At 42.6% G+C, this 72,089-nt stretch overlaps 2 protein-coding genes across 2 annotated transcripts; one reads left to right on the top strand and one right to left on the bottom strand.

Annotated features, from left to right (window-relative positions):
• Positions 1–39,285: 39,285 nt before the first annotated feature.
• SEC61B (SEC61 translocon subunit beta) lies at positions 39,286–46,269 on the bottom strand. The gene is made up of 4 exons (XM_069474476.1): positions 46,155–46,269; positions 45,890–45,987; positions 41,255–41,356; positions 39,286–39,565 (listed from the first exon to the last, which is right to left on the bottom strand). Exons 1-4 carry the CDS (start codon positions 46,155–46,157, stop codon positions 39,478–39,480), a joined length of 291 nt encoding a protein of 96 aa, XP_069330577.1. The 5' UTR covers positions 46,158–46,269; the 3' UTR covers positions 39,286–39,477.
• Positions 46,270–46,642: 373 nt separating this feature from the next.
• ALG2 (ALG2 alpha-1,3/1,6-mannosyltransferase) lies at positions 46,643–50,931 on the top strand. Its single transcript, XM_069474475.1, has 2 exons — positions 46,643–47,003; positions 49,002–50,931. Exons 1-2 carry the CDS (start codon positions 46,650–46,652, stop codon positions 49,902–49,904), a joined length of 1,257 nt encoding a protein of 418 aa, XP_069330576.1. The 5' UTR covers positions 46,643–46,649; the 3' UTR covers positions 49,905–50,931.
• The last annotated feature ends 21,158 nt before the right edge of the window (positions 50,932–72,089 follow it).

The following is a 72,089-nucleotide window of genomic DNA, read 5'->3' as shown; positions in this document are numbered from 1 at the left end:
CATGAGCAGGCTCAGGAAAAGAGCATCTATTTCAATCAAACAAAGGAGACAAGGCAAAGTACAACAAGCAGGGCCCTCACTGGAGCAGGACATCCACAGACTCAGACGGGAACGTTACACAGCAGTAAGAAAAGCTCTCAAAGAGATCCAATTAGAGAATAAACAAACACTTTCTAGGTCTAAACAACATAACATTCTCATTGAATCTTTTAATACATAAACTGAAAGAAGATAGTTGTTTCTGAAAACGGATTTAGTAGTACAAGAGTATCTCACAACGGAGCAACAAATGTAAAAAGATGAAAATCACGCAGGGGAAAGATCTAAAACACTTGGAGACACTAAGTAGCATGTAATAAGCATTCCAGAAGAACAGAAAGGAATAGATGAAATCATCATAAAACCATTAATAAATAAATGAATAAATAAATATTTTTTTATCTAAAGGAAGATAAGTCTCAATATGAAAAGAACTTTTCCAGCCACAGATGGGACTGATTAAAGACAGAACTAGGACACTTGACATAGCCTTTGTCAAAAAGTCAAAAATTCCAATTTCTCCACGAACAATCACCATTCGTTTCCTTACAAGTGACAAAAAGAAGAAATTAGTTTTAAAAAAAAAGAAAAGAAAAGAGAAACACAAACAGATGGGCATCCAACTTTTCAATCTCATACAGCAAGCTAGACTAACACCTGCATGGGAAAATAAAGATCTTTGCAGGTATGCAAGGATTCAGAGGGTATGTCACCCACATCCCCTCGCTGAGGAGCACAGTTGGGAAAGTACAGCAACGAAATAACAGTCCAAGCAGAACGGTTAAGCAGAGTGGAAACACTGGTGAGCAACACTGGCAACTGTGCTTAGTGACAACTGGCGTTTATTCCAATAGGTTGGTGCCTGTCCATATTGGTTGCTAAATGTTCTTAGTATCACCTGTGTATATGTATGCATGTATGTACACACACATGAATAATGTGAATGGAATTTTTATTTAAAGTTTTAAAGACATTTAATAAAATGTGGTATATGTATACCATGGTGTTCTACTCAGCCATAAAAAACAATGGTAATCTAGCACCTCTTGTATTATCCTGGATAGAGCTGGAGCCCATTCTACTAAGTGAAGTATCACAAGAATGGAAAAACAAGCACCACATGTCCTCATCCAATTGGTATTAACTGACCAACACTTATGTGCACATATGGTAGTAACATTCATCAGGTGTCGGGCAGCTAGGAGGAGTATATACACACCTAATGGGTGCAGTGCGCACCATCTGGGGCATGGACACACTTGAAGCTCTGACTCGAGTGGGGCAAAGCAATATATGTAACCTAAACATGTGTCATCTGTACCCCCATAATATCCTGAAATAAAAATAAATAAATAAAAATAAAGTTTTAAGTAAGTTTTAGAATAGAGAAAACAGAAAAGCTAAACCTAATAATATCTGTGATGGTTAATTTTAGGTGTCAACTTGACTGGACTGAGGGCTGCCTAGATGGCTGGTGGAGCATTGTTTCTGAGGGCCTCTGTGAGGGTGTTTCCAGAGGAGATTGGTGTGTGGGTGAGTGGACTGAGAGGAAGACCTGTCCTCAATGTGAGTGGGTACCATTCAATGAGCTGTGGGCCCAGTGGGACAAACAGGCAGAAGAGGGGAAATTCTTATCTCCCTCCCTCCCTCCTTTCCTCCCTTTCTCTCTCTCTCTCTTTCCCCTCCCCACCCGGCTCTAGAGTGGGACACCTTTCTTCTTCTGCCCTTGGGCAGCAGACTCCAGGTTCTTTGGCTTTTGAACTCTGGGACTTGAACCAGTGCATTCCTGGGGCCTGCTGGGCCTTTGCCCTTGGACTGGGGGCTGCACCAGCAGCTTCCCTGGTTCTGAGGCTCCCAGACTTGGGCTGAGCCGTGCTGCCAAGCTTCTCTGGTTTGCCAGCTTGCAGACAGCCTATCCTGGGATTTCTCCGTCTCGGTGATCATGTGAGCCAACCCCCTAATAAATCCCCTCTCATACATTCTATTGGTTCTGTCTCTCTGGAGAACCCTGACTAATACAACAGCCCAAGCTAAATGTTTTAAACTGTTTGAGCAAGACCCGGAAATGAAAAACAAGGGGAAGTTTGAGAGTGAAGAAACAAAACATCTGTAACTATTTCCTTTCATTTTGCTGTAAGTAGAGAAGGATAGATAATTTGGTGGAAGCAAATTGGTAATTGCTGTCATAATCAGACATAAGAGATAATATATGTTCAGTGATGGTTCTTGGTACTAAAACAGTAACCATTTTCAGAACTGAAAAGCAGAAATACTTCAAACTTAGCAAGAGAATAAAAGAGAATGAATAACAATTTATTCAAGTTGGCAAATTTATTTAATTAACTGATTAATTAATTAAAGGAAAAGAGGAAGGAATAACAAAGTAAAACACATGGAAAACATAAAATTAAAAGGAAAGCTGTTTATTGCCCTAAATGCAGATGGGCTGAATTCCTTTATTGAAGTACTATATATTGGATTAAAAAACAAGAAACACACTTAAAAAGATAGTGAAAGAGTTAAAACAAAAGGATACAAGGCAAATTCAAAGAAAATGCATCTTAAAGCCAAAACACTAAACAGGATAAAGAAGATGGTAAGTAATGAAACTTTCTTTCCCCTAAAAATGTCACACCTAAATATAAGGCAAAAACTCATAGAAATACGAAAAGAATTTGATATAAAAAGTACAACTTCTGTGGGAGATTTTAATATGCCATTTTCAGAAGCTGATAGACGTAGGAGTAAACAAATAAACTTAACAAGAGAAGCAAGGACCTCAAAAGAGATAGCCACAGTCAATAACATACATTAACAGTTCAAATTAATACATAGATTTAAAACTGACATTTCTACAAATGTAAACAATACATTAGCTTCCTGAACACTGAAGTATTTATAAGAATTAATCAAAAGTTGGAGTCTGTCTAATGATTCCTCAAGATTAGCATTAGGTTTCACGTTCTCGAGGAGAGTACTACATTAAAAGATGCTGTATCCTTCTCAGTGCATTGTATCTGGAGGCACATGATGGTTTTTCTGTCCTTCACTGGTGACATTAATTTTGATCACTGATCAAGGTGTTGTCCAATTTCTCTACTGTATAGTTTTATTTTCCCTTGTAGATACAAAGCACCCTATGGAGACACACTTTAAGAACATACAAATATCCCGCTCCCTTCAAAATTTCCTGCTAGATTTAGGATCCATTGATAATTCTTGCCTGAATCAGTCTTTATAATGATGTTTGCAAAAGGGTGACTTAACAACTCCAGCACTCTCTCCGCATTATTGGTTAGCATTAGAAAATGCCTTCATTTTTTTTAAATGAAGACTTAAAATACACAAATAGGTATTTATCTTAAGAAACTAGAAAAAGGGAAAATAAAATAACAAAAAAAATTGAAGAGTGAATCAATAAAGATGAAAATGGAAATATAATAAATAGGAAAGAGTAGAAAAGATAAATAAATTAAAAATCTGTTTCTTTTAAAGACACCAACAGATAAACTGCTCACAAGCCTGGTTAAGGAAAAGAAAAAAAGAAAAAATGCAGGATTAAGAATGAGAAAGAAGATAAAGTCAGAGATATTAAAATATAAGACAGTAGTATGTGTGAGTCTATGGAAATGAATTTGAAAATCCAAAGGGATGGATAAATTTCGGCCAAATAAAGATGACAAAAGTAGACTGAAGAAAAAGCTTTTTAAAAAGCCAGAAAACAGACACAAAAAATACTTGTAAGGACCAATACTTTAGATATATTAGAAATGTTATTACAATCACCACTTTTAAAAGGCACCAAACGCAGGTGGTATACCTGAGCTCTATTCAACCTTTAAATAATAGATAACAATTCCATTCAATAGAAAAAGAAAAGCTCCACAATTCATTTTACAGTGGTAACACAACTTAGATTTTTTAAAATACGATATTTAAAATCAAATTATTAATCACATTTATAAATATATCTTTAAATATTTGCATAAAATTTTAGCAACTTTAACAACCACATATCTACAAATTTAAAAATAAAATATGTGATTATAGCTAGATGCTGAAAAGATATTGAACAAAATACAATATTATTTTACACTTTCCCAGTGGAATATAAAGTTCTAAGTAGAAAACAAATAATACGAGTTTATTTACCAAAAATATACACAGTAAACATTACATTCCATCCAAATCAGGAATAATACATGGGTGCCTTCTGTCAACTTTATTATCCTTCTTCTTTGAAGAATCTAGCTAATATTAATATAAGACAAGGAAATTAAGTTATCAAGGTGAATATTTAAAAAGAAAAGAAAACATTGAATCTATTTGCAAATCATACAATTGTAACCATTTTAACTCAAGAGTTTCTTGTAAATAACTTCTATAATTAATTAGAGAGTTTGGTAAAGTGGCTTGATTGAAGATAAAATATATGAAAATTAACATATTTCCCTCTGCTAGTAATAATCACTTAGAAATGAAATTGTGAGAAACATCCAATTCTTAGTAACAGTAACTACAAATGTAAAATATTTTGTAAGAACAGAACAAGGTCTATAGGAAGAAAACCATAGAATCCTATTTAAGAACATATCACAAGAACTGAGCAAATATAAGGATACAATATTCATGGACAGAAAACTTAGGATCACAAAGTGAAATTGCTCCCTAAATGAATATGTAAATGTGATGTCATTCCCATTTTAAAACTGGATAAAAACTATTTTAAAATTTATAGAGAAAGTAAAATATTAGAAAATTATAAAAATCAAAATATGTGAGAGGAACGTGGTTTACCAGATATTTGTCACAGGAATAGACAAAGAGATCAGTGGAATATAATATAGCAATCCAGAAATACAGACAAGCATCTATGGGAATTTGGTGTACAATTAAGATGATATTTCAATTCTCTTGGGGGAAAGGATCAATTATTTAATAAAATTATGGCAGAATTGATTAATAAAATAAAATATAGTTTAACTGTATTTCACATCATATAAAAATAAGTTCCATATAGATTAAAGATTTAGGGGTAAAAAAATTAAAAATGATAAATATTTTAGAAGAAAATCTAGTAGAATACTGTGTAATCTGTAGGGGAGGGGACATCCTATTAGTCAAGACAGGATATTCAGATTATATGAAGGGAAATATGGGCATATTTTACCACATAAAAACTAAAAATTTTCTATGAACATAAAGAAAATGAGAGTCTGGAGAAACAACTTCAAAAAATACATGACAGGTAGAATGAGTGTTTATAATAGTCAAAGAGCTGCTCCTTGATAATAAAACCATAAAAAAAGAGAAAAGGGGTATATGAGTAAGGATTTAATGTACAATCCATGGAAGAGAGAATCCAAATGACCAATAAATAAAAGAAATGATGCTCAATCTCAAAAATAGTCAAGAAAGAACAAAATAAAGCAATAATAAGACATGAGTCTTTCACTGATAAAACTGGAAAAACTTTCAATAAAAATGCTATGCTGCTGGTCATGTTTATACACTGCTGGTGGGAATGTGAATTACCACATTGCTTTTGGAAAATAATCTGCCAGTATCTATTCAAATTTAAAATATAGATGTACTTGAATCCAGCAATGCTAATTCTAGAAACATTTTCTATAGAGACATATAATCTAATACATACAAAGATGTTTTGTGTAGCATGATTTATAGTGAGGGGAAACTGAAAATGGATAGCCAATAAAAAGAATGAATGATTTCTCTGTGCATTGACCTGAAGGGTTGACCAAGATGTATTGTAAAGTGAAAGAGAAAAAATTTGAATTTGTAGAAAAATATCTTTAATAAGAATCCAGTTTTATAAAAAGGAAACAAAAATCCTATTTATCAGTCTATGTCTTTGTACAGTATTGTGTAGAAAGACACAGACTGTGTGCAGGATTGTGCACATAGAGAAATGCATGAAAGGAGACACAGCAGGTTATTTCTACTGATTCGATTGATGAAGAGGAGAAGTCAGAAGATGGAATGAGAGAGGAGAGATGATGGGGGAAGAAAGAAAAAAGACTAGCAAAATGAAAACTGCCCATGTAATGATGTTACATATACTTGTATGGTGGTATTTGTGTGTATTTGTGCTTATATTTTTGCTCTTTTAATGCATTAAACTTAACCACAGCTTTGTCTATTTTAAAGAAATTGGCTCTTAGATTTTGTTTCCTAATTTTCAAATTCCTACTTTTAACTTCATTATTTACTCTCTGCCATTGGATTTAATTTAATATTTTCTGTATCATTTTAAGAAGGTATGATATTGCATTTTTCTGTGCCTAAATTATTTGCTTTCATATCTACAGTTATTTAGAATTATAAATTTATTACTGTTGCAAATATAAATAGCACTGAAATGAATATCTTTGAGCAATTATTTCAGAGTACATATGTGATTGGTTTAGTCCATTTGGGCTGCTACAACAAAATTTCTTAGATTGTGTAATTTATAAATAACAGAAATGTATTTTTCACTGTTCTAGAGGCTGGAAGTCCAAGATCAAGACACCAGCAGATTTGCTGTCTGGTGAAGGCCTATTCCCTATAGGTGACACCTTTTTGCTACATCCTCACATGATGAAAGGGGCAAATGAGGTCCCCCAAGCCCTCTTATAAGGGCACTAATCCCATTCATGAGGGTGTCACCCTCATGATCTAATCACCTCCCAAAATCCCCACCTGTTAAAACCCTCACCTTGGGGATTAGGTTTCCACATAAGAATTTTGGAGGTACACCAACAATCAGACCATAGCAATGGTATACTTTCTGAGACCTTTATATGACATAATCTTTCCAATTTCTTTCCATGTGGACGTCTCAACTAAGTTTAATTCTTGGATTGCAATATTTTTCTTTCAAGCTCTATATGTACTAGTTCATTGTCATCTAGAAAATCATTATCCAAAGTTTGCTTGATGGAACACTGGTTTACATAATGTTTCTGAGAAAGAATCCAACAGTCAAAAATGTTTGGAGAGTGCTTCACGTGCCGTGCCCAAAATTCTAGTATTCAAACATTTAGCATGAACACAAAAAGTCTGAGAACCACTGATCTAGGACTTTATATTTGTTAAATCCTCACGTTTTGAGGTGCATAATACCTTTAGCACTAGTCTCTTCCCACCTGTAACTTCATCATTTCCACACCGTGATTAGATTAAGGAGAAGGAGATTCCAGAGAATGTCTGAGGTTTATGCTAGATGCCCTGTTTTGGAAGTTCCATTTCTCAGACCAGAGATATTCTACCCTGGGAAGTAGTGGTTACCTCAGAAACCATTGCAGTATCTTTAGAGGAAATGATGCTATAAATGCCTAGAGTATAACATAATGAGAAATAATTTTGCTTATATACTCCAAATTTCAGTTTCAAATATATCTCATAAATAAACATGTCAAACTCTACTAGAAGTTTGATCACTTTTTAAATTGAATGGTTGGTCTTTTCTCTGCTATTTCAAAAATAGGGCAACAAGATCCTCCAAGAAAATTTCCCTTTGACAGCCAATGAACCTCACACAGAAGACTTTTGTTATCCAAATTTAATTTTTCACAGAGAAAAGCAAATAATCTGATGCTTTTGCGTAGTTTTTTAAAAATAAAATGTACTCTCTTAATAGCAAAGTTGGTATCTTCTCAGTAAAATCATCATATATTCTAAAAATTAGATGAAATTTTAAAACTTTTTCCATTAAAAAGTCCTAATTTCAGACCCAGCATTGTTGGATCACCACCAGGACACACTATAAATATTCTTTCCAATTCAGTTCATTGACTTTAGATAATTTTGGCACAGCATCAAAGACATAATCAACTTCAGTGATGGTAGCCAAGGCTTTGAAAGTAGCATTATTCTAATATATCTCTAGCCATACATCATACATAAATAAATGGCCATGCTCAATTGTGTCCTCTGTGGATTTGTTACAACCAAGCAAAATGAGCAATGATTGGCTCTTTTGCAAAACTTGAAGCTCGGTATCTTCAACTAACACATCAATTTGACACTTGACTATAGAACTAAACAGAATAAAAAAAACATTTTGTGGTATTTTATCTTAATTTTATCTCCAAGTAATTTTTTGGCAGTATTGTAAATGCAATATTTGAGGAGAGTGTCTCCATTGGTGCAACATTTTTAAAAATTATTCTTTGTGGTTAAAGGGGCTATTTCATAGAACATTTTCACTTTTGTGAAAATGATCCAACATTATGTGTTGAGGGAAACATAATTTGCACAAAAATCCACTATCTCTTTAATGAGGTCAGTATGATGTCACTTTAATGATATTCAATTTGAGAGATTCTCAATGCATACTTGCTCTTCATTTTTAAACCACTGATTTGAAGGAAGTTTGACTTCTTACTTTGCGATGTGTATGTACTCATATGTATTAATTATCTATTGATGCATAACAGGCTGAATTATAATGATCTTGCCCTTGTGAGTCCTTTGATATCTTGTTTGGTGGCCTGAGGGACTTTTCTTTATCTTTAAAGCCTAATAGTTAATAGAATATGTCATGGAGTTGACCTTATGAGTCAATTTTCCCAGGTACCTAAAAAACTCTTTCCATATGTAGATGCTGGTCTTCTTTTATTTCCAGACAATTTTCTTGAATTATAATTTTAAATATTCAATCTGTTCCATTGTTTCACTGGCTTTAGGGACTCCAATTATATGTATGTTGATTCTCCTTTGCCTGTCTTCCATTACAAACACTTTCTCTCTGACCCTTTTGGCTCCTTACTTTAATCTTGTTTTCATTCTCTTGGTTATGTTCCTGCCTTTCTTCAGTTCCCCCTATTAAATTTCTTATTTTAGTCTGCTCTTTCTTGGAGACCTTGAAATTTAGTCTTGATTTCTGATGCGATTTTGTCTTTTACTTATATTTCTTTCCTGAATTCAATCAATTCTCTATGATTCCTAATTCAAAGGTATCCTTTTATGTCCATGTATCAATGTAGAGTTTCTTTAAAGGATGGCTTTCTGTTGTTGTTTTTCTGTTTTGTTTTGCCTTGTTTTAGTTGGGGAAGGAATTTTCTGTCCTCCAATTTTTTTGGTTATGTCTTATCTCATAAGATTCTAAAATTTCCCCTTTACTTCTTTTCCCCTTTGCCACCAAATCCCCAAAAAGCACCCCTCCCTTCCTTTTTACATTCTCTTCCCTCAGAAGCAATGACTTTTGGAGACTGGCATCTCAACAAATAGCATGCATTTTTAAATTTCTCCTTATAGCAGTGCTCCAATCTACCAGAACTCTTCAGTAGTTTCCAACTCAGGGTAGATTTTTCCTTTTTGGCATATTTTTCCTTTTTAGATCAGTAATAAGCCTGCCACCATCTCCCTTCTTCTCTCTTCTCCATTGCATTTCTCCTACTGTCTTTGTTCTTCATGAGGCTAACAGACAAAGCACAAAAGACAACTTGGTTGGAATTTGATGTTTTTTATCTACTTGTAGGTAAATTTAAAATTTGAGTATTCCCTTTATTCTGGTTATGCTAAAGTCATGGATTTTGTGTGGTTATATTTATTTATTTTTCTTGCTGTCCTGTATTATTTTGAGAGATTCAGATTTTTGTGGCCATCATCTCAGCTATGCCTAGTGCTAATTTAGAATGCTTTTTTACTATATCTTTTGTGTTACCCCCATCAACCATAAACATTTGACTGTCATACTTCCTGTAGTTTTTACTAAGAATATATTGGCAATTTTGTGCTTTCTGGATATACAATTATAATATTGAATATGCTTTTCAAGCTACATACCTTTCAGCCTATGGAATCTATTTATCCACCCTCACCCTGCCACCCTAAGTAACAATCTCCACTTTGCCCACTCCTTGTTTTCTGAGAATCACTATTCTAGCTATGACACAAATCTATATAATGTGCATAATGCAGAATCTGTAGGTGATAGGACACTGAAGTCATGATGTGGTCAGCAGGGAAACTCCTCGGAGTGATTAGTCCTAGAGCCAAAGGAGTTCATAAACCTCCATGATTTTAGGCAGGAAAACAGGAAACCCTATGGATGCTGGAAAAAAATTATGCATCAGGTCAAAGTAACACCCACTGTGCCCACCATCGTAGGTATTAGCAACAGACATGACAATTTACATATTATTACGAGGGAAATAAAAGCACAGACCATTTTTAAGATGACAAGTGGTGAGAAAATGATGATATATGTATGGGATAAGTCAAAACAAATGCCACATATAACTTTAGTTCTCATATAACTTTACAGCAGTGTATCCACGTCAATAACTTATAGAGGGTCATTTTAGACTTAACAACAAATAAATCTCTGAACAACTTTTCAAAATCCAATCTCTTGGTTGATGGAGGAGCCTCTAGATTCATCTCAGTCTGAAAATTTTTTCTCCATTTCTAAACCACCTTATTTTCCATCTTTATACTTTTTCTTATGATCTTTTATCATGAAAGATTTTTGCAAACCCTACAAAGAAGATCAAAGGGATATTGGAACAGTGGGGCCACAGAGCTACAGGTTAGGCCTATAAACTATCAGGCATAGTCTTATCACGTAATTATTTTGTACCCACCTCATTTCTTTATCTACCATGGAACTGAATACTATGAATCATACCTTTGGCCCCTTTTCAACCTGCTCTAACCATTGGCGGTTATGCAAGTCAGTATCCCAACTGACAGACACTGAGGTTTTTGTTGTTGTTGTTGTTTTGGGTTTGGTTTTGGTTTGGTTTTGCCTCTAAAATAGGTCTGAAAGTGCAGTCATAGACCTGGACTTTAGGTCCTCAGATATGAAGCTGGACAAACAAAGTACCCCACCAAGACCTTGTCCCAGATTGTTACTATCTCTGGTCTCCTTGTTTGTGTCTCTAATAAATAATTCTGTCTTACAACACCCTAGCCAGGGCAACACTGAAACATCCTTCCTATTTAAGAGATGTAATTCATCATCTGTTGGGGCCTGATGCAAATTATTACTCATCAGGTACTAAACGACGTAGGTGAGTTGATGCGGGACAGCAGGGAATAATGGGAAGATAAAAGGATTGGAGGGCAGGAGTCCTAGCCACTGCTCTGCCACTGGCTCACTGTTTAACCCGGGCAAGTCCCTGCCCTGTTCTCTGGGCCTCAGCTTCCCCATCTGACCTGGATGATCTCTGGGGATCCTAGCAGCTCAGAGGAACTCAGGCCTCTCCTAAAACAGACTTGCATTTTATAATGAAAGCTTTGTAGGCCTCATGGAGTAGTGCCTGCACAGGCAGGAGAAAAGAGTGGTCTCAGAGGAAGGAGAGCTGAACGCTCACCCCATCGCTCAGGCAGATGAGAGAGCGTGAGTGAGCACTTGCACTCACTTGGCCTCTAGTCCATGCCAAGCAGTCAACCAAACTCTGCTTGGACACTACCACCGATGGTGACTTCACTCCCTCTTAAAGCAGCCCCTTTTGTTTTGCATGTTTAAATGCAGTAGAGATGGAGACAATTAGATACTTTCAACAGATATTTACAGGCTAAAGTGACAGGAGGGAGATGTCAGGGATGAAGCCTAGCTTTCCAACTCATCAAAGTGTATGGATGGTGTTCCACTTAGGAACAGGCTGGGGTCGGCGTGGGAAGATCATGAGGCCAGTTGGATATTCAAATCCAGAGCTCAGATGTAATCATCAAGGTAGACGGTATGATATAAAAAGGAACAAAAAGGGCCTCAGATGAAAATCTGAAGAACACCAACACTGAAAGGGTAAGTAGATGAGGAATTGCTTGGCAGCCAGAGAGGTAGGGGAGGGTGGCATATCAGAAGCCACCCGAGGAGGGTCCCGGAAAGACCAAGTTTTCTGTGTTGTCAGTGCTGTCAAAGCATCAGAGAAGACAAGGAGTGGAATGTCCACAGGATGCAATGAGGTAGAGTTGATTGGTGACTTATTAAGAACAATTTTGGTAGAGTGGTGGGGCTAGAAGTTACAGTGGAGGAGTTGAGGCCTGAGTGGGAGGTGAGGAAATGGGACAGTAAGTGTAGACACCCTGTGAATGCATCTGGCTGTGGGAGGAGGGAGCTAGGATGGGATTGGTAGGTGCTTTCTTGAAGGGGAAAGGGTTTGCCATTGTCATGTGTCAATGGGATGATCCAGTTGAGAGAGAAACAATGAATAGACAGGAGACAAAAGGCTACTGAGAGTTCCTTAGAAGGCAGGAGGGATGCAATCCAAAAAACAGAGGGAAAGACTGCCCAGTATGTGCTTCCACATTCTCAGAGCTAAGTTTCAGCCAGGTTATCTTGTATAAGTGCATAGCTGGTTTTTTATTTTGTTCTGTTCGTAGCACTATAGAATTATAAAATTCCAATTTTGCAATTTCCTTTACATGTATATTGTCCTGTCTTCACATCTCAAAATTATTCAATTCCCGTGAAACATGTTTAAAAGTATAACCAACATCTACAAAAGTTATGATACCTGAAGAAACAGTGTATGTATTCAAAATTTAGATATTTCAGGGAAAGAAAACCCAGAAAACTGTTTTGGTATACTTTGCCAGAATATTCTCCAACCTCATCTTCTGAGTGACTGAAGGAAATCCAAATGGAAAATAAGACATCAACACTTTGTGTTGATCATCAATTGGCCTTCATTTCCTTCAAAGAGGAACTGTTGGGCCAGCAGGGCACCAGGCTGCTCTGGTCCTCAGGTTGTTACCTTGTGGCCACCCCAGCCATTCGACTCCTAACAAAGCCTCCGACTGTTGGTCAGTTACTCCCTCCTTCACTGGCAGTTAATAGAACCTCACGTAGAATTAAAAACCATTCTCACAGCACCAAAGAGGGAACAGTGTCTTCATGGGGATCTTCACTTAGAAGAGTGACTTCCCTTCCAGTGGAGCACCAAGAAGCCCCTGAAGCACTCTCTCTTTCCTACCAGGCTACTATGACTCATTTTCCCCCAGCCCATTCATCTAGAGATACCCTCTCTGTTCACATTTGCCAAGACTCTTCATGCAATACACAGAGAAAAAGACCACAGGGACGTGTGGTTAATGAAGACAAACCTAGCCCTGCACCTGTAAACCTTAGATTCATAGAATCTGAGGGGATTCAAGGGACCATGGGTTAGTGGGGTCATCCAGTCCAGTCTCATCCATGGGAGAAAGGGAGGTCTCCTCAGCAGCTTCTCTAACAGTGGCACTGTGGCCCCTATCTGAACCCCTCAAGTGACAAGGGGATTCTACCTTACGAAGCTGATACAAGAGAGGACAGGACACTATCTTTGAATTTCTAAAGAGTTCTCCTTAGGAAGAGAGAGGACTGACCCCAAGGGCAGAAATAGGAACCCAGGATAGAACCTCAAAGGAGCAGACTTGGACTTCACATGAAGGAGAAGAGCTTAAGAGACAAGGCTGTCCAGACAGATCTCACTGTCTCCTCTGCGGTCATTCTTCCTGCTTCCTTCGGATATGGAGGGGCCGCCTGCCTACCCTGTGTGTGATCCACTGCGATCGCTGGAAAAGACTCCTGGTACTGAGCCAAAACAAATCCAGGAGTTTCCAGTGGGTCATCCTTCTTCATGCTCAAGAATAGTGGCCATCCTATACTGTTCGTAAAAAGAAACCTTCTGAATTCTATAACTGGGTCATGTCCTACCTTAAATGAGCTTAACAAGGCCAAGGAGTCCCATATCCACCCAGTAGACCAAAGAGAGAAAGAATACTGAGGCCAGAACCCTTCCCTGACTGTGACTGTGGGATGCTGGGAACTGGGGCTGCGTCTCAGTTCTGGCAGCTGTCAAGGCTCAGCCCCCAACAGCAGGGCCCCTGCCAACCCAGCAGAGGCACAGAGCTTGATTGCAAGGGTCATATTTTTGTTTACACAAATAGGATCAGACTTCACCTAAAGTCCTGCAAGCTGCTTTTTAAAGTTATGATTATGGATATTATTAATTTTTTATTATTGTGAACATCTTTCCCCATCCGTACATAGAAGTCTACCTCATTCATTTTACAAGCTGTGTATTATTCCAATAAGTGGGTGCACATAATTTATTTAAGTAATCTATTCTTACTGGACATCTGACATATTTCCAAGTCTTTCCAAAACCATGGTGAAAATTCTTATGCACATATTTGTGCTCACTTCTGTTAGTGTTCCCTAGAATATGGGAATACCTTTTCCTTCAGTTTTTCACTGTAATAAGTAATTAGCACTTTTATGCATACATCTCTGTGCATATATCTGAGCATTTCCAAGACTGTCTTCTTTGAAGCAGAATTGCTGGACCAAAGGGGATGAATATTTTTAAAATTTACTGCCAAACTGCCCTTCAGAAGACCTTATCAATTTATGTATTCTCACCAATGAGAACATAAGAGAACTCCCACTTTCCTCATATCCACTGCTACTCTGGTTATTTTTAACTTCTTTATTTTTGCCAATTTGTTATGTGGAAGGGGACTTTTAAAAAAAAGAATAGCATTTCCCTGGTCATCGGTCAATTCGAGCATCTTTTTATATCTTTGTTGGCCATTTTTATTTCTTCTTCAATGATTTATCTGTTTACAACCTCTGCTGGTTTTTCTTTTGGGTTATTTGTCTTTTTGCATATTGATTTGGAGGAGCTCTTTATATAATTAGTGTCATATCTGTTTTATATAGTATAAAATATTTCCCCTGGTCTGTCTCTTATATTTTTATCTTTGCTTATTTTTGTTCATTTTTCTTACAACTTATTCAAATTTTCCCATTGATTTGTAATGACTTTTTCTATCTTAAAGATATCTATCATTGTCATAAATCTTGCAAATATTTTTGTTGCCCTTTTTTTTCCTTGGACTTTGTTGATTTAAAGGAAATTTTATGTTTATTTAAACACATATACCTTTGTACTTCATAAATCTTTAGAAAGGTTTTCCCCACCCTGAGATGAGCTATTCACCAACATTTTCTTCAAGTTTTTCTTAGCTATGATTTTTTAATCCATCTGGAATTTATTCTCTTGTGTGGTATGCCATAGGAATCTTTTTTTTTCCAAAATACTGTTGGCCAAATTTCTCAATATCTTTCATCAGATTAGTCATCCTTTCCTCTCTGATTTGGAATCCCAACTTACTCATACACTTAATTTTTATTTGGACATAAAAGAGGTAAAAATAATTATTATCAACAATCTTGGCTTCATTTGCGGGGGAGAGATGAATCGTTATTTGTTTTGGATGGGAAAGGGGGGTGTGGTGTGGGATAAAAACAGGGGCAGGCAGTTAAAACAGTCATGGAATTTGTTGTGAAAAAGGAAAGTCTGAGGAAGAAATGACAAAAGAGAAAACTACTGAGTCATAGAAGGAACGTGTTATCAAAAAATGAAAGAAAGACAGACTTAGAAATTGCCAAAGGGAAGGAATACTTGGGAGAGTCTTTAAAAAAAGATGATGCAAACAGAATTAAGTTGGTTCTACTGGGCTCCCAGCTGAAGAGGAAAGGGCCACGGTCAGTTCACCTTGCCAGAGAGCCCGAGCGCTGCCACAAAGCCTGGCGTAGAGTGAGTGTTACGTTAGGGCTGGTCAATTAATTAACAAATAAAATGAGCTAACATTATTGCTGCATTACATAGCTTAAAAGAAAATACATTACAATCCATGTTCATTATTAAAAATTGGAGGAAGTAAAAATAAAGAGAAGTAGAATAATGCTAGCTAACTTTTATTGAGTACCCATTATGGTCCACCACTATATTAGCTGCTTTAACATACTTTACTGTATAAAAAAGGAAGTTAAAACTCCTATAATCTTGCCATCTGAGATTAACTACCATTTAACACTCTGCTGTATTTCCTTCCAGTCTTGTTCTCCCGATCTGTATTTTATGATAATAGCTGATATTTATTGAGCCCTTATTCCCATGCCTAGAACTAATAAAATACTTTATTTAAATCTTTAAAACATACTTTTTTAAAACCTTGTAACAAGCCCATGACATAGGTGCTGTTATTCTCTTAATTTTACAGATAATGAAATTGGGACTAGAAAGGTTAAGCTATGTGCCCATTCTGTATACCCAGTTTTGTAGATTACTTTTTAAGCTTTTATTGGGAATGTTTTCCCACAGCATTAACTATTCCACAGAAAAGATCATTTAATGGCTATATAATATTTCATCACACGGGCATGTCATCATTTCTGTTCAATTGTTAGTGATTTCTTATAGAATAAATACTGCAGTTATGAACACCCTTGTACTTAAAACTTTGTGCATGTCTCAGCACTCAGATAAAAAGATTAACAGTAGATTTACTGAATCACTTTTTTTCAGGCTTTTAAATCCTACCCAATTTAAGTGGGTAAACAATTATCTATCATAATTTTAGTTTACTTTTATTATAAAGGAGAAACAAAACAGACTTTGGTTCTTTCAAAAATGGTAAGGAAGCCTCTATCATATTCAGGGCATGCTTCTGGGGGCTAAAGATACAACAATGAATGAGACAGACCCAGCCTGTACCTTCCTGGAGCTCACAACCAAACATAAGTGGAGCATGAAACACACAATTAACGAAATCCAATTGGAAATTCTACAATAAGCATTTGTAGCACTTAGCATGTATCTGCTCTTTTTAAGGTAAAGTACTAAGAACTTATTTAATCCTCACAACAACCCTTTTAGGTAGGTACTTTTATTATTAACATTTTATAAATAAGGAAACTGAGTCATCAAGAGGTTAAGAAATTTGCCCAAGGTCGTACAACCAGTGAGTAGCAAAGGCAAGTTTCAAAGCCAGGCAGGCGGGCTCCAGTGCCCTTAACCACTCCACCATACTGCCCCTGCTAGCGGGCAGAAGTACCGGGTGCTGTGAGACGCTGAAAAGAGTGCAGAAGGGATATGAAAAATGAGAACAAAGCCGACGTGAACAAACAATAAAGGGATCAGAGATGGCAGGAGTCCCTTTGGGTCACGAATGTTGCCATGAAGCACTGACTTGTATCTTCCCTCTTCTTTTTTCAGAGGAGTAGGTGAGGGTGACACATGACAAAAATCATCAGATCATACATTAGACAATAACCCTGGAGCAGTCCAAAGACTTTCCAAAGGGGAAAGGAATGGTCTAAATCCTCTCACTATGAGGCAGCAAAGAAGGACAAAGGAAGACTCCACCTTCCTAGACCTCAAGGAATGGGAAAGATAAATGGTTCAATCCTAGCAGGAGCCAAAACTGAGAAGAGAAAATGGAAACTTCTACTTGTCCAGGGCTCCCGGCCAAGTGATCTCCCAGTTTGGCCTGAGCTCGCGCGCCCCGCCGGCAGGACTTGAGGTTTCGCAGGCCGGCGCGCTCCATTCCTGTGGGCTGCAGCGCCATCTAGCAGATGTGAGGGCGAAATGGCCTCGTAGCCACGGGCGCAGGCCTGGAGTCCTTCCCCAGACAAGGACCTGCACGGCCAGCACCACGCTAAGTGCTGAGGTCACTGCGGTGAACAAAAGTCTCTGCCCTTGAGAAGCCCATGGTCCATCTGGGCAGACAATCACAGGCTCTAGAGCAGAGACCCGCGCGAGTGTTCAGGAAACAGAGAGGAGCCAGGCTGACCACACCTGGAGTTCAGGGAAGTCTACCCAGAAAACGTGCTACTTAAATCAGCTCTTCAGAGCTGAGTAATTACCAAAGATGAGTCCAGCAGTAGAAGATGGAAGGAACAGTGGGACGGGAGGCTCAAAACCCCGCGGTGTGAAGGAATATAGTGCATTCAGGGGAGGTTGGAACGTCCGGATCACAGGCTGAGAGCACCCTCACAGACCATCTAGTTTGGCCTACTCATGTTAAGAATGAAGATACTGAGATCCGGGCAACGAGGGGACCTTGAGCAGGTTCACATCTCAAGCTAGGAGTGTCCACACTGGAACCCATGTCTCCTGACTCAGTCCCGTGCTCATCCCACCAAATGCCAGCTCTCTGGAAAAGGCCACGCTCACCTGGCAGGGCCCCTGAGTAAGGCTGTGCACCTAGAAGTGAGACCTTGAACTCCAACAGAAGACATGTTTGTACTCAAGACCCAGCTCCACCGGTTGCTCCAGGACTTCTGTCAAGTTACTTATTCTCTCCGAGTCTCCATTTCCTGTCTGTAGGGGAGATAACAGCCCTTATCTCCTTCGGCTGTTGTGAGAGTGGGAAGCGAGAACCCACGTTAAGTGCTTGGCATGGTGCCCGGCACATGCTAAATGCTGGATAATCAGATAGTAAAGACAATTTTAATATTGTCACTTTTTTATTATAATATTACTGGTATTTTTCTTAGTCAAAAGTATTATGATTAATCAATTATTTACTGCTTATTGTTTTTATTAATTCTTACCAAGTATCGAGAACTTACTGAAGGAACTGGGGCTCTTCTGCCTGGAGAAGAACAAGCGCAGAGGCCGCAGTCCTCTTTTCAAAACTTGAAGGGCTGTGCTGGAGCGAGGGAGCGGAGGTGGCCTGAGGGGCCCCGGGGCCAAGTTGGGCACAATGGTTGAGAGCTGCAGGACAGCAGATTTTAGTCCAGTGTAAAGAAGAACCTTCCTAACCTTCAAAGGGACATCGAAGAAAGGTATTTACTTGCTATTGGAAATGTTCGACCTGAGACCAGATGACCATTTGTCAAGGCCGCCTCCTACCTTGCATAGAGCAGGAAGTCATCTAGCTCATTGCACTATCTGATGCTTTAAACATCTAATTGAGCTCTGCTTTCTAGGGGAATATGATTTGGTAGGTCATCTGGGAAGACAGCTGTCTATGTTTATAAATTTCAAAGTCATGAGCAATGCTCAGAGAAGCCAGGATCCCAAACACATAACCTTGTTTTTCAGAGTAATTCATTAGATTTCAGCTGGAAACGTGAGGAAGAGGCTGAGATGCTCGTGTCAGACTGGAGACAAGGGGAATGGGCCCGAGGAACAGAAGGCAGCTCAGCCTTGTCCCCAAGAACTACCTGGAGGATGTGTTTTCATTCCAAGATGTGAAGGGCTGTCACAATCCTGGTAGCCATACAGGGTGCAGAGGTGCTGTCTTAAAATAATTAAATAACAGAGCACATCAAATGCTCACTATTCAAAGATTTATGCAGGATATGCTAAGTGCAACACACTTGGAATATAAAAGTAAATTTAAAAACTGGAGTCTAGATAAAGCTAACAGCGGTATAGTTTAGGAGGAGCAATAAGACGTAGGTGCAAAATAACTACAACCCAAGGCAGAAAAGGCCTGGTGATGTAAAAGAGGCATGTGAGGTTGTAGGGCTCCCACAAGAGACATTGGAGGAAGGTTTCGTAGAGGAAGTGACATTCGAGCTGGGCCATTCATATAGTAACACAGAAGATTTGGACCTCAAATGATGGAGGGGAGAGCATCTCAGGGGCGACAGTAGTGTGGGCAAAATTGTGGAATCCTGAAAGCGCAGGCTGGGGGATTAGGGAGGTGGGGGTGAATGGTGCCCCACTGTGGCCGGAGCACAGGAGTGTGGAGGAGCGGTCAGGATATAAGATCAGAGAAGAAATTAATCATCTAGCAGTTCCATTCCTAGGCATAGTCACAAGAGAACCGAAAACATACCTCAACAACAGGGACTTATACACCAATACTTATAGTAGCTTTACTCATAATAGCCAAAATGTAAAAACAACCCACTGTTCACCAACGGTTGAATAGGTACCTGAAACGTGTTATTATCTAGACAATGAAATACTTCTCGGCATTCAGGAGTAAAAGGGAATGAAGTACCAATATATGCTACAACGTGGGTGAACCTTGGCAATATGTGCTAAATGAAATAAGCCTAACATGTAAAACACATACCGTATGATTCCATTTGTAGGAAAAGTCCAGAACAGGGACACCTACAGAGACAGAAAGTAGCCAGGGCTGGTGGAGGACGGTAAGGGAATCGGGAGTTGATGGCTAGAGGGTAGGAGGTTTCTTTTTGGGATGATGAAAATGGTCTTAAATTGACTATGGTGATGGGCGCACAATTCCATGAATATGCTAAGAACCATTGAATTGTATACTTTAAATGGGTGAATTGTATGGTATGTGAATTATATCTCAATAAACCCAAAAAAAAAAAAAAAAGATCCTTCCCCACAGTCAGCATGAGAAACACTGGAACAGACCGGAGAGAACACCCACTCTAATCCCCCATGATACAGAGGGGACACTGAGGCCCAGAGAGGGGAAGGATTTGCCTAGAGTCTCACCGTGTGACAATGTCATAGCAGCAACTGGACCACAAGGATCTGCCTGCTGCCCCAGGGGCCTTCCCACTGCACAGTGCTATTCCCATTGCTTTTCCACTCCCAGAACCACAACCCTCAAGCAGAATTAACGGTCACAGCTGCCTGAGTCCCCCTAGAGCAGTAGGAAAAAGAAGTGGCATCAGAATATTTTTTTAATCTCAGGGTTGGAAGAAAGGCCATAACTGAGACTTACATCCCCTTTTTAACATTCCCACCAGAGGGTCATCCCGCAACCCTCAAATACCCTTGAAGACAGGGCACTCAGTACCTCCAAAACATCCCCCTCCACCTCTGAACAGCTTTGGGGAGCACAGAATTGCATCTCCCCCCAGCTTTCTCTTGACGGCAGATGATCCAGCGGGCGTGCTGTAGCCAGACCTCTGTGGGAGGCCTTACAATGAACGGCAATTGTGTTTGCATCACTTCCCCCCACTAGATTAAGTGCTTCCCAGGACAGAGGCTGTGTTTGATTTTACATCTCTATCTCCTGAAATACGACCAGACAGAGGGAAGGAAGTTCCAAATGTCTGGTGAAGGAATGAGTGAACCAAAGCGAGAAACCATAGGATTTGATGTTTCTAACCAAGCCCTTCCTCTGAGAGTTCCTCTTTCCTTGGTTTCAGTAACGAGACCCAATCCTGACGCTCTACCCATTTCTGGGGCTGCTTCATTGCCTTAATTTCTGTCTTCTGACCACCAACATTTGCATTTTTCAAAGGTTAAACTTCACTTTTTCTGGCTCTTCCAAACTGTTATAAAATTCCTCTACTCTCGCAGCTCACTCCAGAGACTCTCCAGCTGGACTTGTTGCTCAGATGAACTTGGGTGGCAATTCTGAGTGCCCCTGGACATGCCAACTGAATGTCCTCCCATCACTGCACTCCAAAAACAACTCATCACGCCTTTTTGCCAAGAGCAGCACCCTCTCCAGGCTTTCGTGCCTCTTATAACTACCAAATATGGCAGAAAAATATTTTGGTAAGTTACAAGTACATTTTCATTCCCATTTTTTAAAAACACAGCCCTTTTCCTATTAAAAGAAAATCAGGAAGCTAGACATTCAGGGCTTGCCCCATGCAAAGCTTGCAGAGCTGAAGTATAAATGGAAAGTGGAGAATCAAGTTCTGGGATTTTGAAATTCATGGCAAAAACAGTCTTGAAAGCCAAGATTCTGCTTTGGAAGAGCCAGGCTTTTTAAAACACAGTAAGGTTCTGAGTTCTAGAAGCATGGTTTGGGGCATGAAAAACAAAGCCTGAGGAATTAGGGCTTTAATTCCTGCCATTTGTGGCTTCTCCTTCTCCCTTTAAATATATTCCCATCATGTGGGCTCAGCCACGTCCCCATCTTCTCTCCTTCCCTCCTGCCCTGCTCTGGGCTGAGCCCTCACCACCCAGCCTGGGCTGTTGTAACAACTCCTTACCAAGCATCCTGGCTATGCTTCATGCTGCCTTTATCTATCTGACACAGTCTACCATAGTGAGCTTTCTAAAATCCTATCTCAGACCCCTCAGTGTTTCCTTTGCCCACTGGAAACCATTCATATCAATTCAACAAATACTTACTGAACACTCATTAGATGCTAGGCATTGTGCTAGATTAGGGTCAGCCAACTACAACCTCTAGGCCAAATCAGGCCCACCACTTGTTCTTATAAATAAAGTTTTATTGGAACATAGTTACATGCATTTGTTTGCATATTCAATTACATATCATCATCTATAGAGGTTTTCATGCCAAGAGAGCAGAAATAGTTGTGACAGAGACATTATGGTCCAAAAAGTCTGATATTTACTTTGCAGAAAATGTATATCAACTCTTATGGCTAGAAGCCAAGGCTACCATGGTATGGTTCCCTGCTGTCACAGAGCTTATAGATCAAGGCCTTCCACCATCCAGCCTTGCTCTTCTGCCCCTCCTCCCATCACCCTCCACCGATAAGTCCTCTGAGAGCCAGTGGTTCCTAGATTTTTGGAATTTATGGATCAGTAAAAATATTGTTTTCAATTACAAGGGATGGACATAGGGTAGGTACATTTTAAAAACCAATTACCATCTGATACCACCACTGTTTTATAAGGAAAAAGAATCTTAATATTAAAAGCTAGCAAAGATGTCATCAAAAAATAAAGAACAATTCCTCAAGTGACATTAGTTTTATGCAATTCATTCTACTGGCTTTATTCTTCCTTCTTTGTTGTGGAATGATAAATATTCTTCACAAATCATCACAGGTCTGCAGTCAGACACATAGGAATCTTTGATCTAGTCTAGGCTAACCGGTTTATGTGTTATGCTCAATATTTTATGAATTTTCCCATAAGATTTGGCATCCAGAAAGTTCTTCCTCCTTCTCTCCTGCTCACCATTCAGAGCCCAGCTCATTGGTAGCAGAAGTATAGGGTTCCTCCAGCAATGACCTAAATTAAATGCTGGGCTGTTCAGACATGTATCCAGGCTGTCAGCAGCACAGCTGAGTGACGTGGCTGCAGATGTCTCTGTCAGCCCCAGAGCAGGGTGACAGAGTGGCCCAGAGGGCTGCCTGGAGTGTGGCATTCCTCCGGCACAAGCAGGTGAACCCCCTGACACAGTCATGCCTGCAGCTCCATGGCAGAGGTTCTCACCCGAATACCAGGATCAGGGAGCACCAGTTCCTGCCAAGTGTCTCACATGACCAGGATGCCACGAGGGCTCCGAGTAGCCGCAGCCAGCTCCCAATCAGCAGGTGGTGGCAACAGACACTGAGCGAGGTCACCTTACTGGCAAGCAGCCCCAGGATACCGGGTACTCACTGCTCACGTGAAGCTTCTGGAATCCCCTCATACAATCCCGAGGCCTGTGGGAAATGAATCATGGCTCTGCCGTGAAGGTAATCCCAGCAAGGACTGGTGACAAGGACACTTTCTGCCTGACTTTCATTCAGGGGCAAGCATTCTCCAAAGCTCCTGCTTACCTGGTGTGTGCTAGTGGGGAGGGGGTGTGCGTGCTTATGACCACTTATAAATCCTCCACTGTGGGTGAGAGAGAATGTTAAGCACCCTATTTTATTTTATTTTATTTTTCATTTATTTATTTTTTTTTTACAGATGGCATAGGGGCGGCACTTTTCTAACAGTTTTCCACATCAGAGGTTAGAGGGTTCATTGTCCTTCTGAGCTGGTCTATAGCAAAGTCGTTTCACTTCTCAGTTCTTCCCATTTAATCCACTTGTGAGACACAGTGGGAAAAAGTCAAATTCCCAAGGGGAAATGAGAAACCCTGAATTGTAAAATGGAAGGAAATTTTGAGATCACCTGGCCTAAACGCCTCACCATTTGTGAGGGAAACTGAGGCCAGGAAGGGGAATAGAATTGCTCAAGACCCCATCGGAAGAGCTGAAACAAGAAATAAGATCTCCTTGGTCAATCCAAACCTCTTTCAACCACACCCTGAAAAGGCCAGCTTGTCACTTCCTAAAATCCAGAAGGAAGGTAATTTTCCTTCCAGAAAACGGGAGCGTAGGTACCAGCTCGGCTCAGGACGCAGTGAGGAAGGGGTCGCTGCGGTGAAAAGGGAGAATGTGGAACCCAGAAGACAGTTCCAGATGGATTCTTTCCCCTCATGGTGGTGTTTCCATTAAAGGCTGAAGGAACAGGGCCCCCACATTTAAGTAATTGCACCACAAAATTTTTCCCTAAACACCTTCACATTCAGCCCAGATGGGGAGCCACGGCTCAGAGAAGGGACAAGAGCCGAGGCAAGTTCACACCCAGTCAGGTGGGGGTGGCATTAGGGGCCAGGCCCCAGGGGTCGGGGCCTCAGGGGTCGTCACTGGGTCAGACCGTCAGCAATCCCTGTCCTGAGGCTAATGAACTTGGGACTTCATCTCAGCTTTCCCCACTGAGAGTTAGCTGTTCTTTCAGGCCAGCTGGTGCCAGGCTGATATCACATTCTTCTCCTTGGCCCCAGAGCAAGGGACACGCTCACTGCTCAGGCTGGTAATGGGACCTTCCCGCTGCCTGATGCCATCCTCTGTGGCATGATTTCTGTGGAGTGACCCAGAGAACAGCTGGTTTGGGGGCTGGCAGGCGAGGCTCTGAGTCAGACCTGGCTGGTTTGTGAGGATCACCTGCCCTCCCGGAGGCGCTGGGTTTTACTGCCATCTTGCCATGTGTCACAGAAGGACATGCTGAACTCTCCCTGTGACTTGAGGACATGAGTCTGGCTGCCCGGGGCAGGCAGGGAGAGAAGCCGGGAGTGATCCAGGCAGCATCCCTTCCCTGAGGGTGTCTTCAGGACACACGCGTGCAGGCAGCAGTCCCAGCCCCTGTCTCCATGCAAGGGGGAACAGACACGGTCCTGGCCTCAGAAGCCACAGTCCCAGACCCACCGTCTCCAGCACGCCTGGCCAGTGAGGCCTGCCTAGGAACCAGCAGACCAGGCCGCACATGGTGGGGTTGGGGGAGAGGCCTCAGAGTAACACCCTGCCCGTGGCCCAGACCCCCCAGCTTCAGCGGGTTGAAGGACCTTGAAGATCTAGCCCATGCTCTTTCTGGTACAGGGAAAAAACAGAGGCCCAGAGAGGGGAAAGAGCTTGCCCTGGGTCACACAGCAACTTAGAGCACGGCTGAAACCCAATCCTGCTGTCCAGTCTGGTTCTCACCCCACAAGTGCTTTCCGAGCATGGAGTGACAGACCTCGCTCAGCCCCCGAAGTGCCATGAGGAGACCATCTCTGGGAGCCACGCGGTGCCCTCACAGGGTGAGTAATAAGAGTGACTGCCCTTCACAGAGTCAGTCATTGCGCTGAGCACCCGTGTGCTACCGTTTTTAATTCTTTCAACACTCCTGTAATGTAAGTGCATGTATTACCATCATTTTATGTGAAAATAAGCCTGAAGGCCCCACTGGACACTCTCTAGCACACTCTCCTTGTTCTTATCTTCCTCACATTTTGTCAAGACCAACCAATGGGCCAGTAAAGCCAGGTATCTCTAGAGGACCCCTGGGATAGGAGCCGAGGGAGCTGCAGACAGAGTCCAGGAAACCAAAGTCTAGAGGACCAGAATATGAGCTGTCTGCAGAACACCGTCTCCCACCACTGAAGGGGAACGGCCTGCAAATGTCCAACATGCTTCCCCCAAGTGGCTCAATCTGCGACCAGCACAGGGCCAGGTGGGCTGGTCTTAACCAGAGCCTCCCAGTGAGCATGCACTGGAGAGAACCAGGCCCACAGCAATACTGCCCCTCTATTTTTGTTGCATCTCACCCAGGGCTCTACCTCCTCTTCCTCCTCCTCCTTCTCCTCCTCCTCCTCCTGGCTCTCCACTCTCCATCTGACAGCCAGTTGCCCGTCCACTGGAGGAAGCTGCAATTAGGGCCCAATGCAGTCCTCCTCCCTGCCAGCAGGTGATGCCCTGTGAAGTGTGCACCTCCTGTCACTCAGCCCCAGCTGATGGACAGACGGGAGCACGTCTGGAGGAGGTGGCCCAAATATGGAGGGGCCTGGACTTCAAGTCCCTGGAAAAGCAATCAAAGTGCTCGAAGGCAGTGGGGTCATTCAGCCTGAGAAACAGACACTCAGGGGAATGCAGTCAATGTGGCCACGTCCCTGGAGGGTCGTCAGGAGCGAAAAGAACAGATTCACTCTGTACCCCAAAACAGCCTGGGACACATCAGCCCAAATGGCAAGCACATTGCACTGAGAGTCGGGAAGCTCCCACCTGTGCCATATCCAGCAAGTTACTCAACATTCATCACCCCAAAAAGGATGGGGTGACGTGCCTCTCACAGACTCACTTGGAACTCCTTATAGCACCTCCAAAAGCAACCTGGAAATTCTCCAAAAGAAAAGAGGCTCAGCTCCCACAAATCTCAGTCTCAGCTGTCCCCACATGCAGAGGTTGTGGTCCCAGACAGGGTAGCCACAGAGAACAGAGCTTACAAGGACAGTGGGTACAGAAAAGGGCCCTTGGTTCAAGTCCCAGCTCTGCCTCCTGCCATCCTGATCTGAGCGTCAGTTTTCTTGTCTGTAAAATAGAGCTGTAAACCCCTGCCTACCTCTTCACAGGGTGGTGGCAAAGATCAAATGAGGGAGAACAGCAAACACCTTGGTGTCCATAAGGCACTTTTACAAAAAGCAAGGATGTGTTAAGAATTTATGACAATAATTCTTTTTACCCAAGGAAGAACAAGGGTGACACAACAATTGCATTCTATAACAAATGTCCCTTCAACAAACATTCAGGGGGCACTCACTATGAGCCAGAAGCTGTACCACGTCCCAGAGGGGCAAGCATGAATGGAACACAATTCTGTGTCCTCTGAGACAAACCAACTGGGGAGACAGCCAGTGAATTGCTTGTGAGAGTAGAAAGTGGTGCACAGATGTGTATATAAGTCACAGTGAAAGCCCAGAGGAGCGTGACACTGCCTCGGGCCGCGGGAGGCAGCATTTGAATAGAGTCTGTAAGAACGAGGAGAAGTTTTTACATACCTAATAACAGACCATCAAAATATATGAAGCAAAAGCTGACAAAACGGAAGCGAGAAACAGACAGTTCTATAATAGCAGTTGGAGACTTCAATAGCCCACTCTCAGGAATGGATAGAACCACCAGGCAGAAAATAAGTAAGGAACAAGAGGACTTGAACAGCACAATGAAACAACCAGATCTCTCAGACATGCGCAGAACACTGTACCCAACAACAGAACACGCATTCTGTTCACGGGCACGTGACACATTCTCCAGGATAGACCATTTGTTAGGCCACAATTAAGTCACAGTAGTCAACAGGTGGAACAACCCAAGTGTACACTCAAAAATGATCAAAAGGTTAAATTATATGTTATGTCCATTTTACAACAATTTTTTAAATAAATGATTTTAAAAAAATAAGGAGGGAGTGTTCCAAGCAGTCCAGGTGGGGGAGAAAAATCTAGACAGAAGGAACAGGTTGTGCAGGAGCACAGAGGTAGGTACAAAGGCGACTGGTGTTCTCTGGACACAGCAAGACACACAGAGGCAAGGGCAGCCACAGTGGGCAGGAGAAGGTCCCTGAATGTCCTGCTAGGGCGTGCGGACTCTGTGGGCTCTGGGGGACTGACACGGCCACAGCCACAGTCAGACTGAGGGGGAGAGTGGGAGGGTGGACAGCACCGCCTCTGGACAGACGTGAAGAGGGAAACTGCCTTCCAGACAGCCCAGCTCCCCAGCCCTGTGGTCACCCTTTGTGGTCACCGTCCCAGTGCCGCGGTGAGGGTGACTCAAGCCACTGGCCTCGGTGGGCAATCCACTGAAGGCAGGAGGGATTCCCCTGGAAACTTTGATCTTGCTAAGAGAGAAAGACTGAAACCAGACGCAGACGCGTTGGTGGGGGCCTTGGGCGCAGAGCTTCTCCCTGTTGTGTCTTGCTCCCTGCACGGGGCTGTCTGTCTGGGTGGGCCCCGGGCGGGTGGTGGAGTCTTGTCTCCCTGCAGGCCCTCCCAGTGGTTTCCCCCCATGGCAGGAGGCAAGTCAGCTGCTTGAATGTGCATCCAGGCCTGAGAGGGCGAGGGGGCCCCTGGGAAGTCTTTGAATCTGGTGAATGGGGGAAATCCCAGCTCTGTGACTTATAAACAGGTGACATTGGGCACCCTCGGGTCTCTGTGTGGGTTTCAGTTTGCCCATCTATTAATATAAAATGAAGGAGTTAGACCTGTAACTGTATTGGTATGACCCTTACATTAGAATGGCAGAAGGGTACATACATTACTAGACTCCTGTTAGTAATTAGACAAACAAGCAAGGGCGCTCTCTCTCTCTTTCTCTCTCTCTCTCTCTCTCTCACACACACACACACACACACACACACACACAGGAAGGGTAAAATGTTCATTACTTCTCCCCTTGAGTCTTACTAGTCTGTTTAGTCTCACTTTGACAACCTTAAGTGAGTGTCTCCTCTGCTGCCTCCCCTCTCTGTCTCCCTCTCCCCAGCTCCCTAGGGTCTCTAAACCCTTCTGCTTGCCTCCCCACCCCCAAGTGCTCTTCCTCTCAAGAGCAGAGGGAGCACTACAGGGGGCTTTGCAAACAATGGATGGAAGAGGAAAATGAAGGCAAGTCCTTCCCCATCTAACCCCAGGGTTTAAAAGTCTACCAAGTAAATAAATCTTTAAGTAAAATTTGCTGTCTCTTAGCTAAAACTGATGTGCTATATTCTACTCAAAGCACCACTTGGTCTTTCCAAATGAACCAAGCCAACTACAAAAATATGTACCCTCAAAGAAAAATTTGCTGAAAACTAGATTGTCAAAGGTCAGTTTGCCAAATGAGCAATTCACTGCATTACTGAGAATGTTCTTAACCTGATGCTGCAGTTGCCCCACCGTGACAGCAAAATTGGCCATGCCCTAGTTAGGCAGGCTAGCCACGAGATAATGCAGGCTCTGCCACCAACTCCAAAACACCAGTTGACTTCAAGAATTGCCCTGAGGATTGTCTCCATTCTAGCCAGTATCAATAATCTTGTTTAGGGACTGACAAACTTTTTCTATAGAGGGTCAGATGGTAAATATTTTATTTAAGCTTTGCAGACTATACTGTCTCTGTCACAACTACTCAATTCTGCCATTGTAACAGGGAAGCAGTCATACAAAAATGAATGAGCTTGGCTGGGTTCCAATATAACTTTATTTACAAAAACAGACAGGCTGTAGTTTGTCGATCCCTAATCTAAACTAACACATTTGCCAATACTAACTTGAGAAGAAACAGAAGACCCAATTAGTTTTATGACTAACGAAGGACTTGAATTAATAGTTTTAAATTTTTCCCGCAAAGAAATTATAGCCTCCAGATGGTTTTACAGGTGGAGCCTCTAAACTTTCATAGAACGGGTAATTCCAATTACATATAAATTCTTCCGTGCAGTGAATAAAGATGAAACTCTTCAACTTATTTTTTGAAGCTAATATACTGTGGGTAACAAAACCAGACAAAGATAGTATGAGGGGAAAATGTGTAGGCACCCCAGCTCAAACATGTACACAAATGCAAGAATTTTTAAAAATATTTAGATAGAAGACAGTCAGATAGCAAACTTAATCAGGAAAAGTATAAAAAGAAATCCACCATGATTAAAGAAAAGAGAGAAGATGATCTTCTATTTTATTTTTTCTTTAAAAAGATAGGATGCTTTAACATCAGGAAATCTATTGATATAATTAACTAAATTAAGAAATTAAAAGGAGAAAATTACACAATCATATCAGTGGGTGCACAAAAAGAAACTTAATGAAGTCAATCATGAATGGATATTGGAATAAACTATTTGGCAGTTTTTGCAATATACTTGGCAAACTAATAAGGAGGTAACTTCCTTAGCCTGATAAGAGAAATCTACCAAAAACCCACCACAAGTGTCATACCTAAAAATGCAAACCTTATAAATCTCTTTAAAATCAGAAAAAGAATAAGAAAATAATTCCTACTTAAACTCCTATTCAATATTATACCAGAAATAGAAATAAGAGGTTTAGGAATAGAAAGTAAAAAACAAAGTATCATTATTTCCAGGGGATTTTATTATCTCCAAAGAAAATCCAAGAGAATGTACAAAGCATTAGAGAATTAATAAGAGTAATATCATATCTTGTCATTGTAATAATGTCATACAACAAAACACTACATAGCAGATAAAAGAATAAATTATATCTACATTATTAATATGGTTAAATCTCACTGTTCGGTGAAAAAACAAAAGCAAATTGAAAAAAGGATACAAGCAGTATGGTACTGCTTATGAAATTTTTTTCATATACAAGACAATATTATATGTTGGTGTTTAGTCATGTAAAAACAAAGTAACAACAGGGACTGAGGAGTTGCTTACTAACTTGAGAGTTACCTCTGGGAAGAGAGAGAGGGGAATGGGAGCACATTTGGGCTTCAGTTTTATCTGTAGTTTTACTCTCTTTCCAAAAGGATCTCAAGCAAATGCTAACATTTCTTCAATCTAGTGGTGGGTACCTTTGTGATTTTGACATTATTCTTTGTAATTTTCTGTAAGCTTGAAATCTTTCCTAATTTAACCCATTTTTAATGGAAAAGAAAAGGAGCCATGATCAAAACTGCATGTTCTGGAGTAGATTCTGGCCGCACCTGTGAGTGCAGGAAGGCACAGTGACGTCACCCTGCCCACCCCAGGAGCTACACAGCCCTCCACCCGCTGAATTCTTGAGGTCATTGTGGCTTCCTACTCTGCTGTCCCCCTCAGAGCTACTCTCCACTGCAGGTTCCCTGGGAAGACAGGCTTCTAACAGGCAAGGGGCACTGTTAGAAATGGAGGCAGTACATTCCATATTTATCTCCTGTGACTCCATGCCACAAAACAGATCTCCCACCTAGCGTCATGTGAAGCTCAGTCTGAAATTCTCTTCCATACAACTGACATCAGAAGAAACTTAGGACAAACAGGTTTGTTAATCCTTGGGATGAATTACAGGCATATATAATCACGGGAGCAATTGTCCTCTTAATCCCTTCATTTAAAGGCCAAGAAGAGTCATCTTCTGGGAAAATTACGCTCCCCTCTGGCTTCTACAATGGCTCAAGCCTTCAGACTTTCAACACTGAGCGCTAACCACCTATTCTCAAAATACTATGAATTTCAGGCTGAGGCAGTGAATGTCCAACCTCTTTCTTTTTGTTCTTTTTCCCACAGAGAATTTAACTAGCTGTATGCAGGGCAACATGATGTAAAAAAATAGAAAAGTTTGTGATTTAAAAAAAAAAAAAAAAAAAAAATCTTGTGCTTCTCCAAAAAGAATACTCTGTCAGGGCAGAAGACATTGCTGTAAATATTTGTGATTGACATATGTAAATATTTGTAGAATTAACTTTCTGTGGACACAGGGTGGGGCTGTGGGACTGGCACCCAGGGGTAAGAGGGATGCTTTGGTTGTTTCTATCTGTGAGGACCATCTGAAGGCTACAAGTGTCAACAGAAGGCCAAACTGTATTGATCACATTTAAAAGGCTTGTCCCTAGTGTGGGCTACGCCACACTGTGCTGTATTACACAATGGAAGATTCTACAGCCGTTAAACTAAACAGCAAAAAAGGCAAATCTCAAAGAAGACAAGCAGTATGGTTTCACTCATCGAAAATTCCATCTATTGTACTGGGATGCATGCAGAAGTCGGAAAACTGAAGAGAGAAATGAAAAAAGGATTTTCACCAAAGTGAGGCTGGCAATGACCTGGGTCGGGGGGGGGGGGGGGGGCCAGGAGGAGACGGTGCGTGCGAGGCTCCCTCTCATGACCTGGCAGTACTCACAGGGCGGTTTGCTTTATAATTATGCATTAAAATGTACACGTTTTTCAACTTCTCTCTTGGTATAGATCACATTACAAAAAAAAAAAAAAGGAGGAAAAGCAAACATGACTGAGTACTAACTGTTCTCAATTCTGGTAGGTCTCTGTTATATCATTAGTTATACTTCTCTGCATTTTTTTTTCAAATTATTCTACTGAAAAGGAGCCAACCCTCCGCCCCCAAAATGAGCACATATATTCATTATATATGGAATTCTATATTGCATTTGTATAAAATGTACAGAAAATGTACACTCATCTAAAGTGACAGAAAGCAGGCCAGTGGGTGGCTGGGGGGAGGCTGGTGGTCAGTGAGGGGCAAAGGGACAGTTCCAGAGGGGCCAGAGGAGGCTGTTTGGTGATAGATATGTTCACTGTATTGATTACAGTGCCGGTTTCATGCTGTGTGCTTAAGGTTTGTCTGTTTTTTACTATGCCTTAGCTGCACCTGGGATTCAGGAGGAGCAGTGAGGGAGGAAAGAGAATGCCACCTAAGCATCCAGGTGGGCCATGTGAGTCCCGGTGTACAGTGATGGCAGATGTCACAGCCGATTCCCTTACCACAAGCATGTTTATGTGTACATGTTGCCTCCCTCGCATGTAGGTATATAGCAATACATGAAAGCCAGGCACATATAGGTATCTTGAAGGCTTCTTGTTATGGTAGAAAGAGCACCACATCTGAAGTTTAAAAATCTAGGCTTGACTCCCAGCCCTGCATTTACTACTTGTGTGATCTTGGGCCAATCCTTTAACCTCTCTGGGCCTCAGTTTTCCATCAGTATCAGGAAGGAATTGGCCAAATTAAGTTCTAAGGTCCAATCCTGCTCTAACTGTCCGGGAGCTTATATAAAATATATCATTAAAGTAAGATAAAATCTATTAAGCACTGAGAATAAACTCAGCTTTATATAAATATATGCTACATTAACACTGAGAATCCATTATTTCACAAACTTGCAATTCTTAGGAGAACAGTAAGGCTCTGCAGTTAGGTGATCCATGATGCATAGAGGCTTATTCATATACTATCCTTAAATCATTCTATTACTATTTTGATAAATATGATAGCACATTTCTAGATCTTCATACCTAGGTACCTCGGTACATTAGAAAAATCTGCTTTAAACCTTAAATCATTTCCTTTCCATAAAAATTAAATAGATGCAATGAGAGTTTAAAATACTCTGGTACTGTGCCAATAGCATGAGAGCATGTGACATGAAGCTAGTAACAGCTGCAGGGACATGGGAGGATTTTATTAGACAAAGCAGATAGTTTATTAAGCACCCCAGGGCCTTCTCACCGTAAATGCAGCCACACAGCCCCAGAGTAACGGGGATGAAGCCCCTCGTGAGCCCTAATCTCTTTATTCTGGCATTTAATGAGTATGAATAACCAGGGATGGACGGTATCGTTTATGAGTCCTCATGAAGCCAGGACAAAGGTGATTTCAAAGGCTCCTTTGGGATCGTTGAGACTGGCTCAGCTGGGTTCCTCTTCATCCCCATTCCCTTGTCTTCAGCTGCCCTAGACTCCCAACAACTGAGAAAGGGGAGTTTCTAGAGACTGGAACCTTTACCTGTGAGTATGTCATTGAGTTATTTGCGGAATTATTCTCCAAACAATTATGTAATCCTGTTCCCTGGCACCCTACATCATTGTAGTCGAATAGGGAAAGGCTTCCTGTTCCCTGTAGCTGGAAAGCAGTTTAAATACATCATACCTGTACACAGAGCTCCTACTTGACAGTAAGAGCCCAAAAGAAGCCAGGGAGTCCCTAAGTGCAGTGAGCTCCCCATCACAGGAGGTATCCAAGCAGGGTCAAAGTCCAAATACAGGACTTCATAATCAAATTAGAAGAGGGGAGAAAAGGGTGGCCTAAAGGACTTCAATTTTCTTTTCATTTCTAAAAGTTGCAGATTCTATGACTTACAGGACCTTGCAGTGTTGATAATACTTGTTATTAAAGGCTTACTGTGTGCCAGGAACTGTGAACACTTTACTTCAATTCTTTCATTTAACCCTCACATAAAGTCAGCTGTATAGCCCTTTTACATGGTACTGTATCTGATTATCCACAGACAGGGAACTGAGGCTCAGGGGCAGGTGAGCCAGAGATCACACCGCTCCCTCAGTGCCAGGCGGGGTCTGAGGCTCCCAGTTCTCGATGGTGCTTCACCCACATGGGGGCAGGCTGACAGCAACTGGCTTGTAGAAGGAGCTGGCCACAGCCCCATTCCGGAGTCGTCCTTCCTCCTCGGCCACCACAGAAAAAGCCAGGAGATTCAGAAGTAATAAAGCTGGGGAGAGAGAGTTCAAGGGCTGGAGGTGGGGGGGTCTCTCAAAGATCAAAGGGCTGCTGTGCTGAGAAGGTGAGAAAGATGCTAGAGGGTAGGACACCTTGGTTTTCTAGGAGGGACATTCCAGGGAAGGGAAATTTTTGCCAAATGTTCCTGTCCCTTTGAGCCACAGCCTTAGTTCCTCTGGGCGACCTTGGCCAGGCAGGATGCTTGAGGCAGAGCCAGCCCGTTCCCTCATCAACATCCAAACCCCTGCTGGCAGACAGCCACCATCTCTCAAGCCTCGGCTGCTGTCCCTAGAGACCCCCCACCTGTTCATGGCCTGCGCCCGCCTGAAGAGCCTGGGCTACTCTGGCTACTCTCGGATATTGAGATTAGAGTCAGTAGACAGTGGAAGAAAAATTTCAGGAGCTTGGCTTTCTCGCTTTCAAAAGGCAGCCCCCAGCAGTGTTTGTTCTCAGAGCAGCCCTGGGAAGAAGGATGGTCACCTTCCTTTCTCCCAAAGATAATTGAAGAGAAGTAAGAAAGTACCTGTGTTTTAGGCAAAATGATGCCAATTAATCTCTAAGCACAGGGCCTGGCCATTAAATTCTTTGGAGAAACAACTTTAGGAGTTTAACGACAATCAAGAGAGTGAAATTGAATTAAGAGAAATAGTAATTAAATCAGGAAAGAAGGTTTTGCAAAGGGAATGGTAAAGGAAATTAAAACCAGTAACGCTGAAAAATGTGGGGGGCAGCGCTGGGAGAGGGGAGGGCTGAGTGGAGAAGAGGAAACAGTCAAGCACAAAGCACACAGGGCTGAGAGATGCAGAATGCACGGCACTGAGAAAAAGAATTTGGAAATTGTTCTCCTGGAGAGACCAGGTGTCTGGCACTTTCAATTTGTGTCTAATATGCCTAAATCCTAATGCAGACAAGCTTTCCTGTAGGAAAACAGAAGCATCCAATTAGATAAAGTATATTGAAAAAAAAAAAACTATAGACTTAAGATGACCCACTGTCCTGGTTTGTCCAGGACTACCCTAATTTTTGTTTGTTTTTTTTTGTTTTGTTTTGTTTTTGAGACAGAGTCTCGCTCTGTTGCCTGGGCTAGAGTGGAGTAGGGTCGGCCAAGCTCACAGCAACCTCAAACTCCTGGGCTCAAGCAATCCTTCTGCCTCAGCCTCCCGAGTAGCTGGGACTACAGGCACGCACCACCATGCCTGGCTAACTTTTTCTATATATTTTTAGTTGTCTGGTTAATTTCTTTCTATTTTTTAGTAGAGACGGGGGTCTCACTCTTGCTCAGGCTGGTCTCAAACTCCTGACCTCAAGCAATCCACCCGTCTCGGTCTCCCAGAGTGCTAGGATTACAGGTGTGAGCCATCACGTCCGGCCTGTTTGTTTTTAAGTCAAGGTCTTACTTTGTTGTCCAGGCTAGAGTGCAGTGGTGTAATCATAGCTCACTGTAGCCTCAAACTCCTGGGCTCAAGTGATCCTACTGGCTCAGCTTCCTGAGTAGCTGGGACTACAGGCACATGCCACCACACCCAGGTAATTTTTCTATTTTTTTGTAGAGATGGGGTCTTGCTATTTTGCTCAGGTTGGTCTCAAACTCCTAGCCTCAAGCAATCCTTCCACCTTGACACCCCAAAGTACTAGATTATGGGCATGAGCCACCAAGCCCGGCCCAGGACTATCCTAGTTTTAATACTGAAAGTCTCATGTTCCAGGAAGCTCCCCAGCCTGGAGAAAACCCCTCAGTCCAGGGCAAACCAAGATGGTTGGCCACCCTAACTTGGAGGCCGACAGCCTGGTTCCCCGCTCTGCCACTTAATCAGTAGCTACATGACCTTGAGAGTTATTCCACCTCTGTGGGCATCAGTTTTCTCACCCGTAAATAACGTTGTCATGGGTACCTCACAAGATTACAGATGTTGTTAGATGTCAAGAGATCTAGTACAATGTGCATGAAGTAATAGCTTGAAATAAAACCCTGATAAATGGGAGCTGTAATTAAAAATATTGATAAAGAAAACAAAATTTTAGCAAACACAATCTAATGGCACATTAAAAAATAATATACATGATGACTGTTTAGGGATCCCCAAGATCACCACATATTCAGTGGCTTTCTAGAATGACTCAGGGGACTCTGCACACAGTTGTACTGACAGCTAAGGTGAGTAGAACTAGTGGTAGGGAAGAGGTTTTGGAGCTCAGGTGTCAGGAGGCTGCATAGTAGCTACAGATGTAAAAGAACTCAGAAGGCAAAGGGAGATTTTTAGACGCATCGCTGGAAGTACAGATTGGCTAGTACTTGAATGTATTTGTGTATTAGTTTGCTAGGGCTGCCATACAAAGTACCATAAACAAGGTGGCTTAAATGGAAACGTATTGTCTCAGTTCTGGAAGCCGGAAGTCCATCAAGGCTGGCAGGTTTGGTTCCTTCTGGGGGCTGTGAGGGAAAGAGCTGCTCCAGGCCTGTCTTGTTGCCTTGTAGATGGCTGTCTTCAAGTTCACATGGTATTCTCCCTGTAAGTCTGTGTCCAAATTTCCCCTTCTTAGGAGGACATCAGTCATACTGGATTAGGGCCCACCCTGAGGACTTCAGTTGAACTTGATTACCTCTGTACAGACCCGATCTCCAAATAAGGTCACATTCTGAGGTACTAGGGGTTAGGACTTCAACATATAAACTTTGAGGGACACAATTCAATCCATAACAACTTGGAAAAACATAAGTGAAGATCAGAATTTTTTTAATAACTTGGTGGAGGACTGTGCTTCTTGGCACACAATTTTGTACACATAATAGCCCAGGAATATTTGTGTTACAGAGTTAGTACAGATAGAACAGAAGAGTGTAGTGAGAGTGTAGAAGGGGAAAAGGGTCAGGAAGAAGAGGAGTAAGAAAAAAAGGGTAAGAGGAAAAGAAAACAGAAGAGTAGTATACGAGGTCAGACCACCAAGCCTGGACCAGGTTCAGAGACTGGTGAGAATGCTAACTCACCACCACTCACCTAAGTTTGCTGTAATTTTGGTTTATTAACAAACCCACAAACAAGCAGTGTCAAGGATGTACACAACATTATACAAACGTTTCATGGCTCCCTGATAACCTCCCTTGTGTCCCACAGAGGTGTACCCCACATCTGGTGCATGTAGCAGCCCTCACGTGGTGGGGACCCTGCGGGTGCAGGAGCACAGAGCCACGACTGCCTCTTGCACCACTGCCGTGGCGTTGGGGGAAGTGTGGATGCCACACCGGGATCTCATGGGTTTTCCATAATCACACAGCTATTTATAATTTGTAGCCCCAGGTGGGACTAGGATCCTGGAATCCAAAACCCAGCCCCTTCACTCAGATAAAGACATAATTTGTTAGGCTTTTGGAATTACTAGGGCTCAGGAAACAACAATCTGGGAATACCTATTTTAAAAGAAATGAACACAAAATGTGGTATATACTTAACAATAATTTTTCAGCCTTAAAAAAATTCTAACATATGCTGTAGCATAGATGAATCCTGAGGACATTAAACTAAGTGAAATAACCTAGTCACAAAAAGAAAAATAGCATGTGATTCAACTTATATGAGGTACATATTGCCAGGAGCCAGGAGAAGAGGAGTTATTGTTTAATGGGTATAGAGTTTCAGCTTTGCAATATGAAAAGAGTTCTGGAGGTGGATGATGGTGATGGTTGCACAACAATATGAATGTACTAATATCACTGAATTCTACACTTAAAAATGGTTAAGACTGTAAATTTTGTGATGTCTATTTTACCACAATAAAAATGGAAAAGAAAAAAAGAAAGGAACAGCTTGAACACTAAGATTCTCAGCTACAGTATTAGCATTGCATCATCAGAGCCAAAAGCAGCTACATAATGGATGTACATCTTTATGCCCAACCCCCAGTTTTCCTTCTCTTCCTTCTGCTGAATGAAACATCTCCTTGTTCTGTCACTGAAAACTAGCTCAGAAAATTCAGTGACTTTCAGTTATCAGTCTGTACTGGAGACTACAGCTAGGCAGATGGGTGCAGCAAAGAGAATGCACCTTCACAACCAAACTGCTCCCTCATGTGGCTGCGTCTCCCCTACAGAAAAACAGAAACCCCGCATCCCCACCTCCAAGCAGGAACAAATTTCTTTTCCAATTAAAGGCATAACTTTTAGCTGTTATTGGTACCATCAAACTGAGTATGGGGGGGGGGGGGAATCTACCTTTAATTTCTTCCAAATGAAATCGAGACATTTTCCCCCAGCATTTCAAAAATGAAGACACCTGTTTCATGCAATAAGCAATTCACAGAATCCAAAGAAACCAGTTTTTCATCAATTTTTTCCCAATAAAGTGCCATTTGTTAGGATTTACAAGAGCACACTCAACCAATATATTGCCTTAGGAAATCTTTTTTAAAGACACATACTTTCATCATTTAAATTTGACACTTGGGACCTCAAACTACTTTACATCTAGGAATTTTAAAAAACACTTAAGAAACCGCTTAACTGTTCAAAGAACTTCTGTAAACAGGCTTACTATATGAAAAATGTTTTTAAAATTATCTGTTTAATATACCTCTTCATCATTTTATGATTTTGTTGGACAACTAGGGCATTTCACAGGGATCACTCTTTCTCCAGAGATTCTGGCTTAGAGTCCTAGGCTCCCACAGTATGCTACCTTTGAGCAATTCTCCATATTTCCTAGGACCTATCAGAAACTGAATGCTTATACACAGTATGGCATAAAAGCTAAGTGAAACTAAAATTTTATTTTTGGTTGAAATTATATCAACTCAGCGTAGAAACGCTAGTATCTCACTCTGATTAGAAAGGTCTTTTCAAAATGAAAACAGCTTTATTGGATAAATCCAATTTATCAAATGAATTATTTCAAAATAGGTATAACAATAAGAGATAAATGGATGGAAACTCTTGGCCTACACTCGAAAAATTTAAAACTGGGCGAAAGAAGAGGCAGAATATTATCGATGGTTTTAAAGACTAAGAATAGAATGGGCAAACATTTCATCCAAGATTTCTGGTGTCTCTGACTATTCCCCTGGGTGCCTGCTGCCTTTGGACACAGATCTGCTTGATGGAGTCTCAGGCCCACTCCCTGATAACTGCGGAATAACCAAAATGACAATCACCAGGACAGGAATACCTAGAAGAAAACAAGCCAACGCCAATTACAGTACCTTAGATTTCAATGACTACATGGTCAAATAAGGAACTACCAAGCCAACAAAGAACATAATCACCATAAGACTTATTTTCTACATATTAATAGTTACTTGTAAATTTAAAGGCAGAAAGGCTAAACACCCTAGCAATGAGGCATAAGCAATCAGACTTGGTATAAATGAATTAAAAAGTTTATTAGCCATAGAAAAAAACCGATTCCTCAAAATCAACTCTTCTTAAGTCCCCTGTAAACAGTAAGCTTACAGAAAATTTCCTTCTCATGAACAGAAAATCACTATACTTTTGGTCCAAGATATGTTGGGTTTTTTCCTTCTTCTTCAAATGACAGATGGATGTAACTGAATCTATGAACGAGTGTACTTGCCCCAAATGTGCAACATAAATACAGAAGCGATGAACAGAAGACTCATAACCAATACTGGAACAGGGCCACTAGAAATAAGAAAAGAAAGCACGCTTACTCTTAGTAATAATATTATATTTTTAACACTAAAGATTTCCTAGGGGAAGGGTAGGGTCGGGGGGAGAAGCACTTAAGAGTCACCCAGGAACATAATTTACATCATTTTAAAATAGTCCCGAAATTATTATTGTGGATATTTTGAGGGTGTGGTGACGACAGCACTGCAGTTATCTTTCAGTAAAACATACCAAAATATATACAAATACAATGATCTGATGTCTTAGAGACACTGGTCTCGCTAATTTCATATATTTGATATTTCCTAAAACAAAAAGAAGAAAACTGTCTTAAGTTCTTTAAGTGTAAATGATCCAATTACCAAACTATTTTTTTCAAATTAAGATTTATTTAAAGACAATCTTCTTGAGAAGGGTTTAAAATGAGTCCCCTAAAGAATGAGGTGCTTCAAATTTGCTTTCTGTAATATTTAGAAAAATGAAATCTAACAAAGACCAAAAGGTTGGCAGTCAGAATGCCACCAACTCACATATGCCCAACCCCATGAATTACTTCCTAAATACATTCTTACCTTATCATACAAGTCTCCAATATAATAGAAAAAAAATCAATCAATAAACAAAACCAAATCTCAAGAATTCCAGGGAAGCCTTTATAAGCTAAATTTGTGATCCAAGTCAAGCTGCTGGTCAAATTAATTAAACTAGTCCACATTAACTCAATTTTGTCTCTTTTCTACCAGACAGACAGTATGGAAAGAGTATGGGACTGAACAGTTGGTTCTATCATCATATTGGTTCTATCTATTGCTGTTTGTCTTCAAGCGTGTCAGTTTGCTTCTCTGAACATGAGTTCTTCATCTGCAAAATGGTAACATCTCTCACCTCACAGGACTGCGAGGCAGATCAAACTAAAAACTAGACATTGAAAGGTCTTTACAAAGCACCAAGTGCTATGCAAATGAGAGCTGCTGTTATTATTCCAAATAATTCCTTATACACTGGGTTTAGTCAGGAAATAGCTATAAGCAGTGGTGTTCTGGAGCCTACTCTGATCAGGAACCTGTGGGATGAGGTCTGCCACACAGTACCAGAAACATTGGCAAATGAGGTGAGCAAGGCAGGGGGACAGGGGTCCCCTGGATACCCATTTCCCAGCACCTCATGAACACTCCCAGGCCTAAAAACTTGGAAAGCGGTATGTTCAACCTCCCGGGTCTACTCACCACCCTGCAAAGGCGAGGAGGCAAGGAACTTTTGGCAACACAGCCTAATGGAAAAACTTCCATTAGGTTGCAATAATATCAGCTTATGCCTCCAGGAGAACTTTGAAAAATCACCCAAACCCTATTCAAATGATTACTCCTATTTCTCAGTGTGAGGCAAGACCACCAAATGAAGAGCAATTTCATCTAATTAAGCAGTTTTCCCTCCAGTTGTCTCTGTTCCCATCATTTACTCTGACGCAGCTACATGAAGATCTTCCCTTTCCTTCCCTCACTCCATGAAGAGATGTCATTCCAGGTCCTACACCATCTTATTGGTTGATTAATGGGCATACCAAACTCAGACCACCCAGAACAAATGAAGCCGCTGTGTACCACAAATCTCACCAAAGGGCCACTAGTGGTAGAGACAGAAAGCACTGCTGCCGCTCTGTTGACACTGGACAGAAACACAAGGTCTGTTCCCAAGACTTACACTTTGAGCCCAGGTGAATCTTCTGTGTAGAACCGCCACATACCCCCGGTGCCTGCCGAGGTCGTGCGGCCTGCGCTCCTTGTTCCGCAGCTGGCATTTTTTCTGTAGAAGAGGAAAATGTTACAAATGGCCCGTTTTTAGAAATCCTTACAATAGCATTATAACATGTTACCACTATACTATAAAGAACCAATAGAAAGAAAAAACTTTTTCTTTGCTAGTACCCACCCAAATTCCTGCTTTTACTCCTCTGATCATAACCATGATAAGTACATGCCAGATGCCAATGCATACGACAATCCTGAAAAGCAGTTACTATTTCCATTTTACAAAGTAGGAAAATTAGTCTCAGAAAAGGTTAAGCAAAGTGCCTAAGACCACACAGCCAGCAAGTGGCCAAGCTAGGATGTGGACCTATTCTGAACCCAGAGCCCACCCACCTGCCCACAACATCCGGCCACTTCATTTGGACAGTGCATTTCATTTTCTCTTCACATGTATTTTAGTGAAGCCAAGTAGTAAGCCCTGTGTAAAAATGCCTTGAATCCATATGATCTGATCTGAAAATGACTACTTTAAAAGATGTGTTTTAAAATTACTGTATTAACTGCAAAAGAGACAAAAAAAAAGAAAACTTTAAGCTTTAATTGTACCCAGGTCCTAATGTACACTTATATTAAAAATTACTTTGCAATCTGTTTTCACTATTTGACATAGTGACCATAGATCTTGCAGAGAGAGGTAGGATTTGAAAAAATGCAGAGACACTCAATCAGAACTTGTCCCTCACAAGGGGATCAAGGCTCATGAGATGAGCTCTGTGATACAGGTAACCCTGTCGAACAGAAGCAGCCCAACAGCACTTACTCTGTTGACCAGGAACAGAGAAGCCCTGTTGACCAGGAACAGAGAAGCCCTCCATCAATGGGGAACCCCACTCAGCAACTAGCCTCCCACTCAGTATTTCCCCAATCCCAGCTGCTCATCTCACCCCATTGCTAGAGTGGTACGACACGGGGAAGTAGTAAGTGGTGAGGGAAGTCAGAAGCAATCTTCTTCAGCCCACTTATTACCAACTCAGAAGTCCTAGGTGGGGAGAAGAGATGCTCCCACCATTAATGAAACCCTATTCCAATATCTGTGGGTTGCTGATTCTGGGATTTTGAAAAAGAAAAGAGCATACAGGAAAGAAACGGAAGCGAAAACCCTATCCTCACCATCTCCTCTTGCTTTCCTCCCAACTCTGGTCCTAGTGCCCACCTCACCCAGCCATGGCCTTTACACCACACTCTGAATGCAAGAAGCACAGTCTATAGCTTCTTGGCTCCAGTTGGCATTCCAGCAGAAAGAGCGGTGTTCATGCCAGAACTTTGAAAGCAATCAGTGTCAATGAATTGGGTCAATTGTACTACAAGAATTACATTTCAGACACATGAATTATGGGCTACATGGTAGCATGGGAACTTACAACTTCACTGTATGACTGTTTCTATGGGAAAACTGATTGTAAATAGCAAACATAACTGTATAGGGATTTACACAGTAATTCATGCACTTAGAAAAGCGTTCACACACATAGATACATAATCATTTTATCTGTGGGCTGGGTACCTGCAAGTTTTCTCCTTGTTCATAAAAAGGAACTTGACCTAGAAGATAAACCCGGTGTGGACATACTAAGTCATGGGCTGAGGCAGGACTTGGACTCACACGCTTTCTACTATTCCACAATCTCCTACCTCCAGTTCCTGACTTCAAAGTCTCCTGGAATTACAGGAGTCCCAGAAGAATCAGGCTGGCCTCTTTTAAGATTTCTTACTTCTGCTGGCACGTGGGACATAGCAGAGGATTTGAAAACCAGGGCCCCCCAAGAAATACCAAAATGTACTAAAAATACCTCCCAGTCCCTAGGGGCAGCTAGGTAAAGGTTAATAGAGCCCACTTTAATCTCTCGAATTTCTATTTGGGGTCTATTTTGCCCTTTCTTTCAGCCCATTGTATACCTGCCTCCCTCTTCCTCTACCTCAACACAATGGTTTTCGTAACTAACTGCTTACATACTTTATTCTAACGTCATGACCTTTGGCTGTTCCTCAAAGCCAAGCTCATTGACCTCAGAATCTTTACACTTAACCATTCCTTCTGCGTAGGAAGCCTATTCCCCCCCGCCCCCCATCACTGCATGATTTGTGTTCTTGCATCTTTTAAGTCTCTAATCAAATGTCACCTACTCTGAACACCTTACCTAAAATAATGACCTATCCTCACCCTATCGCCACTGCTCTCTACACCCCACCCAGCTTCATTTTTCTTTTACATTGACTTATTGCATTTACTTATTTTCCTTGCTTACGGTCTTCCACAAGGGAGTTTAAGGGTCATGAGAGCAAAACCTGCCTATTTTGTTCACAGATATATCCTCAGAGCTGAAACAGCACTGGGCATGTAGTAGACCCTCAAAAACTATATAATGACTGTCCTAACATCCCTGGCTATTCCACCATCTTGATATCCCTAATTCTCATTAATCCTGCTAGAATACCAAGTAAGCAGTTCACAGCTTTACAGTTTACAAAGCTCCTTTTCATCCTCAAAACAACTTCCTTGTACGTTGTATTTAGCAGAGCAAGGACTCCAACCCCAGCCTGACCTTAAATCCCACATTGTATCTTCTCCAATGGTACTGACTCTATTACCTCACTGACCATGAAGAATGTAAATCTGCAGACTACATAATCCAAAGCATTATTATTAACTATTAGCTTCGATGTTTTCTCAAAGACTTACAAAGTAAAGACATATTCTTTGACGACCAATACTTATTACATTACACTTGTGAAATACTACTTAACCACTGCCAAAATTCTAGAAGGAAACACTGTCAGGTCTTTCAATACATACAACCATGGCCTGTCTAGTTACACTGGCTCCATCATTACTGAATCCTAAAAGACGACATCAATACCCACAACTTTAAAAGCTGCATTTGTCCTCATATGTTTTAAGTTCTCCATTTCACTTGTGCATTATGTATTTCACTTTTATTACTAAATAAGTTATTTCATTATTATATTTACATTTGATAAATATGTGCTTTCTCTTTTTTCTTTAGGAATTCTCAGATGGCCAAACTTCCCTGCCACAGTACTATCAATTCTCATTAACCAGACCCATTCCCCACTGTACCCACAAGACATGTTTGCCATCCCTGCACGAAGACTCTTTGGAGTCCAGGGTGGGAATGGGACAGCACTCTAAGTCCATATAATCTAAACCACAGCTTGACGATACACTTCTCTTGAACATCTCAGTGACAGGGAACTCACAAGTGTTAAGGATAATCTTACCATTTCTGACAAGTCAATTAACTCCTGCTGTTTGCAAAGTCAGAGAAGTCCTCAAGAGGAAATAACCCCTGAGCTTAGTCTTAGAAAATAAATAGAAAATTGTCTTTAGGTGGGGGAGAAAGTTAGTGAGGTCAGAAAACAATAATAAGTTCATTGTTGCTAGATCACAGGAGAGAGGGAAGAGAGAGATTAGCCTGAAAGGACCACCAAGAGCTTTGGTATTCCACCCTGAGCCCTCTTTTTCTTTCCTTTTTTTTTTTTTTTTTTAAGTTTAGCAAGAAGAAAGTAACAGAAAAACTAAGCAGGAGAGTAACAGCAGAATGAAAGATGGACTGAAATGGAAATGACCTGGAGAGAAGAATTAGATAGCAAATGCAGAAGTAGATGAGTGGTTGAGGGTAAAGCTGAGGTAATAGAAATGGAATAGGAAAGAACTAATGAGAAGGTTTTTGTGTAGAATTTAAAGTCCAGCATATGACTGGACAGAGAGACCACACAGGAAAAATCCAAGATGAAGCTGAAGTTTCTGACTCTGGGTGAAGGAGTGTACAGCAGTGCCTTATGGAAGTAAGAAGATACAACTGGGAGCAGGGGAGCTGGGAACTAGAGTGAAAGGAGACTTAGTTTTGTGTCCGACAGGTATGTTAGATTGTGCATGGGGCCTCCAGATGGAAATATAAGTGCAAAGCTCACGTCTAGAGACATTAGTTTAATGACATCAGTTGTACCAAAGTTGTCTCTGACCCTATTCCAGTTCGTTAACTTTCCTTTTTTAAGAGTGGTGCCCAAAATCAAGAAACAAGAAGAAAACATCGCCTTCCTCCAAAAAGCCTTTACTCGCACGGCCACGTAACCAGAAGCTCATTTTGCCCTTGTGAATCTTTTTTTGTGTGTGTGGCGGGGGAACAGGGTCTCACTTTGTTGTCCCAGATAGAGTGCAGTGGCGTCACCAACCTCAAACTCCTGGGCTCAAGTGATCCTCCTGACTCAGCACCCCCCCACCCCCCGCCTAGTAGCTGGGATTATAAGCGTGCACCACCACGCCCAACTAATTTTTCCAATTTTTTATAAAGACGGGGTCTCGCGCTTGCTCAGGCTGATCTTAAACTCCTGACCTTAAGCAATCCGTCCACTCTGGCCTCCCAAAGTGCTAAGATTACAAGCGTCAGCCAACGCGCCCGGCCCCTTGTGAATCTTATTAATACACTAGGGTCTCCACCCCAGAACGAGTGAAATCTTGTGACCCATCTCTCCGAGTCCGCAGCCGAAGCGGGGCAGGGATCTTTACCTTTGCCGGACAGTGGAACCTGCCGCCCGGGCGGCCACTGCTTTGCTGGGAGAGCGCCCTGAAGAACCCACGTTAGTGCCACTGGGGGTCGGACCGGGCTGTAGAGGAAGACAAGGATAAAAACGGGTGAGCCCCACGGGCCTGCCCCCAAACCCCTGGCCCTGACAGCCGAGTCCGGCACCCGCACGGGAAGCTGGGGAAGGCGAGGGAGGAAGGGCGCCTGGCAGAGGCGGAGAGCAAGGAGGGGAGGCTGGGAACGCCATACCATGGTGGAGACTGGAGGGTACCAGGGCAGTGAGGTGGACCGCCAGAAAGTTTCGGAGCCTCTAAAGCACGGGTAGCTGTAGAGACTGCCTCAGGCCCCGCCCCCAGACCTGAGGCCGGGTCCTCGCTGACTCCAGGGACGCCTGGGTTGTCCCATAATATGCCTGTAGATATTCTGCTATAGGCGACTTGGTTAGCTGCTGTATGGGAAGTACAGACCTCCTATCTCCTTCGTTTGGATCACAGCGTCCTTCATAGAGTCCAAGCCCTACCAAAGGGAGGCTATAACCAGGGTCAGACGAGAAATTTTCTCCGGCAGTTACTAGACGCCCACGGATTTGCGCTGATGTGGCCTAGCGGACGCACGCACGGCGGGCGGGGTCAGCCCGCAGTGGCCAGCTGGGAGCCGGGGGCGGAGCTTGCGCAGAAGCCCCCCCCCCCCCCCCCCCCCCACACACACACCCAGCGCGCTCGGCGCAGGCGCGGCTCCCAGGCCATGGCGGAGAAGCGGAAGCCGGACCGGGACCGGGACCCAGTTACCAACCCGTCGGTGCTGTTCCTGCACCCGGACCTGGGCGTGGGCGGCGCCGAGCGGCTGGTGCTGGACGCGGCACTGGCGCTGCAGGCGCGCGGATGTAGCGTGACAATCTGGACAGCGCACTATGACCCGAGCCACTGCTTCGCCGAGAGCCGCGAGCTGCCGGTGCGCTGCGCCGGGGACTGGCTGCCGCGCGGCCTGGGCTGGGGCGGCCGTGGCGCCGCGGTCTGTGCCTATGTGCGCATGGTCTTCCTGGCGCTTTACGTGCTATTCCTCGTGGACGAGGAGTTCGACGTGGTCGTGTGCGACCAGGTGAGGCGGCTGGGGGAGTGCGGACCTCACTGTGCAGGGTGCGCCGCAGGCAAGACCTCCGAGGGAGGACCTCTCCCCCCTTTGCAGTTCTGAAAGATCGGAACTGACCTGGAGAAGTCAGGGCTGGGAGCGAGCCTGTAGTTCTCTAACTTTAGCGTGGACTCGCTAAAGCTGCAAATTAAAGCCCCGCCCCGCCTCCAGGAAGTTTTTATCCTGGAGCCCAGAGGTGGGGCCAAAAAAATCTGCATTTTTAACTGCATCTTTGGGTGATTCTGAGGCGGATAGGCCTTAGGGCTCGCTCTAAGAAACACTAGCGTTCGAAGTCAGCTTCGGTCACCTTTTAATTCTGAGTAACTGGTGTGTTCTCCCCGCACTAGCATATGTGTGTGTCTTTGTAGGTGTATCTTCTTATTTGTACATAATTGGGATTATGAATACCTGCTATTGGGCACCTTGCTTTTGTCCAGCAAAAATTTCTGTTTGGGACATACTTATATATCAATATTAGAGACTCACTTCATTCTTTATTGTGGCTGGAAAATCCAGTTTTGTTTAAGTGACCCATGATTTAAACATTTTTTATTAAAGGACACTAATGTTGCAACCAGTTTTTTGTGAATAGATTAACATTATTATGAAAATCCTTGTACTTCATTTTTTTTGTACTTCTGCAAACATGTCCTTTGAGTAAATTCCTAAAGTTAGTGAGTCAAAGAGTTATTGATTTTAAATGTCAATAGCTATTGCCAAATTTGCCTTCCAAAGAGGTTATGTCACTTTACATTCCCGCAAAGTATGATAGAACCTGTTACTCCAGGCTCTTGTCCCATTGGATATTATCAACCATTTTAATCTGCTAAACTGATAGATGGAAATGGCATCACATTTGTATTTGTGTTTCTTTAGTTATGACTCCTGAGTTACTTTTGATCATCTCTGTTTGTGTGGAAGCTTTCTTTTTAAGTAATGTGGACATTTACCAAACATGCTGCGTGTGTCAGTAAGCACAAGGCAGGTGAGACTGTACTGGGTAGAGAAAAAAATTCTGGGCTTGGAAGTGGGAGACCTGGATTCAAGTTCCATATCTGCTGCTTTAACTAAGTCACTTTGAATAAATTGCCTGTTTTCCCTAAAGCTTACCTTCAGGTGTTAATTAAGTGATTTGGGAATTAAGTGACTTGTAAGGATTACCGAACAAGAAAGTCTGTATTGATGCCAGCATGTATTAATAGTTCATGCTCAGTCATGACTGTAGTTAGTATTTATGTGCTAAACTCCAGGCATTTTACATATATCAGTGCATTTAATAATTATATGGGTTATTTTGAACTATAATTGTCACCATGTTGCAGAAGAGGAAACTGAGGCCCAGAATGGGGTAAATTACTTGATCAAAGACAGCTGAAATTCAAACCCTGCCAATCTTGACTTCAGAGCTTGTGTTCTAAACTACTATAGTTCATTCATTTCAGTTCCTTAGGAGGAGAAAGATCCTGAAGCTACATCTGTCCAGTATGGTAGCCACTGGCCACATGTGGCTGTTGAGCACTTGAAGTGCGGCTAGTCTGAACTGAGATCTGCTAAAGTATAAAATACAAACATGATTTTGAAGATTTAATGTGAAAAAAAGAATATTAATATCTTTTAGTATTGATTACATTTTGAAATAATGATGTAGATAAAATGTATTAAAATTAATTTCATCCTTATAACGTGTTTAATGTTACTAGATTTTTATTTATTTGTATTGGACAGCACTGTACAAGAGGAAACCACTGGACTTGAAGCTTTAAATGTTTAGCACACATCTAGCAAACATCTACCAACCTTCTATACGCAGGCATTGTATGGGTGAGAGGCTGGGGGAACAAAGCAGAATCAGACATTGTCCCTGAGGAGCCCACAGACAAGTAGACGGGGTGGGTGTCTATGCTTTTGGTTGCCTTGAAGTTCAGTTGACCAGTCACTTTATCTACTGTTAATTTTTGCTTTGGCTAGGTGTCTGCCTGTATCCCCGTGTTCAGGCTGGCCAGACGGCGTAAGAAGATCCTGTTTTACTGTCACTTCCCAGATCTGCTTCTCACTAAGAGAGATTCTTTTCTTAAACGGCTATATAGGGCCCCGATTGACTGGATAGAGGAATACACCACAGGCATGGCAGACTGCATCTTGGTCAACAGCCATTTCACAGCTGCTGTTTTTAAGGAAACATTCAAGTCCCTGTCTCACATAGATCCTGACGTCCTCTACCCATCTCTGAATGTCACCAGCTTTGATTCAGCTGTTCCTGAAAAGCTTGATGACCTAGTCCCCAAGGAAAAAAAATTTCTGTTCCTCTCCATCAACAGATATGAAAGGAAGAAAAATCTGACTTTGGCACTGGAAGCCCTAGTGCAACTGCGCGGAAGACTGACATCTCAAGACTGGGAGAGGGTTCATCTGATCATGGCAGGTGGTTATGATGAGAGAGTCCTAGAGAATGTGGAACACTATCAGGAGTTGAAGAAAATGGTCCAACAGTCTGACCTTGACCAGTATGTGACCTTCTTGAGGTCTTTCTCAGACAAACAGAAAATCTCACTCCTCCATGGCTGCACGTGTGTGCTTTACACACCAAGCAATGAGCACTTTGGCATCGTCCCTCTGGAGGCCATGTACATGCAGTGCCCAGTCATTGCTGTTAATTCAGGTGGGCCCTTAGAGTCCGTCGTCCACAGCGTCACAGGGTTTCTGTGTGAGCCTAACCCATTGCACTTCTCAGAAGCAATAGAAAAGTTCATTCGTGAACCTTCCTTAAAAGCCACAATGGGCCTGGCTGGAAGAGTCAGGGTGAAGGAAAAGTTTTCCCCTGAAGCATTTACAGAACAGCTCTACCATTATGTCACCAAACTGCTAGTATAATCAGATTCCTTTTAAGGTGTTTATACTACATTCATTAATGTCATTTTTATGGATTGTAAACCCTGTTTTGAAACCAGAAAACCTAGAATCTAGTGAAGAGATTTTTTTTAAAAAAAATAAACTTAAGTCTTGAATCTGAGCCAACTTCCTATATACCATACCTCCCTGTCTGCTTTTTCAGGAAACCAGTATCTTTTATGCTGTAATCAGTCCTAGTCTTACCAGTGTTAAGTTGTAAATATGGTATGATTCCATGTCCAGCAGAGTATTTTAATTGTATTTTCTCTGCATTACTATTCCTCTGCCTGTAAATTTTGAATGATCTTGTGCCTTAATTGATTTTGATAGTTTAAATGTGTCATTATGAAAGTTGATTAATTTGGCTTCATAGCATAATAAGAACAGGGTTACTGTAGTTCCCAGAGTCAACCCACTGAAGTGTTCACTGTAATCTGTTAGGAAATTTTTGTTAGTCATATCTTTGCCTGGATCCATAGCAAGAGAGCTCTGTATTTTTTTTTTTTCAAAGAATGATTTATTGTATTTTTGTACACTGGCATATAACAATAAAACATGTTTATCATAGAAAGAGACAAAAAAATAATAGACTTTGGTCTCCATGATCTATTTTGGTATTGTTAGGAACATAGGTATGACAGCCAAACCTGAAGTCAGAAAACTAAAGTGGGTATTAAAATGAAGTGGGAATATTGTCACACATGCAGTGTACATCTGGTTAATGTCATCTGGGTCATTAGTTTTATTAATATTTGTGTTGTCTTGACTAAACGCCTACTGAGTATAGGACACAAATGTTTTTTATCCTTCAAGGCCTGGCTCAAATGCCACTGCTGTGACACTTTCCTTGACCCTCTGGCTACCTCCCAAACTAGAACTAATCTTCCCCTTCCATATACTCTAGCTCTTTCCTGACATTGATGAGTCTTATAGTTCCTTATTATGTGTTAGCCTAAGTATCAATAATAAAGTAGTTTTAAATATACCTTTAAAGCTAAGTTCATTTTAAAAAAAAATAGTAAAGATCACTAGCCTAGGCTCCACCTTGATTAAGGGCACAGATTTGAGAGCCTAACGGCGTATATGATCTTGGGTAAACTAATCTCTGCGTCTTGTCGTCTTCATCTGTAAAGTGGGATAATTGTATTATTCTTTCCCTATAGGGTGGTTAGGACACATTGTGATAATATATGTCAAGTGCTTAAAACAGTACGTGGCACATAGTATATAAATGTTAGCTATTACTGTTTTGCAGTTTGGGGATATTGCAAATTACTGTATTAGTTCCATGTGGGGACATGCTACACTACCGTGTTTTCCTTTTAGGGTTCTTTAGAGCAGCGGTCCCCAACCTTTTTGGCACCACGGACCAGTTTCATGGAAGACAGTTTTTCCACAGGGTCGTTGGTGAGGCAGGGTGGTGAGCAAGCAGGGTGTGGAGCAATGGGGAATGGCTATAAATACTCCTCGTGCTGTACGGGCCCGCCCCCTCCCCTTCCTAAGTTTCATGAAAGACAATTTTTCCATGGACATGGCGGGGGATGATGGAGCTCTGTGGCCCAGTCCCTAACAGGCCACGGACTGGTACTGGTCCATGGCCCAGGGGTTGGGGACCACAGCTTTAGAGAATGAAATTTCGGTTTATAATTTATCATGTGCATTTGTACCACAGGATTATTTTGACAAAATGACTACCAAAAGGAGTACTATAAAATGAGGATGTCAAATATCTTGAGTTTTTTATGGAATGAAAAGTTCTGTTGAGTTCTGTTTTCTTTGGCATTGGGAAAACTTACTGTCCAGTAGAGAGATCATCCCCACTTTGTGGCTTGGTGCGTGTGTTTCTAGGAACTGTAGTGTTTCCAGAAAGGCCTGGTGGCTCTCACCGTGGCATTTAGCATAGACAGACTTGGTCACGCTCTGATCTATAACACAGTGCTTACCCATCCCAAACAGTAAAACTTTTCCTTATTTGACCATTTTTATGCAGATCCTTCCAAATGAACTACCTGAGTTCATGGGCCTTTAACTTCATTGTCCTAAGCCCCAGCGGGTGACAGTAAGACTCCACAGGTCTGGGAGGGATGCAGAGCCCTGCCTGCCATGAGCTTCCAGCTTCTGACCATTGACTCCTGGCTCCTGGACCTAGGATGGGGCTTTGCCCATAGGAGGTGTTCACAGTTTCCAAGACTAAGCTGAAGTTTGGGAAAACAGAAGCATGAAACGTTGAAGGTGAACTGTGGGGGACCTTATCAATAATAATTCTGTCACTTTGTACAGGACATGGTATGAGATGCATAGCAGACAACTCATTTAATCCTCTCAACAGTTCTGTGAGTTGTAGGTATTCTTCCCTTTGTCCATGAATGTAGTGAAGCAACTTGCCTTTGTCACATAGCCTTGGGGGATGAGCAGAGTCTCCAGGCCCTCTGATTCCAAAGTCCAACCACTTTACCGTCCTTCAGTCTGCCTTCGCCATAACCAGATTCGTTGTGTGGTGTTTCCTCACCGCAGTGCCCTCTGCAGCGCTGCAGTCACACTTCTCCAAGTCCTCAGGTTTAGAATGGCTTTGCTTTCACTTTGCTTTTTCATCTTTGGGGCACTTGTCAGATGGGTATGATTATCCCCCATTTTATATACAAAGAAAAAAACTCAGAGAGGTGAAAGATTTGCCCAAGGGCACACAATTAAAAAGCCAGCATTCAACCCTTGGTTACCTGAGCCATCCCAAACTCTGCACATACCAGAATTTCTCAGTCTGCTCCCCTTTGTTATGCATAAATATCACATGTCCTTCATATACCCATACACTCATTGGGCCGGTGGAGTGGGGTTCATGTCATGTAAGTACATAGATCTACCCCCTCAGCTAAGGGGGGGAGCAGTATTCAAAATATGTTACAAGGCTATACTAACCAAAACAGCATAGTATTGGTCTGAAAACATACATAGACCCATGGAACAGAATAGAGAATCCAGAAATAAATCTATATTTTATAGCCAACTAATTTTTGACAAAGGCACCAAGAACTTGCATTGGGGAAAGGACACACTCTTCAATAAATGGTGCTGTGAAAACTGTATATCCATATGCAGAAGGATGAATCTAGACCCCTACCTCTCACCATATACAAAGTCTATTCAAAATAGATTAAAGACTTAAATCTAAGACCTGCAACTATGGGAAGAAAGCATAAGGGAAACATTCCAGGACATTTGGTCTAGGCAAATATTTTATGGCTAAGACCGTAAAAGCACAGGCAACAAAAACAAAAATAGACAAATGGAACTATGTTAAACTAAAAAACTTTTGCACAGAAAAAAAAAAAAAAAGACAACGGAGTGAAGAGACAAGCTACTGAATGTGGAAAGTATTCATCTAACAAGGAACTAACATCCAGAATATACAAGCAAGGACCTCAAACAACAGTAAAAAATAATCCCATTAAAAGGGGGGTAAAGGACAGTAACATACATTTCTCAAAAGAAGTTGTACAAACAGCCAAAAGGTATCTGAAAAAAATGCTCAACATCACTAATCATCAGGGCAATGCAATTCAAAACCACAATGAGATACCATCTTATCCCAGTTAGAATCGCTACTATTAAAAATATAAAAAATAACAGACACTGGGGAGGATGCGGAGAAAAGGGAACTCTTATACCCTGTTTGCGGGAATGTAAATCAGTACGTCTACTGTGAGAAACAGTATAGCTATTCCTCAAAAAACTAAAACTGGAACTACCATACAATCCCACTGCTGTGTACTTATCCAAAGGAAAGGAAATTGGTATATCAAGGGGATACCTGCAGCCCATGTTTATTGCAGCACTTTTCACAATAGCAAAGATACAGAATCAACCTAAATGTCCATCAATGGATAAGGAAAATGTATTATATATACACAATGGAGTACTATTCAGCCATAAAAAAGAATGAAATCCTGTCATTTGCAGGAGCAACATGGATGGAGCTGGGGGTCATGTTAAATGAAATAAACTAGGGAAAGACAAATGTCACATATTCTTACTCATGTGGGAGCTTATAAAGTTGATCTCTTGGAGGTAGAGAGCAGAATAATAGTTAACAGGCTGGGAAGGGTGGGGTGGAGAAAAAGAGGTTGGTTAATGGATACAAACATACAGTTCGATAGAAGGAATAATTTCTAATGTTGGATAACAGAGTAGGGTGACTATAGTTAACAACAATGTATTGTGTATTTCAAAATACCTACAAGAGAGGACTTGAAATGCCCACACTTTGAAATGATAAATGCTGGAGGTGATGGATACCCTAACTACCCTGACTTGATCATTGCACATTCTATACATTTAACAAAATATCATATATTTGCACCCCATAAATACGTACAAATATTATGTGTCAAAAATTAAAAATTAAAAAAAAACTTACACCCAGGCCATCCCTTCCCACATACCTTTTACCCATTGCTTCCACTTCCTCATTGAATCTTACAAATATATTACTATATTTAGGACGTACCTTGTGCAAAGGACTGGAGATAAAAAAATGAAATTAACAGTTTAATACCCTTTGACTTACATAATTATGCACTGCTTGATATTAATATTCCCAGACTTTTCTCTTTGTTCATATTTGAATAATATTTTATCCATATTTTAATTTTAAATATTGTTGGGTTTGTCTAATAAGCAGAAAAACCTTGGATTTAGGGCTTTCTTTCTTGTACTTAATAGAATTGGGCTTTTATGTTTTGTTACAGACTACTGGGGTTGCTCTTATTACACTTGTGTATAGAGAGATATATCCTTTCTACCTTCCTTTCTTTCTTAAAAAGGATGCTTGCTCTCCCTTCCCCCTTTCTTCATTCTTTTGATCTCCACTGATGTATACTGTTATCCCATTATTTCAATTTAAATAATTTCTTTCAAATGTTTTAATCTTTTAATCTCAATTTTGGCAATATATTCCAATTGTTAGAACTTATTTCAATATAGTGAACTAATCTCACTGCTTCCTACCAGTCCTTAATTACCATTCTAGAGTTCCTGCCTTAGATTCATTGTCCCCTTCCTATGGAAAACATCTTTGAGTAACATTTTCAGAGAAAATATATGCATTTGCATAATTTCCATTGTCTTCACATATAAAAATCTTGATTGTACCCAAAAGTCTTTTTTTGGCCGGGGGAGGTGAAGGCAGCTGCAGCGCCCTGCTTTTCCCAGAAGTCTTGAGTCACATGTTTTTCTTTCAAAGCTTTGTAAATGTGTTATTATCTTCTAGGACAGCTTTTCAACCTATAATATACTCTGGGAATAATAAACTATGAAAGATGCTTCAGGAAAAAGGGCTCCATGGACATATATTAGTAAGCGTAGGAAAGTTTCCATTCTATTGGAAATGTACCAGGCAAAGTAGCATAGTAGAGGCCATGAGCCACCCTGAGGTAATGAGGATGTTTTAACTTTATTTCCAGTGTACCCACGCTGTTTCACCACAGTAATATTGAGAGAAAGCAATTACCAATATGATGGAATAGGTAACAACTGTTGAGCATTCACTATGCACTAGGCGCTGTTCTAGAACTTAGTCTACGTATATCAACTGATTTAATCCTCACAACAGCTCTATACGGTTAGTAGAACTTTTCAACCTATTTCAACAGATGAGGAAACTGAGGCAGAAAGAGCTAGAAAATGCTGGAGCCAAATTCAAACCCAAGCAGTTAGCTCCTGTAGCATTATTCATAGCCTTAAGAGTTGGCAGGTAAGGGCAAAAAAAAGGCAACTTCTATATCTTTCCTAAGTCTGAAAAAGAGAGCAAAATATCTCATTGCACGAGAAAAGAAAGGGAACTTTCCACCAACCAGAAACATGCCCTGCTGGACTGTCACAGAATTCGATGCTGAATTATGGCAAAGGCACTTTGGGGGGTAATCTGATTATCGTCCGTGCAAGTGCTCAAACTCTGCTGTTGGCCAACATCCAGGACCCATCATTGAATACTCATCACCTCATCAATTCATCCTCCTCAACTGACGGGCAAAACAACATCCAAATATTCATTGCACATCTGTGCTGGGCAGATTATACATTAGCAATTCAAATCTGGCCAGTGTACTGGCCGTTCCGCAAATGCATCTGTTTGGGTGAGATGCCTTGTTGTCTGGGTTGGATAATAAGGCAACTCGGTCTAATCTTGAAGAACAATCAACCCATCTTGCGAAGGTGACTGGCTGTGTGTGTTCTTGCCCTGGCAGCGCAGGAACAATGGCCCCATAATGCACTCGACTCAGCTGGCAATGAAGTCCCATCCTGATTAGTAGCCATGGCTGGTGTCAATCACCACAGGATGCACCATTGTCCTCTGGTCCCCAACACAGTTTATTTACAGGAAAACAAAGGCTTTGGGGGGCTATGGCTGCTTCCCAGAGATTGCAAAATAGATTGAGCTGTCAAGCACACAAAGTAGATGAAGATTAATGAGTTGAGCGGACAATAAATATGAAGAGATGACCATGAATATGCTAATGGGCATTATCCATAGTCACCGTAATTGCTACCAAAATTAAAAGGTGGTGTGAAGAAGATGGGTCACAGGGTGACAGGGAGATAATCTTGGATGCTTGAGACACTCACCCCAGATAAGACTCTCCACAGGTTTCCTTTCCCCGATTAAACCATCCCGAAGCATCATTGTTCACAAGCTGTCTGAATATGCTCCTTTTAAACAGGGATATAAGGGGTGGGGTGGGGGAGAAGCTGAAAAAGTTACTTTAGGGAAAGGTGTAATTAGAATCAGAAAGGTGGTTATCAAAGGCAAGAAGTGATCAGCTGTCAGGCTCCTAGTTCAACCCCAGGGACAGAGTTAATGAGGATGTCACTTCCAACTTCAGACCCCCACCCCAGACCCGCAGGGGTTGTTGAGAATGGTATTTAGATCACCTTTCAGGGAGGAGTGGGTGATTTTTCAAAGTATTCTAATACTCTGATTTTTTAAAAAACAAGCATAATAGATAAAGTTGAAGAAATGATCTTTCCAGGTGAATGAAATCTTGCTACCATGAATGGTTTGATTTTGGAAAAGCTATATTGTGTGGAACTGTGGCATGGCTGCTTGGCCGAGTCCCACCCAGCCTCGCAGCCCATCCTCACAGTCCTCCGTGCGGTAGGATGGTGGTCTCTGTCCCCACTCACTTCCTTTCTTCCTTTCCATCCTCACGTTTGTGTTTGGGGGTGAAGTTCTCATAACAACACACCTCGATAATGCTGTGGGAGGCCATGAGTGTCAGGAAGAGAAAGGTTTTCTTGTTTCTAGTTCTCTGTCCTGGACAACCTGCTCCCCCAGAGGTCTCTGAGACATTCCCTGATTGCAGGACTCACCTTTGTCCTTCAGGATAGAGACCAAGCGTGTTGCTTGGCCCACACCAGGCGAAGGGCCAGTAGGAGGAAGCCAGGGGCGCAGGATGGAGAGCAGCAGGGGAGGAGGGAGGAAGGGAGGTCGGGGGGAAGGGCAGGCTCCCAGGAGGCTACCTGAGGGCTGCCTCTGTGTAGACTGAAGATCTGCCTAACAGGGAGAAAAAAGGGAATTTTATACAAATATTTGAAACAACCTTACTGAAATAGGTGAGAGAAAGAGGTACTGCCCTAAGTAACCCTGGAAATGACTGAGGTCTGGAGAACGAAAGGCCGAGGGAATGGGAATGGCACGTAAGCAACAAAGTTGTTTCCCATGAGCGCATGGGTTAACAATCCCGAAACCAATACACGTGTGTCCTGGAATTGAACGGTTAAGTAAATGGACGGCAGGTGGTGGAAGCCAGGTGTCTCATTGATGGAATGGGATTTGCAGGTAAGCAAGGGGAGGAGGCTAGAATGATCCACGTGGGAACGGAGCAGAGTTGAAGACATCAGTATGAACTCATGTTTAACTTAGTGTAGACGCAGATGGTTACACACAGAAATAGTGACACACAGGCTACTATACACACGTATGTTTCCTTGCTCTGTCAGCTGAGAGGGCCTAGAAGCAGTGACCCTCCAGGATCAGTGACATCCCAGTAGCAACAAGCACACCTAGCACCTAGAACTCAGTTTCTAATACCAGAAAAAGGACATGGGTAAAAAAATTTGAATAATGTTTGCACTTTAGTTAATAATAATGTATCAATAATGGCTTATTAACTGTGACAGTTGTACCATGCCAATGTAAGACTAATAGGAGAAACTGGGTATGGATTATATGAGAACTTTCTGTACTATCTTTGCCATTCTTTGGTGTGTCTAAAACTATTCTAAAATAAAAAGTTGGTTTAGAAAAAAAGTTTGCAGTATCTTTTGTGCTTAGTACTAGTACACTTGTAGCTTCTGGCACTTTCAGCTTCTACGGTGGAGGATGGGAGGAATTCAAGGGGAAATAATGACTGAGTTGGGTTTTTCTCCAAGTGGTGAGAAATTGGCCTTTCCTTTCACTTACAGCCACAAGCACAGGTAAAGCCAAGTGGAACACTGAGAGAACTTAGTTAAGGGGGAAAATGTCTCCATTGAAGAAAAATAAGTTAGCTAGGATATGATGATCTAGATGGCCATCTTCACTCTGCTGAGCCCAACTTAGATGTGAACTGATTTTTTTTTTTTTTTTTTTTTAAAAACAGTCTGAACAGGCTTGCAGGGGATTATTCTGTAGATGGCAGTGCTTTTGTTTTCTTTAAGCTCATGTCACCATTTATTGGAATGTTGTAAAGAGAACCATTATCATTCAATAACCACCCACATTGAGCTGGGGCCTGTCACCCACTTAGGTGTCAGAGCTGCGCACCCCACTGGTTGCTGTGCATGGCAGAAGTTGCAAGGGAAGAGAAGCAGAGTTCCAGTTTTGTAATTAAACAACTCAGACTTTGAGTCCCTGCTCTGCCACTTTCCAGCAGGTGACACTGGGCAAGGTACATTTCTGAGCCTTAGTCATTCACGCTCCTCTTCACTTGCACTCACACACCAGCTGTTCCAAAGCACCTAAAACTCCGAACTGGAATCATCTGTTATCATGTCCATGAGCCCACTGGACTGTGCCCTCCTCATGCATCTCAGGAACCCTGGTGGGCAGCCCAGGGCTGGTGCACAATAAGCACTCAGAGGTGTTTGAATAAATATATGCATGAGGACGGTAAGAGAGTTATGTGCCTTATAAAGTACCCTCAATCAATAAAAATTGCTTATTGAAAACTTCTGTGAACTTGAAGTTGAAGCGATGTAGATTCAAATCCTTCTCTGCCACTTCTTGGCCAATGATCCTTGGGGTGAGTAATAACTCTTCTGAGTCTGTTTTTCTTTTGTAAAAGTGGGGACAGTAATGAGGCAGACAGTGTTAGATGACTCCTCAGAGGAAATTCCCGACTCCCTTCTCTCTTCTCACCACTACAGAGGCTAGAATAGCTAAGTGCTCAGTTTCCCTGCCTTCCCTATGGCTTGCAGTGGCTGCGTAACTCATTTTAAACCAATGACTGGAGAGGGGGAATATTAAGGAAAGATATCTTCTCCCTAAAGAGAGATAAGAACAGGAAAAGAAAGGTTCTCACAGCCCCTGCCCTGCCTCCCCAGCAGCCGTCTTGCAGCCATGAAGGAATGAGCCCAAGGAGGGATGGCAGAGCAGAGCAGACGGCTGGAGTCCTTGAAGCCACCACTGGACAGCTGAACTAAGGCCAGCAACATCCTCCTCCTCCATCCTGTTTAGTGACGGATAGATGTCCTTATGATTCATGCCACTGTTGGTCGGGTGTTTTGTTACTTGCAGCCTAAAGCATCACAACCAATAAACTTGCCTCATAGGTTTTCGTGAGGACTGATTAGAATCATCCAAGTGCCAGGCATGCAGTGAGCACTCAATAAATGGGAATTCACTGATATTAGTATGGCCTGTAGCCCTGTCTGCAGGGAGCCCAGGTGGTTAAGAAGGCAGAGGAAGGAGGGGGTGTGAAGGAAGGAAGAGCAGACGAGGGGGTGGTCAGTGGGCATGAGGCAGGAAGAGCAGGTTGGAAAGGGAACTGAGTGGGTAGAGGTGATTAGGGGAGTGGGTGGAGAGTGGAAAGAGGGAAGGAGGAAAGAAGGCAGGGGAGGAGGGGCAATAATAACTGAAGCAGAATGGCAAAATAACCATGGTAGAACAAGAACTCACAGAGTCCAAAGCTGACTTAAAGCAAATAAAGAATCATAACATTTCTCGTATACCTGGCCTTCTAGACTGGGACTTGGACTCACTGTACTTTGCAGAGTCTGTGAGCATTTGCAAGATAATACATGTGACAGGGCCCAGCCTATGGTAGACACTTAAATTTCTACTGAATCAAGTGATAGCAACTGAAAATTGGCAATTGCAGAAAGGGCCAAAGAACCTAATTTCTTGCACCCCTTCCATCCTAGCTGAGTAGGCATCAGGTGGCCCATGAGATGAGAGCCTAAGCTCCTTCCAGGAGCAGTTAGAAAGGGGAGTTGAAAGCTTTTCTGACAAGACATAGTATTTGATGTCGTTTAACAAGAAGGTACAGGGAAGGCTCTGCAGAGCCTGGTGACTTTCCTTTAAGCAGGACTCCGCAATGCAAGCAAATGCTATATAGTGAACAGAAACTCCAGGTTCATTTTTCCTTTAGTAATTAAAATAATAACAACAAAACCAGAGCAGATTAAAATGAAACAGCTATAAAATCCATTTGGAGGACATTTGAATACAGACTTGACATTAGATGATATTATGGAATAATTAATTTTCTTAGTAATAACAGTGTTATCAAAATGACAAGGGGGTTTCAGCTCAGGTCCAGTTGCTTATGGCACATAGATCCATTTATTGAGACAAGGATTGCCAAGGAAGAAAGGAATTTTTTATAGGAAAGATGAAAGACTCTTCTCTTAGCTTGCCGGGCTGCCTCAAGTCTGTCTCCCCAACTAACAGAGATTATGGGCTTTTAAAGGAGGGGTCATGTGCCTGGGGGCAGGTCGTGGTGTAACTAACAAGGGGCTACCGTGCATTGGGTGCAGGTTATAGGGGATGGTGAGTTGTCAGGAAGTCTGCCCAGTGGCCTTGAGAATCTCAACTCCTTTGTCTTGCAGAAAATCCACCATTTCTGGGAAACAACACAAAAGGTGAAGTAGTTAGGTAAGAGTTAAGGGAGAGGATTTAAAAACATATAGGGGTCTTTGAAATTCCTTCATGGAGTGGGTTGCAATAGCAGATGATAATATAGGAGTACGTTCTTATTCTTAGGAGACTGTCTTACTCTACGCAGACTGCCATAACAAAATATCACAAACTGCATGGCTTAAACAACAGAAATTTATTTTCTCACCATTCTAGAGACTGGAAGCCTGAGGTCAGGGCACCATTTATTTTAGTTGGTGACTAGAAATGTTTGAATAGCATACACATTTATGGTCAGGAAATATTAATATTAGCTTCTAGGGTGGGTGCGGTGGCTCACACCTGTAATCCTAGCATTCTGGGAGGCTGAGGAGGGAGGATAGCTTGAGGTCAGGAGTTTGAGACAGCCTGAGCAAGAGTGAGACCCCGTCTCTATCAAAAATAGAAAAAATTAGCCGGGCGTGGTGGCACACACCTGTAGTCCCAGCTACTCAAGAGGCTGAGGCAGGAGGATCGCTTGAGTCCAGGATTTTGAGGTTGCAGTGAGCTATGATGATTCCACTGCACTCTAGCCTAGGAGACAGAGCAAGACTCTGTCTCAAAAGAAAAAAAAAATAGCTTCTAAACACTGCAACCCTGCCCCCAAATAACTTTTTAAAATTCAGATTGTTTTCCCATTCCGTTATTTGCAATCAGAGTTTTCATCACAGACAGATTTTTATAAGTCAGCCCTAGATCTGGGATTTATTTGCACCCATAAACAAAACCCCAATCTTAATCGCAAACTATTTCTTATTCTCAGTTAATGTTCTTAAACATCTTTTGTCCCGAGGGACTCTTTGCCCTGTCATATGAAGATGACATTTCAAGATTTGTATCTCTCCAAAGAAGCAAGTAGATCATAAAACCTAATGTATTCCGTGGTTTGGAATGATAATTTCACCAAGAGGTAAGGGAATATTTCACTGTGGATCATTACAACATCCACATAAGTTGTTAATATACTACTTCCCTTTAAATATTCATCCAGCTTCTGTTTATGGAATGGCTCCTACGTCCCCAGTAGAGACTGTGGGTGGGTCACGTATTGGGGGGAGATAACAAGGACAAAGCTGTGGACGGCTCCGTGGCTTGCGGTAAAAGCGTGGTGGGTAGAGGGCAAACCTATTTAGTGGGGATAGAAGGCAAGAAGCCGTCAGAGGTAAAACCACCAGTCGACCAGTCATGGGCAGCGTGCTGGAGGGTTGTGCTATGCTGGGACGAGAGGCGACAGCAAGGCCAAGCCAACACTGTATGTGGCCACAGCAAGGCCAAGGCCAACACTGTATGTGGCCACGGGCTGTCTATGCCTGGAGACTTGGCCAGGATGGAGCAGAGGCACAAGCCCAGATGCAGGGAAGTTGAGGGAGCGGGTAGGAAAAGAGGCATGCGGTACTGGGAAGCTACCAGAATGGAGTACGATTCAATTCAACCAACATCTTCTGAGTGTCTCTGCCTTAATCCTGCGCGCTTGCGTTGCTCCCAGGCTAGTAACAGAGGCAGAGAGACACACGGCAAAGTGTCTTATGAGGAAGACCAAGCCACAGGAACCTGGAAGCAAAGGTGTAGGAACCTGGAATTCTGTCCCTTGGGAGGAATCTCAGAAAGCTTATCAAAGTGATAAGGTGGCCTTGTTCTGTGATTCGAAAACAGGATTCCATTTCCCACTCCTTCCCCTCCTAACTAGGTCACTTTAGTGCCCCAGTTCTCCCATCCACAGAAGGCAGGTGATAACATGACCTACTCTCTGAGGGTGGTTCCGTGGCTGACATGGAATAGTGTGCACGGCACTTGGTAACGAGCCTGGCACGGAGCGAGAACTCAGGTCACGTTGGTCTTTACTGTTACTCTAAGAGGTGGTGATGGCCTCAGGGCATTGATGCCAGGCTTCGTCCAAATGCAGAGAAGACCCGCCTGTACCTTTAGGCGAGAGAATGATGGGACCCAGTCTTCCGTTTGGAAAGGAGACTGTGGGGCGGGTAGTGCTGGGGTCACACCCAGGGAACAGGGCAGCGGGCTGAGCCCTGAGGTAAGCACAGCCGCAAAGGAAGCCTTATTTGAAACTACGAAGAACTCTGCCTGTCTGAGCCAAGAGGAGGGTGATGGTGGAAATGGGGATCCCAGGGAAGTGGGAGGGGGGGTCATCACAGTGCCAAGTGATGGGAGAAGTAGGAGAGAGGGAGAATGAGCTGCAAATGATACAATTTCATAATTTCACTCTCAAACTAAGTTGATACTTTTACAACTCTACACTTAATGGTGGAGAAAGCAGGGAAGAGTCATTGATTTACATCTTATAGATACATATCATATATATGTACACACACATGTAAATGCTTGTCTATATAAATTTTTTAGAGAAGAAATAATATTCTGAATCCCTAATATTTCCTTGCATTAATTACCACACTGGAGCCGTAGATCTGAAATATGGGTTGGTTATCTGTTTGTTCATCCCTCCATCCCTCCCTCCATTCACACTCTATCTACCAGCCCTGACCACAGAAGATACTCAACAAATATTTGTTGAGCAAATAAAGGAATGAATGAATGCCAAAAAAATCTGAAGAATGTCAAATATAATTTAAAACTCTTAATGGTAGTGTAATATTACAAAACAGTCTTTTTTCACTTATTGCAATGGATAACTCAGGGGATAATTTAGGAGATAATTCCCCACCACTTTAACTCCTATTCAAATCTAATCAATAGATCTTATGGGTGAAACACCAGCTCAAGGCACTTTACTCATTACTGGCAGGAGTGCATATTGATAGAACTTCTGTAGGCAATTTGTACACTCTCTCAAAGTAGGCATGCATTGTCCACATACCCAATAATTTCACTTTCAGGATTTTAGCCATTAGATAGGCTCACACAAGTGTAAAATGACGTCTTACAAAGATATTCACAGAGTATTGTTAATAACACTGAAAATGAGAAACAATTGTCCAGTGACAGGGCCAGTTATGTGATACCCACACAGTGGGATACTGTCCAGATATTTTTAAGTAAAAGAAGCTTTAAATGTGTTGTTAGGAATGGTGTACAAGATGTAATAGTAAGTGGAAATAAAGGCATGTAAGCCTGGATATGTTTTCATAGTCTTAGACACTCCTGTCAGAATACACAAGAGACTGGTAAGTGTCGCCTCTGAATTGGGGAACAGAAGTGGGAAATAGACTGACTTCCTGTGTTCCTTTTGTGCCTACTTTGCCTATTTTTAAAACTAACAAAATTTAATTTCAAAGTCAAATAGTAGGGAAGGGTTTACAATCACAAAGCAAGATTTCTTTGCCCCATCAGTCTCCATCCCTAGTCCCCACGGTAACCACTTTTAATGATTTCACTGGTTTTTGGAGATTATCTCAAATAATATGTTAATTTAGCTATTCTTTGAATCAATAATTTTCTATATTATCTGCTGATTTTCTGTTCTAATAGTTGAAGATTTAGCTCAGCTATAACCTTGACCACTTCTCCCCTTCTTTTATTGTAGTTATATTATATGTTAGAATATGGTAGGTAATGCTGCAGTAACAAACAACCCCAAACCTCAATGGCTTCTGTCAGGAACAGTTTGTGTCTCATCCGTGGGCCATGTCTATTGCAAGTCATCCGGGGAGAGGGAGAGGCAGCATCTGGACACTGTAATTATTCAAAGACCAAGATTGATGGAACAGCCACCAGCTCACAGAATGCCAAGTGCCATCCAGAAGGAAAAGTGATCACGCCAGCAATGCAATGCTAGTCCTGGAAGTAATTCACATCACTTTGGTTCTCGACTCAATCACCAGAACTAATCCTACTGCCCCATCCAACCACAGGGAGTCAGGAAGTGTCCAGAACAAGGGAGAAACAGAAAGATCTTGGCAAGCAGCACTAACCACTAACACGGTTATCTCTGCAACTTGACATATAATAAAACAGGTTAAACCTCTATTTCTTGTTACATCAATTTTAGGGGCATTATTTATTGACTCCTCATTTGTAAGATGAAATGACTATTACTATGGGGATTCCTTTCCTTCTATCTTTCCTCCTGCCTTGGCTCTGACTTCTTTCAGCTATCCTTTTCTCTCTTAAGCTCTGGGCCTCTATGACCATATAAATATTATTTACTGCAGAGCCAAGCAGTGTGCTGCAATTGAGTTTCTTTCTTTGTGCATCTAATGTTACAATCTCTGGTGCCATTCTGGGGAATTTTCAGATGGATTCTTCTACACTCTGTAAACTTCAGTTTGCTTTATATTTGCACTGAAATTAAAAAACCAGTGGGAGCACTGGAAGATAACACTGAAGAACTGTGGGCCATACAAAGTATCAATGTTCCATGGGCCACAGCAGCCACAAAAGGACCACGTGCCAACACAGAGCAAACACAGCCTCAGTTGGCTGGAGATTAGGACACTGGAGGCTGGAGGAGGGACAGCTCCTGCAGGAACTGGAGGTGGAGCTCGGCATACAGGCCCGGGGCAGCCAGATGCCTGATCCTCACTGCAGTTGATGCTGGCCCTAGTCTAATTGGATTAAGTGCCTGTCATTTCCCCTTGGATGCATAGTAGCGCGAAGGGCCACATGAGCAGTGACAGTAATGGTCTCCAATCTCTACTCAGTTGGGACACTTTAGGAGCACTATAGAGCTCAGGAACAGCCAAAGGGCAATATGTTTTGTTTTGTTTTTTATGGAATCAGACTCAGAAATGCCAGGATCAGTATGGGCTCTGAGTGTGTTTGTTGGGACAGAGGTGGAGGGAGGCAATGGTTAGAGATCACTTAGTCCAACCTGCCCATTCCACGGACGAGAAAGTCAAGACCCAAAGAATTGGAGGACCGTCTCCAGGGTCCCGGGCATCAGGGGCTACTCTCGAGCTCCCCAACTCCCCGCGTCAGCGATCTCCCAGGTCAAAACAGCTCAGAGGACGCTGAAAGCTGGGCAATGCTGGAAGGGCAGAGAGACTCCACCTACCTGCCCACTACACAGGTGGTGAGACACACCTTAGGTGACATACACCTTAGGTGACACGGCAAATCACTGTCGGAAGCAGGCCCAGAGCTGTCACCCTGTGAACTGTGACCAGCCCCCTCCCGCTGCCCCGCCTCCCTCCTGGGGGACACTGCTTTGTGCCTCTGACCACCTTCGGTGACAGGGAGCCAGCTCCATCCCAAGCACTCTGCGGGCTCCCTCTTCTCCATCTCTGTCTCCAGACAGGAAGGATGCTGGTAACAAACACCAGTGGGAGGGGCAGCGATGGTCATCCGGTACCTAAACAGCCATTCTTACACTGGACTGCTCCCGAGGACGGGAACATGATGCTGTAAAGGCTTTTAAAAGCTCTGGGGCAGGGGGCATTCCCATCACCTCCCCTTAACGAAGTCACCTGTCACAGCTTCCCAGATTTCCAGGCAGGGGCTCCATCCAGGCTGTCCCTTTGGAATACCCGATGTGTGGGTGACTGTCGCCCTCTTGTGGCCGATGGGCAACGCGCTTTTAGCTCCGAGAACAAAGGCCCCTCAGTCTCCCTCCCTCCCTGCCTGGTTAGGAAGAGGGGGCCCTTACGGGTTTTTACTCTGGAGGCCGGGGCCTCGCTGTCACAGCTTGACTGACTAATTAGATGTACGTCAGCTCAGGAAACAGCTGCTGAGTCCCTGACCGAGGGGCTGAGTCTGAAGGAATGAAGTGAAAACTGGATTTGTGTCAGGGGCTTTGGCAGGCACTGTCTGAGAAGTCACCGGCCATCAGAGCTGCCCCCAACGCATGAGTGTGTGTTGCCCCTCGTCACCCACCCCAGCCCAGCCCACACCACCACTGTCACTGAAACCCGACCTCAAGGCCCAGCGCTCACGCCCCCTCCTCCAGGAAGCCTTGCTTTCCCTCCAGCCCCTGAGACTAGGTGAACAGCTATGCCCCAGCTGGTGCCATCTCTGCCTCGTGTCCCAGGGAGCCGGGATGGTGGCTGACGTCTGCTCAACATCTGAATTTCTGAGGGGGGGGCGGGGTGTGTTGTGCAGCTCCTGGAATCAGGCCAGGCCCAGCCCTGAGTGAGTGAGTCTGTTCAAAGGCAGAGGAGAGGTCACTTCAGCCAGCCATGGCCTCCAAGCCCACGTGGAGACCTATAGGGGACTCAGGCTCCTGGCAGGCAGAATCTCCAGGGAGAAGGTGGGCGTCGTCAGTGCCACAGTGTCACAGTGGTTTGCTACAGGTTTGAGGATGGAGCCACAGAAAGAATTTGTGGGTGGGGGGGTGAACAGAACATTGACACCCCCCCCATGCTTGTTTCTTCTCACTCCTTGTCCAAGGAGTCCCCCCAGGGTGCCTGTTCAGCACGCCTCCTCTGGGCCAAGCCTCGTGGAGGAGAGAGCCGGACCTGGGCTGGACTCTGGGGGAGCTATTATATCTTGGTGCCTCTGTTTATTCATCTATACAACAGGGGCAAAGAATAGTGTGCAGCAGAGTTTGGGAACATTAAAGGGGACAATGAGGAATTTGATGAAAACCCATTAGCTCTAGGGGCAGTCTTTCTAATCACGTCCGGGTTCTCGGCACTGGGTGGGCAGTTACCACCAAACAGTCCATTCAATCACTGCTACAACAGCATCGAATAGTGGTCCAGAGCCCATGCCCGGGAGCCTGCCTGCCTCAGTTTGGATTCTCGCTCTGACTCTTACCAGCCCGGGCACCTCGTGCACGCGATCTGATTTCTCTGTGCCCCAGACAGCTCCTCTAGAGAAGGGAGATGACAACAGCATTCGTGCCATAGGAGTGTTGTGAGCAGGAAGTGAGTTAACACATCTAAAGAAATCAGAACAGTGATTGGAGGGTAGAAAATGCTCAGAAAAGTGAGTTCTTACTGTGTTATTATGCAGAAGCTGCTTGTCTAGAGGTTGGCTCAGGCTGGAATGGTATGTCTCAAAGACAGAACAGAGGGCATTTTACATAAAAATTGATCTTTCTAATGCATACGCTTGGTATAAGCTTCTTTGCACTGAGGTCAACATGCCATTGGTGTGAGAGGGAAAAGGTAGTGTCCTAAAGACATTTGCTGCTCTAATGTCTATTGAATGAATGAAATAATTAACTAATTAATTAATAGGGGGGATTCCTACATAGATTTGCCCTGCATGCATGGATTTGTACATGAGGAAGCAAAAACCTACAAATGAAATGCCGGATGTGGCCCCCAACCTATGACTACATCAGGCAGAGGCTAGTGGCAGAAATAGGCGCCATATATCTACCAAGAACCCTGAAGACCTTCTTGCCAAACCAGGACCATTTAATATTATCATTAATGACTTGAAGGATGGAATTGAGACCCAGCTAATCACATTTCTGGGTGATTCGAAGCTGGAAGGGATCTTAGCTACTTTGGAGGACAGGATTAAAATGCAATCCAAGCTTGACGAATTGCAGAGATGGACCTAAATCAATAAAGAGAGAACAGCAATAAAGATAAATGCAAGCTGGTTTGAACATGGCTGAGAAAATTATCCAGGTACCAAATGGTGATGAGAAAAATGAGTTTTGAGGGCGCCAGGAGGAGGTACCTGGATGTAAATTGATCGAGTCATAGTATTTGTAAAGCAGAAGCTCAGCTCCATCACCTAGTGGAACTCAAACTCCAGTGAGCATAGGCATAGTGCAGAGAGCTTAGAACAACGCAGATTTCCCAGGCCCCAGGCCTGAGATTGTGACTTGCCAGGTCTGGAATGGGACTAAGAAGATTCCGATACAGGTGGCCCGTGGGTGGCATGGCCACACCGTTATTTCCCAGATGTTCACCCTGTGAAACAGGTATCCCGTGGGGTTCTCTGAAACAAGTGAGTTCCATGATCAAATAAGCTTGGGAATGTCCCCTTTTAGAAAGAAAAAGAAAAAAATCACAAGGCCAGTGAGCATATTAATGACTCCAAACGTTTCTGCAATCAAATAAACTGCATAATTTGGTTTAATCCACAGTTTACCAAATTTATTGATCATGGAGCTATTTTTTTCATGTAACATCCAGCAACGTTGTATAGAACACTTCTCACAGAATTCCTGTTCAAGCCCCTCCCCCATCGAATTCTCCAGGATTCCTCAGTCTTTCACTGCCCTTTGCTGAAACTTACCCAGGGGGCTGGGATTTGAAGTCATTTAAAATGTTGCTCTGTGTCCTTGACTATCCTGGGTGTGAATTCTTCTAACAGTCAAGAGAGGAAAGCAAATCAACTGCAGCTCCGAGTCTTAGGCGTCTATTGCCTATTAACAGTGCCCCATGCACCACGGACTGCCTTTCCTTCTTTGTGCGTTGTCCTCCTTGAGCTCGTGCCAAAAGCCCATTTTCTACTCTGTCCTTTCCCTTAGTAGCGGAATTTCCAAATTGGTGAATGTGTGCAATGTGCCCAGCTACAAGACCACATTTCACAGCCTCCTCTGTAGATAGGGGTGATCAGTCAGTTATATGCAGAAGTCACTGGGGGGATTGGGAGGGAATTACTTTAGAGAGGGCCGACATATTTGGAAGGCACTCTTTTTGCTCTTCCCCAATTCCTTCTTCTTTTTCTGCCTGGAACACAGATCTGGCAGGTGCACTCGCAGCCATCTTGGGCCAAGAGGTGACCTTATAGATGAAAGCCACTGACGAAGGAAGGCTGAGCAAAAGATAGAAGGAGCTCAAGATTTTAATGGCATTGTGAGGTCACCAGAGCCACCCTGTACTGCCTAAAAGAAAAAATGCACCCTCATTGTGTTTAAGCCACTGTGTTTCGGGCCTGTGTTGCCAGTGGTCGAATGCAACAGAGGTATTTTGAACTCACACAGAGCAAAGCCTTTTTGCCATTTTTCACAAAGCTCAGCCTCTCTGGGCTACCATATCACTAGATGTTCCTGCTGTCCCTCCTGCATACATACGTGTACTTTCTTGCCCCATCGTGGGCACGAGGCAGCAGTTATGCCACTTGAGCCAGCACAGTTACCACACAGCCATGCCTCTGTCTGTCGCTGCCTCTCTCTCATCTCCTTTATTGGAATTAACTACAGAATGGAATTAACTCAGAATGACATTTTCGAGAGCCTCACATCCCTCTAGAATGAATCCCTTTTGGAATCTCCGTCCTTTATTTCTAAATGCTTCGTAATCTACATTGGACATAGAATTCCTATCTGAAGTCACTGATTGGCTCCTGAGAAGAGGTGGGTTGAATGGAAATACCATCTCAAGAATTCCCTTCATGTCACCCACAAGAGTTGATGAAAAGGAAAGAAACACCATGCAACTGCAAGGAAAAGCAAGAAACGAGCACAATCTGGGTCAGAAGCACACACGCAATTCAGTCCAGGGAAGGATCAGAGGGCAGCCAGGCCTCTGCAGCCTGTGTCCTCACGCCCCTTGGCCGCCTGCCTCCTTCTCCTGGCCTCTGGTCCAGGAGGCCCACCCTCTGCCAGAGGTGCCCCCCGGACTGGAGCAGGCCCACAGTTTGCCATGTATGTGCCCGCCAAAGGAGACGCCCTGCAGTTTCCTTTTGTGCTGGCTCTGGTGGCCTCAGTCCTCCAAAGCAGCACAAGGTCTCTAGACTTTTCTCCTCTGCTTTGGCTGGGAAGTCCATTTGTAAGAGCTTTTTTCCAATTTCAGAGGTAGTGAGGCTCTTACTTTTTTTTTTTTTTCTAAGATAGAGTCTCACTCCGTTGTCCAGGTCCGGGCTAGAGTGACGTGGCACCAGCCTAACTCACAGCAACCTCAAACTCCTGGACTCAAGCAATCCTCCTGCCTCAGCCTCCCGAGTAGCTGGGACTACAGGTGTGCATCACCACGCCCAGCTAATCTTTTTCTATGTTTAGTTGGCAGGCTAATTTCTTTCTAGTTTTAGTAGAGACAGGGGTCTTACTCTTGCTGAGGCTGGTCTGGAACTCCTGACCTCAAGCGATCCTCCAGCCTTGGCCTCCCAGACTGCTAGGATTACAGGCGTGAGGCTCTTATATTTTCTGAGAGATTAAAATGGGACACTCCCCTGAAGGAAGGAACTAGCATTCACTGAAAACTCATCAGTTCCTTCTGTGCATACTCATCAACCATTCATCTTCAGGTCAGAAAGGAGAAATTGGCCAAGTCACAGCAAACTAAGAGGAAATTAATTGTAATCCTCACTTCCGGCAGACTCCAACACTGGGCATAGACAGATCTCTTTACTCAAGGATGTGCTAATAGATAGTAAAACAAACAAAACCTCAACAGGAAGCCTTATAAAAATTGTACGACAAAGAGAACGGGAACAAGGCAGTAAGGTCCAAAGGAAACTCTCCTTTGAAAATACAATCCCTTCAAGACATAGAAGGAAAATCTGGAAACAGATGGGGGCATGTTCTTAATTAGATACAAAAATATGTAAGTTCTATTAAATAAGAACTGCGTGAGGTAAGAAAAGAAAGAAATTAAAAGAAAAATAATTTCAAGATAAAGCGCATTGGGAGTAATAAGTAACAAACTTAACACTGCAGAAAACCAAATCAGCAAGGCAGATAGATAGATTTACAAAACGTTTCCAGAAATGAGAAATTAAGAAATAAAAAAAGATGAAAACAATGTCAATAATGGATATCCAACCTATGAATAAAAGTTACAACAGATGGAAAGACAGAATAGATTAGCAGCAACATCAGAAGTATAATGGGAGAAAAATTCCCAGATCTGGAAAAATACCCAAAAGTCTGACTTTGTCACCATGAATCCTTATAAAAAGAAAAAAGCACCAAGGATGACAGAGGGCTCAGGCGGACTGGGAAGAGCCAGGGGAGGGACCCAGTGGGGCTCAGCTCAGCCCCTGAGCCTGGAATGGCGGCCTTCTCTGCCCCTCACTAACTGAGTGGCTTGGACAAGTCACTGCTCTTTTTTCAGATCTCAGTTTTCCCCTCTGTGAAGTGGGAGAGTGTCTGTTTTAGTTTAAGTGTCCCCAAAAGCAGACCCTGAGGCAAGAAGTTAGGTGTAGGGAGTTAATTGGGAAGGTGATTTCGGGCAACAAAACAAGGAAGTGAGAAA

This window comes from Eulemur rufifrons, chromosome 7 (assembly GCF_041146395.1).
Source record: "Eulemur rufifrons isolate Redbay chromosome 7, OSU_ERuf_1, whole genome shotgun sequence".
Lineage (NCBI taxonomy): Eukaryota > Metazoa > Chordata > Mammalia > Primates > Lemuridae > Eulemur > Eulemur rufifrons.
The sequence above is the reverse complement of the archived record's forward strand: the minus strand, read 5'-3'. Positions and strand labels throughout refer to the sequence as shown.

What these genes read in the sequence shown, in the direction of transcription:
- SEC61B (XM_069474476.1), bottom strand. An exon ending in GGTTCCACTGTCCGGCAAAG is followed by an intron (nt 41,357 to 45,889) that starts GTAAAGATCCCT and finishes CCTCTTCTACAG; the next exon opens with AAAAAATGCCAGCTGCGGAA. An exon ending in GATTCACCTGGGCTCAAAGT is followed by an intron (nt 39,566 to 41,254) that starts GTAAGTCTTGGG and finishes TCTTATTTCTAG; the next exon opens with TGGCCCTGTTCCAGTATTGG.
- ALG2 (XM_069474475.1), top strand. Translation starts at nt 46,650, where the DNA reads ATGGCGGAGAAGCGGAAGCCGGACCGGGACCGGGACCCAGTTACCAAC. An exon ending in ACGTGGTCGTGTGCGACCAG is followed by an intron (nt 47,004 to 49,001) that starts GTGAGGCGGCTG and finishes TGCTTTGGCTAG; the next exon opens with GTGTCTGCCTGTATCCCCGT.